Here is a 72,089-nt window from a genome sequence, read left to right as displayed (position 1 = left end):
TCAAAACTCACACACCCACTCACAGATCCAGCTAGGCACTCACACACCCACTCATATATTCACGCACCCCCTCACACACCCACACAACCACTTACACACCCATACAGCCACTCACACAACCAGAGGGCCACGGCGTTGGTTTGTTTGAATGTGGGGGGGGTTGAACACACATACCCATTCACAGACCAACAAAACCACTCACACACTCACAAAGCCACACATACACCCACTCAGACTCACAAAAACCACTACCACACCCAGTCACTACACAACCACCCACAGACCTACACAGCCATCCATACATTCACTCACACAACTCGCACACCCACAAAACCACTCACACACCCTCTCACAGACCCACACAGCCACTGACATTCACCCACTCATACACTCACACACCATTTGCACAACCACACATGCCCACTCAGACACCCATACAGCCACTCACAGGCCCACAGCATGGGGTTGGGTGCATGCAGGAGGTTGGCTGCAGGCCGGCTACCCGCTGTGCTTGGCTAAAAGCCGTGCCCAGCGTGCAGTTGGCTGGATGTGGTGTGTTTGCTGCAGGCCCTGCGGCCAACCCCCCGCAGCGCACAGGCAAAGGCTGTGTGCAATAGTGGCTGTTGCAATTCCCCCATGTAATCCTAGCGTGTCACAAAATTCTCAAACCTGACTTTGCTTGATTCATTAATCTACACTGTAGTCCACCCCAGAAGAAAAGCAGACCGGAGCCGGCTACCATAATTTATTCTAGCCCTACCCACTCAACAACTATGCTCACTCATCCAGCAAATAAAGGACCGCGTAGCAATAAAAGCGCAAGGAAAAAGTCTGTAAAAAAGGCCTTTAGGAGTGAAATTGATTTTAAAAACATTGCCACGGATCTCACGGATTGAGAAACTTGGTCAATTTGTGAGTCATTTTAAGGATTTAACTCGTTCTTCAGCTCTATCTAAGATGGCTATTCTGGAAGAAATGTTCGATACCCTCCATCTAGCCCTTGAGAAACTGATGAACCAAATGGTCCCATTGGATGGCATGAAAAACCTTTAGGTAATGCGATTGTACAATGGCCCCAAGTGCAGGACACAAATCATGTTAAGTTAACCCCCTCAGAGCAATTGAGAGAGAAACGTGTGAGCTTGTGTGAACCCCGCAGTATTACTCTTTTGCAGCCAAGCTTGCAACTTCAAAAGAAATTGGTAGCCTCTTAGTCAAGAGACAAACATAAGTGTAGCAAATATATTCACGACAAAGGCAGGAATGAGGAACAGGACGTCCCACTGCATATTCCCCTGGAGTGTATGCCATATATAATTGTTTTGAAAATGCACCCAAATTAGAGACCCCACTTATTTAATCCCATGCCTCACTACAGAATACAGTTTCATTTTGGCTGAAAAAAAGTCTGGAGGGCTGACTGAACTACCAAAAGAGATTGTCTAAGAGTTTCTTGGATTGGCCCGCATGTTAAAATATCGCAACGTGACTGTGTAAAAATAAATTTGAGGAGACCTCACATAGAGCGAGCCCTTTCACAATGCCTCTCACAATCAGTAGCTCATTTGGGGGGCATTAGAGTTCAGCCTCTAGGCTATTTCTAAGGTGTGCGAATCCCCTGCCTGCACAACACTACTAAAAGGGACCAACAGAATTGCTCCTTGAATGATAGTATTGCACGCTTCAAACAACAGAAGTGCCTTCCACTTTCGACCAGATTTGAGGCTCTCTCCTCACTAGAGCTATAGAATTGTCTACCCAAATAGGAGGTAGCATAGAGGATACTGATGAATCAAAATTAACCCCTGCATGTGAGCATTGATTAAAAAAATTATGATAAGGCAGCCCAGGAAAACACCTGGGGTGTAATTTCTTGGCATGTGGCAGACCGGCTCCCCAAGTTAGGAGATCCAGACTGGGTAAGTACAGTGGAACAGTACCCAGTCATTTGTTGTCAAGAGATTTGGCTATTGGGCCTACCTGACATAGATAGGTATATCACCTATCATGTTCAAGCTATTTTCTCAAAGTCAGGCCAGGCCAAAGGGGGTTGGTTATCTTTATTTCCGCAATCTCACCGGCATTACTGTCCTGGAAGTTGGTATTTCGCCATATTATCACATGCTCTCAGTTGACTTGCAGAAACCGTTTGATTTGTTATTGATTATTATTATTATAACATTTTTGACACAGTTGTAACCTATGTGGTAGATAATGTGGAGGAATTCTTGCATAAGGTTCATAATGATCATAAGAAGGAGCTTTTATTTATCTGGGTGGGAGCCTTTACTATACAATTATCCAATCTCAAAATTGTGGAATCTTGTGGCATCAACAGTGAGTCAGAACAACCTCTTAAACATTTTAGACATACCTCATATGGGGATACATTAAATAGAGTTGTAGTTGCTAATTCTCTGCTATTTGTTCAAGATCTCATTAGTATAGATTCCGGGCAAAAGCCAACATATGTAGGGGCTGATTCAAACTCTGTGTTTGATTATATGCTAATCTCGTAGGATCTCCAATTATTGTTACCAGCCTATAAATTATTGACAAGTTATATAAGTGACCACAATCCCTTAACACTAGATCTTCAACTGAACCTGGGTAAGAACACTAATGATGATGCCTTGCGGTATAGGGTAGGTCGGATTGATTAAAACCAAGGGCCTGAATATCAAGTGGGGAAAGATTGATAATTTCCTTAAAGAACTTGTAACAGGTAGTCAAACCCAAATAGATATGGTTCTGTAGGATTAAGCAAAACCCACAAATAATATACAGGCCTATTCCTCTCTAACTGGTTATATGGCAGAAAAATTAACCAAAGGTAAACCTAATAAGCCCTCGGTGGTTCAATAGGGCATGAGCACAGGCCCATAGATCCCTTAAACAGGTCTTTAAGACCCATCACTGAGATCAGGCAGGGGTAAGGTGGTCAGATACGCTTATTAATAAGCAATGGCTTCCAGAAAGGGCAAAATAAGAGAAAACCCTGGGAAGATCTTAAACACCAAGTGCCTTGAAAGACTTGCAAGCTTCCTGGCAGGTGGTTAATTCTCCTCAGAACTTGATAGGAGAGGAAATACCAAAAGTAGAGACTGACATATTAACCAAAGATTGGGTAGATTATTTTTCCTACATTTTTGGATCTGGTGACCAGACTATCAGTGAGGCGGGGAGATGAAGCCCTTTCTGATCTGGACTTGAATGCTGTCATATACTATATTAGGTCAATCAAGGTCTCGGCATCATCATAGCTATAGAAAGTAGCCCCTCAGATAAAGCTCCAGGTCCAGATAGAATTCCATCTGACTTAAACAAATTCCTCCCGTAATTTGGGGTCCATTATTTACTAATGTCATCAGAACTGCAATAGTTCAACCTTTAGTTAAGACTTGGCAGGAGGAGATTATTTTCCCTATTTTTTAAAATAGATATAAGCGTCAGCCCCACTGTTGTCACCCATCCCTGTTGGATAGTTCAGTGAAGATCTTAGGTGGAGTCATTTTAGAAAAATTGGAAAGCTGGCCAGTGGAAACACGGGGACTCTCCGATGTCTAATTTGGGTTTCGGTATGGCCTATTAACAACAGAGCAGACTCTAAATTTATCTCTCATTGTTCAAAAATATACGACAGCCAAAATAATATGTGTCCATCTTGCCTTCATGGACTTAACATGTGCTTTCGATACAGTGAATCGATCTAAACTGTGATCTATTATGGCAAAATTAGGGGGCGATAAGGCAATTATAAAACTGGTTCGTAAACTTCATGCACACACTGTGGCTAAAGAGTTTTTGTCTGTAATAGAGGGTAAGGCAAGTCTGTGTTTTAACCCCTTTTCTTTTTCTTTTATATATTAATGGTCTTGAGGACTATCTCAGTAGGACAGGGAAAGACATACCAAAAATTAGTTTGCGCCAAGTCCCTGTACTACTGTACAAAGATGATAAGGTCCTCATAGGAAGAACAGCCAATGGCCTTCAAACTTTGTTGAATGCTTTTAATAGTTGTATGACCAATTTGGGCCATATGACAAATAGAACAAAACCCATCATAATGAAATGTGGCCAAAATTAGCTAAAACTAGGACATTTATGCTTAGTGGCTCAGAGATTATTAAAGTCTCTCATTTTACTTATTTAGGTGTGCCTATTGATGTTGATTTTAATTGAAATTTTTTAGTGAGTATTAGAGTTTTACAATTCCAAAGGTCCATTAATACTGTTTTTAGATTTTCTAAAGGGCTTGGACATAAACCAGTGAATTACTCTGTGTTTTTAGGTGCAAGTGCTTATCTATTGCTTCTTTTGGTGTTGGTGTGAGGGGCAATACCAACAGTAATTGTCTGTAAATAGCTGCTGGCAGTATCACAGTCGACCTCTACATCTTTCTGTCATGTAGAAGTTGGGCTCATAGAAGATCACATCAAATTACAGCCTCTGTTTCTCTGGCTTGGAGTTTGGAAGAACCCAGAGACCTCTTTTTGTAGCCTAGTTTTGGCTGACTGCTTAGCCCTGGATAAGGCTTTAGATACACTGTGGCTCAAGTGCTTTAAATACACTTTGACAAACTTGTCATCTCAGAATTTATTCTCTAATCTGTATCAGTGAGAGCCACTGCCAGAGCAGCAGCATGCAGAGTAAAAGAGCTTTTCTGTAACCACATTCATGCTGTCCGTATAGCAAATAGGGGTGTTGGGGTGGTAGAGGATCCACAAGAATCCCCACATGCCAAATTATATCCTGCACTGTGTATGAAGATAGTTTCACATGAGCAGCATAAATTCTTGTTGACCAGATTCTGCCTTAAATCCTTACACTTTCTGGTGGCCTTTCCTATGCAGGGCACGTGGTTTTCATCATTGCATTTTTGCCCCTGAAATGGTCTTTCACCTTAAAGCACAAAGCACTTTATTTTATTTTGCACACTATATACAACACAGAGCGTACAGTTTCCCCATGCAGTACTAATATCGTCAGAGAATGAGCTGGCCCTTGCTTAATTGCATAGTCTGGGAAGTAAAAAGGTTATCCAAGCAGTTCTGGATTTTATTTTAAGTTTACTATGAATTCGTAGTAAATACTGAGAACAGTGGTTATCAACTGTATTTTTTATGATTTTAATGAAGTTTGTGTAATCATTCACTGTATTTTATCTGATAACTTTAATGACCCGTACGAGCCCAGTGAAGTGTTCATGAGTGACTGGCTCATTCTGAAAATGTTGCCTTTTGGGTGCTCTCCTTTTCTGTGCACTGCAAGTAGCACCTCACGCCTTATGTTTCCAAAATAATTTTCTTAGTGGATTTTTTGGTTTTAAACAAAGATATTTTCCTTAAAAAATACCTGGGTGCAGCACTTTTTTTTTATATTGAAAAGTCTTGTAAAACTAGGTGGTGACTCAAAAAGTTGAAAAGAAAAGGTGTAGCCTTCTAAGATGCACATAATGAGTCCGGATCTCTGCAGCCATGGGGTGCCCATGTAAATCATACGCTGACATAATTACACATCGCTACAACCAAAGTTACAGATCGAATTTATAGACATGGCTTTCGTACAGTTCAATTTGCCTTGGTAAGTTCTCAGAGTAGTAAAAAAGTAAATTATCCAGAGTGTTTCAGAAGTTGTATATGGTCCACGTTTTTTTGCATTTACCTCCTCGTTTATTGTGAAATCTTGCAACATTTCATCACCCCTATTATGAAATAAAAAAAAAAAATATTGCAAAATCATAGAAAACTTTACAGATCAATGTTTATTGTGCATGTGTGCGTTTTATAATAGTTTTTTGTAGACACACAACACCCATATCTTGACATAACATTATGACCTATCCAGGCCTGAAACAATGCCGAGGGTCCATTCTTTAGTTGTTGCATGCATTTGGTCAGTGGACAAAAACCGAAAGGTAGCAGTAGATTTCTGAATGATAAAACAGCATAACGGCTGGGAACAGGCAACTTGCCCACCTCCTGAAAATGGCTAAAAGGGGCGCCTTGGTTGGGTGGAAGGATAATAGTTACTCCACGTTATGAAATAGGTGTACTTTTAAAATCATATGGAAATGTGCTAGAGTAGATCATAAGTATATTTTCTCTCATCCTTCCCCATAAGAAAACCAACATGCTTGTAGATTAATATAGAACATAAGGTAGAACATCAAATACGTCGACTTCTCTGACAATTTTCATGAAACAAACCCAACACATTTGCAGTTTTGCTCCTTTGGCATTTAAAAGGGAAAATAGCAACAGGATGCATTTCTGAAATGTAGCCGATTCCGAAAAGTCCTGAGAGGATGCCTGTATAAGGGTTGCCACATTTCTTCATCTATGTCATAGGAGCAGATTCGTCATATTGGCATAAGAAATTTGACTGGAGAGTACAGCTAACTGTGAAGGTGTGCATTCCTATCATACGCACACTGAAAAACTGCACAATACATATGTTCATTTGAAGAGGAAGCGGAAATGCCAGGAATCCACTACAATCAACAACAGAGATTTAGGCGATAAATTATGAATACTTAATTTGCTTACACTTTTTTGCCTGCACATCTCTACATCAAGGGAAACCCAGCCACATCATAAATGTATCAAAAAGTAGATATTCTAGGAAATCCGATTTGAGGTCACTGTGATGATCCCACAAAGTTCCAATATTCAAAACACCCTGTTCGAACTAAATGCCAGTAAGTAATGACATGGATATGTTTGTGCCTTGCTTGTTCTATTGGGAAGGGGAGTTCGTTGGGCCTCTTCCATGTTTGCATGCACGTCAGCCCATAAACTGTGTAGGTGTTTTCTCAATTTTTTTGCATATTCTAATAATGGAGTCCCCCCTTCCTCCGCCTCAGCCTCCCAGGCTTCTACCGCCATGTCTAGTAGGGAGCGAGGTTGGCGTCCAAACACCAACTCAAATGGGCTATGCCCCGTGGATGCTTGTTCGTGGGTTCGTAGGGCGTAGAGAACCAGTGGGAGCTTTTGATCCCAATCCTTCCCTGTCTCATTGATAATTTTTCTAAGTAACGTTTTAATGGTTCGGTTATATCGTTCTACCAGTCCATCTGTTTGAGGATGGTAAACGGATGTTCTGATCTGAGCTATCCCCAACGTTTTGCACACTTGTTTCATTAGGGTGGACATAAAAGGGGTACCCTGGTCTGTAAGAATTTCATGGGGAAAACCAAGTCGAGCAAATATATTAATCATGGCTTGGGCAACTGTTTTGGTCGTCATACTCGTCAGGGGAATAGCCTCTGGGTATCGGGTGGCGTAGTCTACAATGACCAGGATGTAGGTGTGTCCTTTTGATGAAGGAATTAAGGGCCCGACCAAGTCCATCCCTACTCTTTTAAAGGGAATATCTATAATGGGAAGGGGTAACAGAGGTGCCTTCCTGGGCCTACCAGGTTCGGTTAACTGACATCGGGGACATTGGGCGCAATACCTTCGTATATGAGCGTATACCCCAGGCCAGTAAAATTTTCTGAGTAAATACTCTTCGGTTTTCTCTCTTCCCAAGTGTCCTCCCCCTGGATGACTATGTGCTAGTGCAAGAACATGATCGCGATAATCGGTAGGTACTAGAAGTTGGTGTTTACGTATACCCAACCGTGTGGTAGTTACTCGATACAATAAGTTTTTTTGTACTACAAAGTAGGGACCCACCTCCTCAGTCTCTTCTGATACGGCTGACCTCCAAGCGTGGGTAAGGGAGGGGTCCTCTCTCTGCTGTTGGCTAAAACTACTAGCAGCTTCTTGAAGTTCTGCCACTATTTCTCCACACAATTTTTCCCCTGCAGTCTTCCGATATTCCTCCCTCTCATGTCGTTTTTCCTTTCGTGATAATCTTCTACTATCAGCTGGACACTCAATACAACTCTCTGCGAAAGGAGCCTCTCTCCACCAATCTTTGACCACCTTGTTATCTCTAACGTGATCCAACAACTCTTGGAAGTGGATATAATCTGTCCCAATGATACACTCCTCGATTAATTGGGGCATTATTCCTACGGGTAGGAAATCCTGATAGGGTCCCCACACGATTGGGAGCACCTTTATAGGATACTGGACCTTGTCTCCGTGTATACAACATATGGTTACCCATTCTTTCTCTTCTGTGTCGTCCTGTGTCAAGTCTTTTCTAATCACCGATTGGCTACAACCAGAATCAACCAGGGCATACACCCTTTTCCCGTTAACGGTTATCATTAGTTTAAATTTGAGAGCACCCTTTCCTGTACATAGTACCCTCCTCCTTGTCATTCCTATCTCCATTGGTTCCCCGGTATCCTGTTTTTGCGGACACATACGTGCGATGTGTCCCCATTAGCCACAATTATAACATTGGGGTCCCATTGTAGGTGGGCCTTCCGGAAATCTTCGTGGTACTAGGTGGTCGGGTGGGCTTTTTACCAAGGTCTTTGGGTTCGGAAGGATCGGTTTAAGGATGTTTCGTGTCGGAGGGTTCCTAACATCAGTAGACCGGTGAAAAGCACAGGCGAGATCAATGGCCGTCTCAGTGTCCACTTTTGGGTGTTGCCTGATCCAGTGTTTTGTAGACGGTGGCAGACCGTCTAGGTATTGTTCTAGTATGATGGTCTTGAGAACCTCCTCCCGACTATTTCCTACATGGCCTAACCACTTCAATGCCAAATCTTTCACTCGAAAATAAAAGGTTCTAGGATCTTCATTGACTCCCCATTTGATTTTACGAAATTTAACTCGGTAATATTCTGCATCATGGCCCACCCTTTCCAGTATACTAGTTTTTATGTCTTGATAAGGGGTGTCACCACCCGGGTTGGCGGCTTGATATGCTGATTGTAGGATACCTGTGAGCAAGGGAGCAACGTACTGTCCCCACTTATCTTCCGGCCACAGGGCGGAGGAAGCCACTCTTTCAAAATTGGTAAAAAAGGACTCTGGATCCTCTCCCTCCTGATATTTCTGTAGTACCGAACTAGGTACGTTCGGATGTACCTTGCTAGCGGCAATAGTCTCAGTTAGTTTTTTCATCGCGCTTTCATGGACTAGCTGATTATTAGCCAATATGGTCGCCTGACTCTTCAGAGCAGATTGTAGGGCCTCCCGATCCTCTTTAGCTTCCCGCTGTTGGGCTTCCCAGACCAGCTGCAAATGTCGTTGCCCCTCCGCTAGCTGCTTGACCATGGTCTCTAGGGATGGACTTTCGCTCATTGTGTGTACTGTTTGGACTGCCAGGAAGAGGGCTTTATCCCACTTCTGACACCACTGTAGCAGTCCCAAACAGTACAGACACTCAGTAGAGGCAGCTGGGGTTATTCAGGTAAGTATTTATTTGTTATTTCGAATAAGTGATGTATATGGTTCGGTACAGTGATTTAAAGATTATTTCTTCATTGGGTGAAGTTCGTTTTCCTAACGTGTTTCTCTCCCTCTTCTCCTTTTAGGTGGCGTTTGACATCTTCCTCATGGGCTCCTGGGTTGCATACAGGGGAAAGAAAAGGATAAATATCGATGGTGAGTGGAATGAAGGCCGTTACATACGTCCTTTACTTAGCTGCAATACTGGGGAATGGGTTCGGGAAGGGGGTGTGCCAGTGAGGACGGTGGGCTGTGTCTTTGTTTCCTTATTTCCTAAATGTGCTTACTTTTGGTCGTGCTTGTTACGTGCCCCTTTTGGTGCCCTCTGACTCCCTCCCTGTCCTCCCCTCACCCTGCCTCCCTCCCTTCCCCAGCTCGTTCCCCTTTAAGGTGCCCCTCTGCTTGTCCACAAGGACCGTACCTTCCAGAGCCACGACCCTCCGGGGCCGTGGCTGGCTCAATGGTGGTCCCCTCGTTGCTCTCTGGTCCCCTCGGGCTCCGGCACCACTCCGCTTCCCCTGGCGTCGTCGTCACAAGTTCCTGGACAGCGGGGCCGCCCTCCGTCCTCGGGGTTGTCTTCCGGATTGTGTGGCTCTCCTCTCCGACCGTTGCCACCGCCTTTCTCCTCGCTCGTCGCTCCTCCGTTCTCGATCGCCGCTCCTTCCTCCTCGTTCGCCGCCTCTCCCTCCTCGTTCGCCGCCTCCTCGTTCGCCGCCTCCTCGTTCGCCGCCTCCTCGTTCGCCCCCTCCTCCTGGGGAATCCCTGGTCTTTGACCTCCCGCCGGCCAATCCGCTTTGTCCTCGTCATCGGAGGTTGTCGAGGCAACCTCCGAATGCCGGCCTTGTGGTGAAAGCGTTCCCATGGCAACATGGGAACGCAACAACTCTTGTCCTGCTGGTGCCGTGCCTATGATCGGGCTGACCCGGTCACAGAGTGTTAAGCAATTCTACATTGCGTTGAGCAATGAACACCATCTGCTAATTTAGTCCGCTGTGAATATCCTGCTGGAGAAGTCGTCCAGGAGCCAGTCCACGCCTATCAGCATGTTCTCGCCTATGACTGCACAGCAGCCCTGAATACACCAGTGATGGCTTTTGATATTGTCCAGCTCCAGGGCCTAAAAAGGAAACAGTACACTTGTATAACTTCTTCAGTAGTTTAACATATGGGCAAGTTTATCATCAGTGAACGGATAATGCCTACTATCTGCAACGATGGTTGGCACCATTCTATAATGCAAGTGAAAACTGTTGTCACCACACTTCAGAAAATCATATTACTGAGTACTGATCAAACACAATGTTTGTCACTTGCATTACCTTGTGGTACTCTCAGCTGTACCATTAAGCAACATGTCATCTGCTAGCTGTGATGTCCCCACATTTGGTTATTGGAGGTGGGTGGCAGAAGGCGTGGGCTCTTGTGATCTATGTGTACCTAAGGTGGACGATATCAGAGTTTGGATCTTAACTGTGTTAGGAAGATGTCAACACTTCGGTGAGGCAATGTTGTGCACGAGTGTAGCTGCTTTATTAATAGCAGAAACAATGGTCATGGGACACGCTTAGAGGTAAATGGTGAATGCATGGCTGGGGCAAAAGTAAGTATGACGCCTGAGGTTCTGTGGGACTAGCACTTCCCTTCTGTGTGTCTGCGGGTCCTTTGCCTGGTATCTTTCTGATGAACACAAACTTCCCTGCCCTTATTGTCTGCAACTCTCTGATCCTGTGTCTTCTGGCCTCAGTGTTCTTGCTTCAAAAGGGCCAGAGAACATCCTTTTGTTTTATGATGGTGCCTGAACCCATGCAGAGGCCTGTATTGGTCTCTGAGCAGTATTGGTACTGGTGGCAGTGTGCCAAGGTGTCAGTGCACTTGCGGGCATACGTTTTAGCGCAAGGGCATCAGTGTAGATGTCTGTATACATGCAGGTACTCATATATAATAGGACTGGGTGACATTTCCATTAGTTATGTGAAATCCCCGAAATTAAGCTATGTCATATTGCATAATTACTTGCCACTCTTAGCCAAAAATGTAGTGTGATCATTGAAGACAATTCTATACTTTCAGACTTCCAAACTGGATTCCGCCCAGGAAGAAGCACTGAATCGGCACTCATGGCCATCTGGGACGATCTTAAAAACACAGTCAACAGAAATGGAGTTGCTGCACTACTTCTCTTGGACCTCTCAGCTGCCTTTGATACGGTTGACCATGACACCCTAACTCAAAGACTCCATGAAGCCGGCATACAAGGGATTGCTCTCAACTGGATTACTTCCTATCTCCAAAAAAGAGCGAATATCATCCACTCGCCCCTCTTCTCGTCCGAACCCTACCTCACAAAAGCAGGGGTCCCCCAAGGGTCAATCATCTCACCTTTGCTTTTCAACATCTACATGATATCTTTACCAGAACTGATCAATGATTTCCATCTCACATGCTACAACTATGCAGATGACACACAAATACTACTTAAATTAGAAGACCCCAAAAACATTGAAAACTCACAAATCTTCAGTTGCCTCAGAGCCGTTGATCAGTGGATGACCTGGAGCCATCTCAAACTAAGGGCCATATTTATACTTTTCGACGCACAACTGCGCCAACGCAGTTGTGCGTCAAAAAATCTAACGCCGGCTAACGCCATTCCGAAGCACCATGCGGGCGCCGTATTTATTCAATGACGTTAGCCGGCGTTAGCCGGCGGCGCTGCCTGGTGTGCGTACAAAAAAATGACGTACACCAGGCAGCGCCGGCGTAGGGGAATATGGAGCTTGGGCGCCAAAAAATGGGGCAAGTCAGGCTGAGGCAAAAATATCGCCTCAACCCGATTTGCGCCATTTTTTTCGACTCCCAACCCCCATTGAAATGACTCCTGTCTTAGCAAAGACAGGAGTCATGCCCCCTTGTCCAATGGCCATGCCCAGGGGACTTCTGTCCCCTGGGCATGGTCATTGGGCATAGTGGCATGAAGGGGGGCACAAATCAGGCCCCCCTATGCCACAAAAAAAAATAAAAAATTACTTACCTGAACTTACCTTATGTTCCCTGGGATGGGTCCCTCCATCCTTAGGCGTCCTCCTGGGGTGGGCAAGGGTGACAGGGGGGGTCCCTGGGGGCATGGGAGGGCACCTCTGGGCTCCTTCCGAGCCCACAGGTCCCTTAACGCCTGCCCTGACCAGGCGCTAAAAAACCATGCAAAAGCGTCTGGACGTCATTTTTTTTGACCCGCCCACTCCCGGGTGTGATTTTTGCCCGGGAGTGTAAATACGGCGCACATGCCTCGGAGTCAATTTTTTAGACGGGAACGCCTACCTTGCATATCATTAATGCAAAGTAGGTGTCCACGCTAAAAAATGACGCAAACTCCATGGACTTTGGCGCTAGACGCGTCTAACGCCAAAGTATAAATATGGAGTTAGTTTTGCGTCGGAATTGCGTCAAAAAAAACGACGCAATTCCGGCGCAAACAGAGTATAAATATGCCCCTAAATACCTCCAAAACAGAAATACTCATATGTGGTGACTGGAAACATTATGATCCTCTGTGGGTCTGGCCTGACGATCTCGGACCATCCCCTCAATTATCCAAGGAAGTGAAAAACCTAGGAATCACCATGGATTCCAAGCTAACTATGAATACCCAAGTAGACAAATTAGCACGCACAAGCTTCATCACCTTAAAGACTTTACGACGCATCTTCCCCCACCTCGGATTTCCACACAAGGTGCAAGCTACTATCTTGCTTGTACTATCCAAACTGGATTATGCCAATAGCCTCTACCATGGATCATCTCTATCTGTTATGAAAAAACTACAACGTATCCAGAATTCCGCAGCCAGGCTACTACTACATATAAAGCCGCAAGCCCACATCTCCCCTGCCTTGAGAGCACTACACTGGTTACCCGTTGCCAGACGATGCACTTTCAAGCTGCTTTGTATCACCCACAAAGCTATACATGGAACAGGACCGCTTTTTATCAGAAAGAAAATTACCAAATACATCCAACAAAGAACCCTCCGCTCAAGACTGGCACCCCGCCTTAGAACACCACCATACAAGAAAAAGACTATAGGTAGTACATCCTTCTCCGCGCAAGCACCCAAACTATGGAATTCATTACCCCCAACTATAAGAGCCACAGATAACTTTCTTGTCTTCAGAAAACTACTCAAGAGTTGGCTCTTTCCTTCATAACCACCTTTTTCAAACAACTATGAACTGCATATGTCTATGTGGATAAATATTGTTTCAGATTATTTGTATATTTCTATTTATTTATAGTTTCTTTGGAAAATATGTATTGCTACTGTAATAACAATAAAATATACACACACTCTTTAAACCTGTCTGACTAAGTATTTTTTACCCATGATTCTAATTATGTATTGTATGTGCATATGTGTGTGTATTCATGTGTGTGTGTGTGTGTATATGTATATATATATAAATGTGTATGTATGTGTATATGTTGTTTCTGTGCTTGGCATGTTCGTGGATCATTGCATGGCTCCTGGTTTTTGGGTTGTTATACTAGATATCTATGAATTCCTGCTCTCATCTTATCACACTTATCTACTCATCACTCTTATATCATGTCTCTATCAAACTATCCTCCATTCTCACTCTGACTCATCCCTTCTACCACTTTCATCTCCTAAATATCTCTGCCTAAGCTCTTCCCTCCACCTCCACATCTAACTCACCAAACCTCACTCTACCTCTGTGACCTCCCACACAACCCTACTAAATTCTCCTGCATTCATCTCACCCTGCTACTATGCTCTCCCTAACCCTTCCACATACTCTTCCCCCTCCGCCCCCCTTTATTCATCCCAAGCCTTTGGGTTGAGTAAATGAAGGATATACTCCCAATTAACACTTCTGGATTTCTTTCCTCCTCCACCCCTCCATTACTCCAGTCAATCTAAGTAACAAACTCTCATATCCGTGGCTCAAAATAACTCATAATAATACTAAAACTGTACTCATTATTAAACTATACTAATCCATCACTAATTCTTGTTGGGTTCCAGAGTAGCGTGCTACTCATCGAAAAGCGCTTTGACGCCTCGTCAGGGGTAGTAAGCGCTATATAAATACGATTACAATACAATACAATACAATAAAAACCTCGCAATCAACCAGAACGTGAGAAGCTGCTATTTACAGCACTTTTGATTTTTGCAATTTTGTTTTGCATGACATGCATCTTAATGTCCAAAATGAATGGGAGGACGCATTTCGCACTAATATATAGCATATGCCAGTTTTGCTTTTTGCGTAATTAGGTGTAGTGTTTCCACAATTGTGTGATTAAGCAAAAACAAATTAAGCAGATTTTGCACACCCTAGTATATATGCCAGCGAAGCTGAGAGTAAACGTGGTCGTGCATGTGCTGCTGTGATCACCAGAGTTAGCAGAGCAAGGGCTGCCCTGCTGATAGAATGAGAGAAGGGAGCTGCTGGAGCTGCTGAGGACAAAAATGTCACTCTGAGGAATGGCTTGCCAGTTGCTATCTGGAATGTACACAGGGCAAGTAACAGAAGCGCTCAGGCTGGACGTGGCAGGCCACACCACCGAGGGTTCATTGTGCAGGTGGTTGTCAGAGGGTCAATAATCTTGTTTTATGATTCTACACCTCCTCAGCAGCTGAGTGTGAGAAGAACTGGCCTACGAACTGGTGATAGCAGACTTCAGCATACAGATGTAGGCTTGAAATGGGAAACAATAAATCACTGCAGTCATGGTGGGTGGCAGCCAACAGTCTTGTTAACGGCAGGTCTGCCACTATTTACCCATCTCCTTCAGACTAAGCCTTTATATACAAAAGTTAATATCCTCGCCCCATAGTTGAATACCAAAGATCTCTATCACAAAATGGAAACAAACCGTGCAATCTATGCCAATGTTCCTAAATCTAAACCACTATGTCTCCACACCTTTACTTAACTCATTCAGTGTTACTCAGATAATAGAGTCTAATTCACACAACCCTTTATACACCATCATCCAAACAGCCACTGTCCAATATCACTCCTTTAATTCACTTAATGAACACCTAAACAAGCCTATTTCCTCATAAATGACACAAAAACTTGAAGAGGCAGCATCTGAGAGCCTACAAATTAGCCCAGAATACCATTACATCAGCACTGGAATGTTATGAATCTTACTTTCAGGTCACAGGGTCTCAGAGTTTAGCAGGAGGGAAGTACTGCCATACACTGCCGGTACTCCCTCCCCAACAAATGTGTAGTTCGCTCCACAGCAAAAAGAACCACATAGTTTAAGCTGATAGAACCTCAGCATGCTCTACTGGTTGAAACCCAGCCTAGCCACCCATGAGCCAAACGATAACTGTAGATTTGCCATATTTAGTCAGAACTACATCAGTTCCTCTTACACTTCTGACTTTGTGGTGTTTGTGCACCCCTCTGCTCCAATGCTGCGGCTGTTCATTCCTCATCCATATGCACCACTGACAAAAAAACTCCATTGATGACTCCATCCTCTCACATGCTCCATCTACCTTTATTCATGGCCAATCTCCAAGTCCACCTACCTAACCGCCATTCACCGTTCATCGTTAATTTATAATCCATCATTCATAGGGTTGTCTTTCTCCAGTCAGCATATCTGGAAGAAATCAACAATACTTCAAGGGACCATACTGATGAGCTGTCCAGTCCTGGCGTAGGCACAGTAGTGCAGTCCCTTAGGCCCTCATTCCAACCCTGGCGCGGAAGCACCGCCAACAGGCTGGCGGTGCTTCATCTGGCATTCCGACCGCGGCTGTAAAGCCGCGGTCGCCCAGCCGGGTCCGGCGGTTTCCCGCCGGATTACCCCCGGCTGGGAGAATCCTCCATGGCGGCACTGCAAGCAGCGCCGCCATGGGGATTCCGACCCCCTTCCCGCCAGCCTGTTTCTGGCGGTTTTGACCGCCAGAAACAGGATGGCGGGAACGGGTGTCGTGGGGCCCCTGGGGGCCCCTGCACTGCCCATGCCACTGGCATGGGCAGTGCAGGGGCTCCCTAACAGGGCCCCAGCATGATTTTCACTGTCTGCATAGCAGACAGTGAAAATCGCGACGGGTGCAACTGCACCCGTCGCACCCCTGCAACACCGCCGGCTCCATTCGGAGCCGGCTTCAATGTTGCAGGGCCTTTCCCGCTGGGCCGGCGGGTGCTCCCTTGGCGGGCGCCCGCGGGTGCTCCCTTGGCGGGCGCCCGCCGGCCCAGCGGGAAAGTCTGAATGGCCTCCGCGGTCTTTTGACCGCAGAGCGGCCAATTGGCGGTTCCCGCTTGGTGGGCGGCGCCCGCCGCCCGCCAATGTCAGAATGACCCCCTTAATCTCCAGCTAATTTCAGAGAAGTAGGTCAAGGCCAGGAAGGGTCAGTTCATTTAGGCGTCATCGACCTCTCTTGTGCCTTTGACTTGGTTAACTGATCTAAATTCTGGGCTATCTTGGAAAATTAAGGGTTTGATTTAGCTAATATAGATTTGTTACGCAGGATGCATCCGGCCAATGTAACTAGAACTCGATATAAGGTTGATGGCAAACTCTCCCCCAAAAAAAGACCTACACTGGGAGTGTGACAGGGTTGTGTGCCGGCCTCGCTGTTTTTTTTTACTCTACATAATGGACAAGCATCAATGTCAAACTGGGAAAGATATGCCTCAATTGGGGAACCGTCCTGTCCCAGTCCTGGGATATGTGGGCAACACGGTTCTAAGATCAAGAACCGCAAATTGCCTTCAAATAGTTTTAGATGCTTTTATTATTTTTATGTACGAACTGGGTCACACAACTAATCTATCTAAATCTTTTATAATGAAACTGGAGCCAAAAAGTACAACAATGAGCCAATTTCAACTGGGTGGGGTTAAGGTAGCCAAGGTGCACAATTTTACATATATGTCCATGTCTTTGGACACCCATATGAATTGGGTCTTTCTACTTAAATCTAGGGCTCATCAACTTCAGAGATCAACAGAGTTTGTTTTTAACTTTAGTAGAAAATTGGGCCAAAAACCAGTGAAGGAAGTTGTCAACTTCTATTAAAGTAGGTGTGTTGCTATAGGGAGTTACGGAGCAAGGGTGTTAGAGGTATAAAGGAGCTGAGTTGCAGATTGCTGGAGGTCCCAAAACCCACTCTTTTTATGAGTCACTCTGAGATAGGGCTGAATAGGCCCCTTGTTACCGTGGACTAAGAGTTTGGAGTTCGCAAGAAGCAAGCTTTACTAAGGAGATTGTAGAAGACTGGCTCTCACTGGATAGTACCTTAGCCATCCCCTGGCGCAGATATGTAAAATCTGTTTTCAATACCCTGGGGACTCCAGATATTTTCTTTAACCCTGATAACCCTGGTTAAAACTGTATTCTTTAATTCGTGAATCCAACCAGGTCTTAGAGGGACATCAAGACTCTGCAGTCGAGTGTAATCTTTGCTCTTATAAAATTGTCAGGTCTCCAGTTGTTATTATTTATTTTTTTACACAATATTTTGAACGTGACGTTCGGATTTGACATGACTAGATTATGCTTTAACACCATCCACTTCCTAGTGTAATTCCCAAAGCAGGGATTCTGGTTTCCATTACTTCCAAATTGTCCGTATGACAGTGCCTCCAAACGAATAACGATGCACTTCATGCTCCTCTGTTCACTGTATGCATGCCCACCTGAATCGTTTCCCACACCCAATCTTATGAGAAGTCACATTAGACAATATAAGCCAGGCATTGCATTTTTGAACAACTTGGGTTTGTGTGCATATGTGATGCTGGTATTTTTTAAAGATGTTCCTTGGCCACACGGAAGAGATATAGGTCCCCAGTCGGATGGTATTAATTAGCTGTCTTGTTTTTACCGTTTTAATATTTGAAATGTATTTTCCATTTTCAACAATGTATGATTTTTTATCTTGCTGTGCTTGTATGGTTAATTATAGCTGAATAGAGAATGATGATTATGACATTTGGCTGTAGTTGGGGTCAAAGTTATAATGCTGTTGTTATGTGGTACTGTTGCACCTAAAATTGTAGTTTAGTAGGGGTGGATCTTACTTTATAGAGAGGAGAGAGGATAATGTAGGTGGAGTATCGAGCGAAGCCACAGATCTTTGCTTTTTCTTGGCTAATGGCTTACATTACACTATATTTTCACAAGAGCTGTTCCAAAATAATGTCGGTGCTAAATCTAAACGAATAACCATTACATCACAACTGCGACCATCTGCACAATCTTCTTATACAAAGCAGCTGACTCTGATTCCACCTTACACTGAAAAGTTAGAGCTGAGGCTAATATACTAGAGTACGCCACTAATGAAAGGAGCGCCTTAAAACTCACGATGGAGAAACAGCGCCACCAAGAGGTTGTTTGAAGTTAGGCAAACACCTGCAAGTCAGACAAGCATTAGCAAAGCTAACTGGCAATACGACATAAAATGGGCAAGTCTTCTATCACTGTGTGTGTACCAGCGTGTTTCACACCACAGTGATTGTTAAAAAATATTTTTTTATATTTTTATAATTCCCTTTTTTCCTTCTCTATCTCACCCAGGGGACTAATGATTTCCATTTTCTGTATTTGGGGGAAGGGGTGATGAATACTTATTACTCCCGGCACCACTTTAGGATTGTTCCTGATCTAGGAGCAACCACTTTTAATCCTACCCTGTGGATTCCCAAAATAAAGGAGATATCCAGGTCACGCACATTGGCAGTTTTATGGTTTTACGATCTGGGCCCCTACATACACCATAACATTCTTCATTCTAAGCTCCCAGATCTTTTTTTAGGTTAAGGTTCTGACCACCACGTTAGTATCATCTTAACCCGACATGCCAGACTGGCCAAGGATAAACCATGCCATGATCACGTGGGAGAGGCCTTTCCGGCCATAAGTACTGGATGTTGACAGTTGAGTATAGGGATATGAAAGGTCACAACTCCTCGATTTGAGCATATGGCTCACAGACTTGCCCTACTCTGTGGTATTGGTAACGGCTTTAGAGATTGTGGGGCAAGGTTGAGCTCTCCTACCTCTCTTTGTGTCTTTATAAAGCTAATTGGCCTCTCACATACTGGTTAGAATAGATACTGACATTCAGAAAATGACTGACACATTATAGCCAGTTAAAGTGTGCAGTGGCACATTAAAAATGGGATGTGAAGTGAACTAAGTTAAATAAAACTTACAGCTTTCTATGTTGAAATAAGTAAATATTTGTCTTTCATCACTCTGTCTGATTTATATGTGACATTTTTTGTCCTCCTAATTTAATATTGTAAAGATTCTAACAAAAGAAAGTGGCGCACGCGCTTCACCTGTCTACTTTTTGTAAATAATGGCTATTAAGTCATATATTCTTACTCAACTCTTGTGACTATCTTCAAGAGCAAACGTCGTAGCAAATGATGCAGTCATATCAACAAATGGTGGTTTCATTTGTTAAAGGAATAGCAACGTTAAGTGCACATGTCCTTAATTCAGGAAAGGCTATCCTTTGATACTACTTTGGGAATTATTATTGTTTTTCAGCTGTCACGCTGTTTGCCATTGTGATCACTGCTGTCAGAAGGGGATAGAAAGCATGACAGGTACGTGATGAGACAGAGTGGAATTGAAGTGCTTCGATGAAGAGAACGGAGAGGAAGGAGCAGTTAAAAATGAAGCACGGATTAAAACGGAGGGATTATTGGGAACGGGGCGGTTCCTCCATTAGGGCGGAGGAGCATCGCCCCCACCAGCAGCAGAAGCTGCAAACCTTTCACGAACTAGGTTTATTATCCCTTTGTGGTGAAAGGGGCGGGGCCATGGAGGTGACGGGCAGTGAAGGGAGTGCACAGAGCAATCCCCTCAGGTCGCATGTGTGTTTGGCCGGGCGTCTCGGGCTGGCCAAACACACATGAGCAGTAGGCTCTCTACAGCCCGGCACTGTGTTGCCAGGCTGGATAGAGTCTCCCCACAGGCTCCCAGTCAGCCTGGGAGAACCCAGCCAGTGCGCTACCAGCCAATCCTGACGCTGAGCGTCAGGATTTGCTGCAGGGCAGGCTGGGAGCCTATGCCTGCCTGCAGTGATGATGGGGGAGAGAGGAGCGCATGACAACAGAGGAGATAAGTTTTTATTTTATTTTTTAATGAAGTGTTACCCCACCGCCTGTGCACGCTGCACCCGCCCCTTTACAGGTCAGCGAGTCTGATGTAACATTACAAAAAATGTGCTTCCTAAACTTTTTTTGCAATATGTGTTTTTTGTCATAATCCTGCAAGAGAAAGGCATACCACAACACAATTAACCAAAAAGAAATAACAGGACAAAAAAGAAAGTGAACCCTGAGGACACAGCAATATTGCAAGGAACTGAAAATAGCAAACAAGGAAAGAGTAGAAAGTAATGCACAAATAAAAGAGGCAAGTGTAGAAAGAGCTCGGACATATCACAAAGTGCTGTGTCCAAATGGAAAAGTTGCTGTAGTTGTGCATAAATAATGTGAACCTAAAACCAAGTTCCCAGTCATTACGCCCTTTTGACGGTACCAAACCGCAAAGTAACAAGTACCATAAACTTCTTAGCGAGCACTCATGTTTTTTCTTACAGATCCGTTTGCTTAAGTTAATTTTCACAGTATTTGCAATTGGAAAATAGATGCTGAAGATGACTTTAAGCAGGATCAAGGGTCTTTTCTTAATGATACTGCTTTCAGGCGACCTCAGGCAACTTTAATCGGTCAACTTTCCAATCACCGTGTAATTTCTAAAATATTCTCAACTGCCCTCTAACCCAGAATTCAGGTTTGTTGTTTTAATTATTTAGAGCAAATGTGAACCTTTGACAATCCATCACAACATACACGACCAAAAGTTAAACCATTTTATTTTACAACCAGATAAAAAAGAGAAAGTTAAAATGTATTTAAGACTAAAGTACAGCCAATAACTGCTATTAGGTATGTGACCGCTGGGAGTGTCAACAAAATGTAAATAATTACACCATTTCACAAAAAAAAATTGGTTATGACAATCCGGCTCTACTCTAAGGGAAAAAAAAACATTTCACTTGTCCCCTTTACTATATGGCATGTGTCACCGTCAAGCCTGGAATTCAAGTTGCATTTAATGTGTACATAGTTTTCAATGCATCCGAAGTGTTTATCAGCACTCTGACATATTTATAGTTTTCATATTGTAACACATTACGGTATATTGTCTAGTAAACAGCTAAACCCCATGACCGTAATAACAGGCTCAAAAACACAATGAGCTGCACCACAGACTATATTCCTGGACATCACTACAGAACAACGCAGAAGACACACAGCAACAGCCGGTGAGAGATAATCAAGCAGGGAGACCTATGAAACATGGTCAGTTTGGGACTAAAATTAGGCCGGGGCACAAAACAAAAAACGTGGCCCACACACTCATGGATAATAACTTTCCATAAAATGTTGTTTAGTTAATAACAGGAGAGTTATTTTCCTCTCCTAATTTCCTTTTCTCTTCCCCTCTTTCTGTCATTCTTCTCCACAATGCACGCCTCACTTTTCCTATTGTCTCCACACTGAACCCCTCGCTCATTCCATTTTGTCACCCGCCATGTCTAGTCTCCCTCCCCTTTGTCATTTTGTCCCAGGATGAATGTTTTTCACAGTAATGTTGTCAAAAAACAATTGTTCTGAGTGATTAAAAATGTGTTCGTTTTGCTCAATGTGGTTGTTATGCTTTTTAAAATAATTCTCTCAATGGAAAATAAAAGCCCCTTGCAGTTTTGAAGATGACAAAATGGCAGCCGACACATGAGGCTCATCTGTCTGCTGCTTGAGACAAAAGTAGAGCCCCTTAAAAGGCCACCATTTGGAATCTGGCTTCTTGCAAGAACAACCCCCATTCACTCCACCTCCAAGCAAAATTTGTGATAGCTCTGATACTCAAAAACAGCATCACCATGCCCCGAGGCCTCATTGTCACGGTCAGTGACTCAGGATGGAGGGAGACCTAACACATGCTGTGTCTGCTCAGTTTGGCCCATTGTCCTACCGCATGTGACAATGAGTCACCCAGGGTGTGTACTTGGTCATACTAAGGTCTGACCTCTGCTCTTCGCCTGCAGCAGCCTGTCGGGTTAGGTGCCAGTGACCAAGGTGGCCCAGACAAATGTTAGGAGTTTATTTGAGCGGACAAAAAGCCCCAACAGCTGACCTTTGGCACAGGCCTCTCAGACAAAGGCCAATTACCCCCCTTGCCAATCCGACCCTGCCATGAAGCAGTGAGAGATTAAGGCAATTTGTGGCAATGGACAGCAGGCACTGGCCATGCCTGGAGCTATGCTCAACGTCATTAGGAGGAAGGAAGAAGGTAAGAACAAATATCCTAGTGGCGGGTGGAACAAATACTGGAAAGTCTATGCCAGGGGTGCAATTAGGAAGCAAGGAGAAAGTGTGGAGAAAAACAAAAGAATTATGTACAGGCCTGGCGCCAGAGCAAGCTATGAGATGACTCCTGAGCACATGGATCTCCACAGCAATGTGTGCTTGGCAGCTTGAAAAAGCATGCTGACGACTGTACACAAAAGGAGGACATCATGGAGAAAGGGGCAACCACATATTATATGATGCGTGAATAAGTACATGCAGGAAGGAGCACAAAAATATCCACTCCATGTTGTTCTGAAAGAATAAAGGTAATTATTTGAATATAAGCAGTGGAAAGATGGAAGTCATCCAGTCTCCAGCTATGCTCCAGGGAGGGGACAAACAGAAGAAGGAAAGCCATCGAATAAGAAGCAAGCAAACGAGATTGATAAGAAAGCCCACCAATGAAAAGCAATAAATAGGCTGGCCCAATGCTCAATGTAAGTACTGTATTGTCCACAATAGGTCTTCAATAACATACATCTAAAAGCTAGCTGTGAGTGAGGCCTTGAAAAATTAATGAAGTACACCATGGCAGTAGGATGATAGGGAAAGATATGAGTAACATGCCACAATGGAATTGTGAAGGACACACATGGCGGTATGCGTTTGACAAATGACAGTAACATTGTAGTGTGGTCAATTTTATGTATCCTTTGCGCGTTAGCTTCAGGCGTTAGGCCTTTGTGCACTTTTCCCTGGATGTATTTTATTCCTTTGCTCGCAGCATAGAGCCTCTGTGCACTTTGCTCTAAATGCATTTTATTCAGCTTCGTACTGTTATTTTTCAAATAGCCAGTTTTTACGGTCTTGTTTTATTTTTTATATCACACTGTTTAGCCTACTTCAGCACTGGAGTTTTCAATAATACATTCTGTGCTTCAGTCAAGGATACAGTCTGGTACATTGCCGATAGACGTGGTAGGAGTTTAGTCTTTGGATTGTAGATATACATTCTTGCGTAGGAACATTTTGTGATCACACTGACATGTTAGTTATAAAAACACTTCCTTGTCCTAATACACGGGAGTGGGAGATTCCGATCAGGGAACCACAACTAGATGCTGACTGCCTTGTTGCAGATGCTGAACCAGATCACAGGCCTTTGCTCAGGTATGAGGGTTGATGGCTTACCGGGGAATCTGAAAGGCAAGTTAGTAGCTTAACATGCTGTGCTCGAAATATAACTAACTGAGAGAGAGAATAGAATCCATGAACACCATGATAGCGTTGTTTTTATGTTTCACTCTCATCGTGACTATTTCAATCCTACTGTGTTGTATGGTTCTGGTTATTGCGGCTCATGCCGTATTATCTAAAATGCAGTCGTTTTATTAAAAACAATATATAAAACTCAAACTGCCTTTGTCATTTGTATATGAGATCATACTGTAAATGAGAGAGCTGGTTTTGATCTGAGTGACCACGACTTCCCTGAGAAGTTCCAAAGATGTCATGCGCTCGGCTGACCAATCATCTCTCCCCCTTGGGAGAGACGAGGCACTGCTAGTTAGCCGGAGCAAAACCAGATTTAAGGTGACAGAGGTCCTTCCAGGTGGATAAGACTTAGTCCCCCACACCAGGAACAACCCTGCTACCTATGAATTCAGTAGTCTCATTTAGAATAATAAGAGCCCACGCGACATGGCGCCGCCAACGATTGGTCTGGCTCTGATTTTCGGGTCCGACTGACTCTCTTGGTCTCATATATATATTGACTGCTCGGTTCCGTTAACGGAGACGTCCGTGGCGCTGAGGATTTCCGCCACCACAATATAGGTAGATCCTATTTTTTGTGGTCGGTTGTTCAAGCTTGAACTCTGAAAGGAAAACCCCGATATTGGTGTGCCTTCTCTGAACTAGCACTGTTTTCATAATGGCGAATCCCCAGGTAATGAACATTGCAGTTAATATGCGACAACCGCTCACGGTACATCTGCTAGCACATGGTCTACCTAACCAGGGGGGTCCGGTCACATTTGTGGTGGACGCCCATGCAGCCTATAGAACAGAACTTTTTTATTCCTGGGTCATATTTCCAGCAGTTGATGGGAATTCACACACGTTTCACGATTACACTCTTGCAAATGTCCCTGGACAATACAGGGCATATGCATATTTAGAAATACCTCTTTCTTATCAAGAAAATAATAATTGGCTTGATGGCGCCCTACCCCACACCATAGCATCAGTCAGGCTAGGTCCACTAAGTAACGATGGTCCTACCTGGCCTTTATTGGCTACATATACACCACATCCAGCGGTTGCTAATTTAACGGTGGGGCTGCCCCGGCCTTAGATCTGGGGATGCAGCTGATTGGCAATTTTGCCACGGTTTCTTCCATAATACTGAGTAATCTAAAAGGGGAGGCAGTGGCACTAGCGGTGCGTATGCGTCTTCGTGACGTCCCGCAACTCAATCAAGAGCAGGAGCTGCCGAGAATAATAGCGGAAACATATTCCAGTATTGGTCGTGATAGCCTAGGGGCTAGACCACAGAAACCACAGTTTCAGGGTAAGGGTAGTAAAGATGCTACTAAACAACAGCAACCTGAGGGTACGAAAAAGCGCTGGGAGAAAAAACAACAAACACCTAAAAAAGAGAGGGGAGAATCTCCGCGACCGGAGACCCCGCAGACTAGGTATAATCTCAGAAATAGGGATAATTTGAAGACGCCTGATAGATATCAATATACTGATACAAGCCAATCTCGTTCCTTTCAGGACTCATCGGAAAAAAGAAATGAGAGAGGTGGGCGGTCAGAGCGAAGAACAGAGTACGTGAAACCGAGACAGGAATCACAACGCTCATCGGAGGTTTCTGTCAAAAAAGAAGAGAAACCGACCCAACAAAAACAGCAGTTTAAAAAGAAGAAGGTGGCGGCAGTCTCAGTTAGACATGCCACACAAGAAGAGAGTTCTCTTGAAGAACAAGACATGGGCATTAGCACTGTTAGACAGCGCGGCAGAGGTCACAATAGTTCGCCGGAATCTTCTAGAGCATCTGGAGGTGAAAGCAACTGATGACTTCATACAAGTCGAAACAGCAGATATGCGTGTCTCTGATCCCGATAGAGTTTATACAGTAACTTTGCAATTAGAAGGGGACATTGAGAGCACTATAAACGCCATCTTTTGGGATCGTGTAGTCAAATTGTATGACATTCTGCTGGCCGAACAGGATTGGCCCCCAGTCTTTGTTCGCGACTGTCCAGTTGGGAGGAGGTTATTACACCTTCGTTCTCACCACTTGTTCCGGGAGAACTTGCAGAGTCCTATAGCATTCAATGGGCTCTAGCACAGGCACCCGCCTTATATAGAAATCATGTGGGGTGGGATAGGGATTCACCTTATCATGTAATTCCGATTAAGGGCGAACCTCAGCCACAACCGCAATATCCTATAAAATATGAAGCAAGGGCATCGGTAAGGAAAATACTTACACAATTGGAGTACTAGGGAGTAATTGAACCCTGTGTCTCGCCGATGAATAATCCCTTATTTCCTGTAGCTAAACCGGACCATTCTTATAGGATAGTGGTGGATTACAGACATTTAAATGGACATACACGCACATATGCAATACAAAATTCACACAGCGCAGCGCTTATGAATAATATTGTGCGTAAAAAATACAAAACAACTTTAGATATCTCGAATGGTTTCTTCTGCCAGAATATAGCGCCCGAAAGTAGGGATTTTACTAGCTTTAGTGCATTTGGCTCTCAGAAATTTTTTTGTCGTTTGCCTCAGGGGTATAAGAATAGCCCAGGACTGTTTTCGGCTCGTGTGACTGAAATTTTGCACGAGTTGGACCCTGAAGCTTTGTCATATGTCGATGATATATATCTGACAGATGACGAGTTGCTACAACATTTAAGGCGGGTAAACCCGCATTGTTGTGGGATTTGCAGAAATTGGCTACAAATTTAACTTCAAAAAGTCGAAAATTGCCTTCCTCAGCATCATTTTCCTGGGATATGAGCTGTCGAATGAGGGCAAGAGCTTAGCGCCACACTTTTTGGAAAAATGTGCACAGTTGCAACCTCCTAATACGATTAGAAAACTCCAGTCATTATTGGGATTTCTAAATTTTGGCAGAACTTACATTCCTGATTATGCTACACGTATAAAGCCATTATACGAGTTGATTCGCCCAAATTTTTCGAGTAGATTTTGGACATTGAGCATACACATATTCTTTGAGATTTGCAAACTGATCTCTTAGCTGTAAAGCATTTACACACACGGGACAATAAGACACATCTGGTCATCAGGGTTATAGCTGGGGCCGTTGGGTTTACGTATGTCACCTTTAATGAGGGTGAGACAGTCCCGATAGGTTACAAGTCCCACTTGTATCCTGCAGCAGAACAATGTTTTGCACAAACTGAGAAAATTCTCACTGCTGTACAGATGGCTGTGATTAAAGAACGACCTCTTGCCCAGGGCCAACCCATCATTGTCGTTTTCCCGATTCCAGCCTTAGCGGCTGTTACAAAAGCGAGTGTTCCTAATTCGAAGGCATTACACCCGCGATGGATACAATGGGCAACGTCTTTGACAGCCACTGATGTAGATTACATATTTGACCCAAAACTGCAGACTCAGGAATTTCTTCAATATGAAATGGAGTACCCAGTTCCCGCTGGCACATTGCCTATTGATCAATATCAAGTGGTCATGTACACTGATGGCTCTGCGCAACCAGCGGTTGGGACTAAACAACAGTATTCTGCTGCATGTGCGGTGGTGAGCGGCTATATGGAGGGGTCAAAGTTCTGCCCCCAACATACTTATACACACACCTTGGGAGACTGTACGGCACCGTTGCCTGAGCTGAAAGCTCTGTTGTTAGCCTTGGAACATGCGGATCAGGCACAATTCACACTGCTGGTTTGTGATTCCCATTACTGTGTTCAGTCTTTCAATTAATATTTGCATTACTGGAGGTTAAATGGCTTCAGAGATTCCAAGGGTAACACCATAAAACACAGATTGCTGTGGGGGAAGGTTGCGGATCTGAAGGAGACGCTTCCTAAAGTCCATGTTGTGCATACACTTGGACACCAGCGCGTTGGAATACACGTTGCTGGAAACACTTTGGCTGATGAAGCCGCAAAATCGGCAGTGACAGTTGCCACTGTGGCCGCAGTAACTCGTTCAAGTTCCAAACCAGACACGGAGATTTTGGCTGCCATAAAGGCTACAGCTGATGGCACGCCTTATCCTAAAGGATTCCCTTCTAAATATCAGTACTCCATGGGTGGTATGCTGAACGCTGAAGTTAAAATTCCTGGCGTTGGTGTACGCGAAGTGCCCAATAAAATAGTGCGACCTCAATTGATTACTGCAGCACATGAGGGGGCGGCATCTGCACATGCTGGCGTGGCGGCCACAATTTCACTCTTACAGGCCCGTTAATGGTGGCCTGGTCTCTATAAAGAGACGAAGCAGTATGTCCTTTGTTGTGACATCTGTCAACAAATTAAAGTTTCCACGGCTAGACGCCCGCAGCAGACGCCCCTTCTGATATCGAATAAACCTTTACAGTGTGTGTACTTGGATCATTGTGGTCCGCTGACACCAGATAGTGCATACAAATATATATTGGTAGCTGTAGATTCGTGCTCCAGATTTGTGTGGGTCTGGCCACAGCGCTCGGCTGACGCTCGAACTGTTATTAAAGATTTGCGCATCTTTGTCGATACATATGCAGTTGCGGCTTTTCATTCGGACCAGGGCCCTGCTTTTGCCTCTAAGGCATTCAGGGACACCATGGCTTTGTTGGGGGTCCAGCTCCAGATCTCGTCTCCATTTCATCCCGAGGGAAATTCTGTCGTGGAGCATTTAAATCGCGATTTAAAGCAATCCTTAACGGCCAGAGTTATAGGTACGGGTCGTAGTTGGCTAGCCCACCTGTATGGAGTACAGAGAGCACTGAATAACTTGCCTAGAAGGTCCCTGGGGGGTCGTACTTCATATGAGTGCCTGTTTGGAACACAAATGTATGTTCCTGATCTAGATGGTCCTGGTGTGGAGGCGGCAGATACGCCCTTTGACATAAATGATCGTGTCACTGTTTTGCAGGATTTACAACAATTCCGTGAAGATAACTCTTCTGCCAGTGCTGCCTCCACAGGAATTAAGGATGAACCAGTAACGCCTACTGGTTGGATTCCCAGAATTGGGGATCTTGTGCGTGAAAAGGTCGCAGTGAAAAAATAATTTGGCCCTTCATATCAAGTGCCAGTCCCTGTACTAGGGATCCATGGCACGAGAACTGTGATTTTGCCACCGCTGCAAGGGGCCAAAGGAAATCGCTTTGTATCAATCAACAATGTCAAGTTACAACATGTGGCCGATTCTGCACAGCAGACCAAGAGGAACGCCCAGTAGTTCCCGAATCCCTCTCACTACTGGGGACGATGTTCCGCTGCAGGTGATTTGCACCGACGCTGTTTCCTCTCCGAGCTTGGGGAGGGTGGAAGCTGATCTTGCGATTGTTCCACTAACGGCGAATAATTTGGAATCTTTTGATCAAGTTGCTGTGACTACTGATGTTGCTGAAGGTGTTATCTACAGCGTACCACGGCGAGAGACACAATCTGCTCCTTTGTTTACGGTTGCACCTTTTGCGAGAACTGCCTCCGGCTGCTTTAATAACAATGATGATACCGTGTCGGACTCTTCGTCCTCTTCAACACCAGCCCTGGGTCCACGTAAGCTGCTGTGTTGGCTCAAACACACATATTTTGTTGTTCCTTGGAACTATCTGTGGCTTTTTATGACTGTGATGACTTTTTTCCTATGGCTGGGGTTTGTTGTTACCTTTTTTCTGGTGATACATGGTCATTTTCTTCCTGAACGATCTGAGGTTGAGCAGGTGGAGAAGGTGTTGAAACCGCATTTTTCATCACATATGGTTCGAAGAGACTTGTCCTTTGTGAACATTTCTGCTGTACCAATTCCGGATGGGATTGTGTGGGATAGAGTAATGTTTGATATATATGGTCCCACTGAAACAATTCAAATACCGTATGTTCTCAAATTATCAATGAATGATATCGTTATACCAGGCATTGTATCTGATGATTGGGATGTGAAGACAGTTGATTCTGTGTTGACAGAATTGCAATATTATACTGTCTATGAAAATGAAGATGCTTACCAGTTTAGAGATAATTATGGTGACATGTTTTGTTACAATTATTATGGACACCACTTTATTCATAAAGCTAGTAGCCCTAAATCAATATTTGAGTATATGCAATGGGAACATTGCCCGACTCCTCCACAGGGGAGTTCTAAAACGTATTCTGATAAATTTGCATATTTTTCTGGGCATCATCAACAGAGTGCTAAGTCTTACTATTTTAAGGTTACTCCGCATGCTAATAAGCAAATGTTGTTGACTGATACTAAATTGCTGTATTCAAATTTGTTTGTATCCAAACTATTGGTTGAGGGGTATGAATACTGGTCCAAAACTGTTGATGTGAAAAGTGTTTGGGGAATGAAAAATTGGCAAATGCGGGGTAGGGACACATTGTTTAGGGCATGTATTATTCCTGTCCAAATGATTTTCTTAAATGACACTGTACAACAGACTAGCTGTTTGGGCTTAGCAACAATTAGAGACTTGAATTTGCCTAGCATACCTGTCCCTTCCAAAATGAAAAATTGGCAGCAATATACTAATGCCACGTTTAGTGAGCTTACAGACTGGGTCCAGAATGGTACGCTTAACACTTCATTGACACGTCCAGGCGGGTGGTTATTGTGGCCCATAGACACTAATGGGTGTCATCAATGTTTTGTCACCTCTTCGGGGGGTTTCAGGACTAGTAGGGCAGACCCTTGCTACATATCACCAGAACATGCTGATATCATTACTACATATAGTGTGGGGAAACTTTGTCAACAATGGTTAAAGTCATCCACGCTAGATGCAGTTAAGACACATCTCACGTTACTGTCTAATTATACTGACTTGCAAGATTTTTTGTCAGGTCCAAGAGTGCCCCGGAAGAAACGTTTTTTGTATGAAGTGTACAATGAGATATGAAAACTTTCACAACAGGAGGCGGCGGCCCGGTTGAGGCAGATAGATCAGGAGAATTTGAAACAAGCATTGTCTGTTGTGGATAATGGAATGCATACCCTGTCCGACCGTGTATATACGATTGATAACATTGTTTCCTCCACTATAGACATTATTAGATCAGATATGTCTTCTTTATATCATGGGCAGAGTCAAACGCGGTCCATTATGCAGTTGGGTTGGACTCTACAGACATTAAAGGCAGGTCGCGTTCCGTGGCAGCACATCCGAGCCAGGGAGATATTTTTTTCCTTTAATTTGACACGTCAACAACAGCTGATGGCTAAAAAGGAAGCAACATATGTTATGTTAAATATTGAAAAGTTGGAGAAGTTGCCTTTTACTGTGGCTGAGATTCCGTCAGCTGAGTGGTTGATACACGGGGTTATAAATTTGCCTATTTCCACTCTGCAATTCACTTCTTGTTTGAAACATATTCCGGTGGGAAGATATGAGAAATTGGGAGACAGTTACATACATGAGGTGTGGGAGCTTCCCTTTTTATACAGATGTCTTAATGGTATGAGGGAGGTTTTTCTTAGCAGCAGTGAATGCAAAACTTCTGTCAGCCATTCAATGGTTTGTAAGCAGCTGTCCTTGCATGGGGCGTGTAATGCCTCGGTTGCAAACTTGGCTTGCTATCTAAAGGGAGTTCCAGTCCCCATGATTAAAAACACATTCCAGGTGCTTTCAAACGGCAGCTACGTCCTTCTTAACAGTGAAGCCTGCTGTGGCATGCGTGCCGGGATAGTTTACGTGGTCGTTGTCACCAAGGCCGTTACGTGCTGCGGGAATGTGTTGTTTCCCCCCACTCAATTTAGGGAGGTAGCGGACATCTGGCCTCACATTGCTACTTCCAAGGTGAATTTTGACAAGTTGAGTCGACTAAAGGCTCTATTGTTTCAAAAGCATGTGGCCCTTACATCTGCACGTGAGACCTACGCACTTCAGGTGGCGAGGTCATCAGCAGAAATACAGTCCCTGTTAAATACTAACTTTCCGAGCCACTTTGGTGAACTCGGGGGACGTATATTTAATGCGTCCAGCACAGCTGGAATTGCACATTTTTTCAAAGCTGTTGGTGTTGGTTTTGCTCATACCTTCTCTTCCATATTCGGTTTGATACCTTCGGCTATTCATTCTATTTTTGGAAGCATTTTTGGGGATTTCCGATTACTTTGGCTTTATTGGCTGGTGTTTTGCTGTTGTTCTTCCGCAATGGCTGTCCCACCGCAACGAGATCCAATGTTGGCGCTCCCGTCAGCGCAGCTGTGTCGTGAACGCATGATGCAGCATTTTGGAGCAACACTCCTGGGACATTTGGAGTGTGACTGGTCTCTGTCATTCCGACCAGTTTTGGATTGTGTGCAACCCGTGTTTCGGTGCCTTTGGTGCTCGTTTGAACATGCACTGGCTCTCTGTCTCTCACTGCAGCGCCCCCAGTGGTTGATGCTAATCTGTTGATGTTCCCGATTAGGGCTCATTCTCAGACATGTGCACTGCGGTTGCGTTTGCTTCGTGAGGCAGTTTACGAGATTCCCTTCCTGGAGGAAGATGGTATTGTCTCGTTCATAGGCCCTGCACGGGGTGCCGCCTTGGATGGTCCTGGGGCTTTGGAACACACATGCTCCATGATAGTATTTGGCGTGGATTTTCCAGTATTGACATCTGCCGAAGTGGAGAATCTCCTGCTTTCCGTGGCTTCCATTTGAAATTGGGTTTCTTCTAAATTGACATTGTAACGATTTGGCTTTTCCATCACATGCTTACAAATTTTATTCTAGTTTTGTGCTTTGGTGTCCTCTGGACTTGTCGAAATGTATTTTTTGTATCTAGGGCATATTTTTATTATCGTTTTGGTTAGAACCACTTGCTACCGACAAGGGGAGGGTGTAGTGTGGTCAATTTTATGTATCCTTTGCGCTTTAGCTTCAGGCGTTAGGCCTTTGTGCTCTTTGCCCTGGATGTATTTTATTCCTTTGCTCGCAGCATAGAGCCTATGTGCACTTTGCTCTAAATGCATTTTATTCAGCTTCGTACTGTTATTTTTCAAATAGCCAGTTCTACGGTCTTGTTTTATTTTTTATATCACACTGTTTAGCCTACTTCAGCACTAGAGTTTTCAATAATACATTCTGTGCTTCAGTCAAGGATACAGTCTGGTACATTGCCGATAGACGTGGTAGGAGTTTAGTCTTTGGATTGCAGATATACATTCTTGCGTAGGAACATTTTGTGATCACACTGACATGTTAGTTATAAAAACACTTCCTTGTCTTAATACACGGGAGAGGGAGATTCCGATCAGGGAACCACAACTAGACGCTGACTGCCTTTTTGCAGATGCTGAACCAGATCACAGGCTTTTGCTCAGGTATGAGGGTTGATGGCTTCCCGGGGAATCTGAAAGGCAAGTTAGTAGCTTAACATGCTGTGCTCGAAATATAACTAACTGAGAGAGAGAATAGAATCCATTAACACCATGATAGCGTTGTTTTTATGTTTCACTCTCATCGTGACTATTTCAATCCTACTGTGTTGTATGGTTCTGGTTATTGCGGCTCATGCCTTATTATCTAAAATGCAGTTGTTTTATTAAAAACAATATATAAAACTCAAACTGCCTTTGTCATTTGTATATGAGATCATCCTGTAAATGAGAGAGCTGGTTTGGATCTGAGTGACCACGACTTCCCTGAGAAGTTCCAAAGATGTCATACGCTCGGCTGCCCAATCATCTCTCCACCTTGGGAGAGATGAGGCACTGCTAGTTAGCCGGAGCAAAACCGGATTTAAGGTGACAGAGGTCCTTCCAAGTGGGTAAGACTTAGTCCCCCACACCAGGAACAACCCTGCTACCTATGAAACCAGTAGTCTCATTTTGAATAATGAGAGCCCACGCGACAACATAATAGGATATTTGTAGACATCATGTTCACCTGAGGTGTCTGTTGGCACTATTGGCAGATAACAGATGTTTAATGTTGCTGAAATCAATGGTATTCAATTTACTGACCTCAGAAGGATGACAGTCCACATGAATTAGAAGGTGTTTGACCTTGGAGGGGATGTACTGAGTCGTTGAGTCACCACACCCCGCAATAGTGTCTTAAGGTGTGCTCAGCTGTTAAGGGCAGTATAATGAGGTATAAGAAACACATTACTCTAAAATAATTTTAGCACTTTTATTAATAACTAAAATGTCTGAGCTGAGCACTAAGGTCATCCCCTGTATGATCATTTCTTTTAAAGGGCAGTTGGATAACTCACACTTGGATCACCATTTCTAATAAGCAGGTTCAGGTAGAATCCAAGAAAGGCAGAGTCAGCTTTTTAAATCCATTGAGAGTAACTGTAGAGGGCGTGGGATATCAAGCCAGGTTGGAGACGTTAATAATTTTAGCGGAGCCACTGTATAGTCCAGAATTGGCTTTTTATTAATACTTTGAGCTATTTCTGCCTTTATTGTTCACAGAAGCTATTACTTTTTCTAATGGAGTTTCTCCCCTCCTGCTTCTCTTGGTGTCTCTATGTCTCTCTCTTCTCTTGTCTTCTCTTTTGTTCTTCCTCCTCTTGTCTTTTCCTTTATTCTTTCTTCTCTTATCTAACACACCTCTTTTCTCTCTTAGGGTTGTCTCTCCAGAGGATAAGTCCCCGTCGTTGAAGCAAGACGGAAGGATGGGACCAGTCAACCCAAAGAAAGTAAAGAAATCAAAGGAAACGGTAAGCAATCTTATTCTTCTTTTCTTATAATAGGGTTAGGGAGTGTGTGTGCTCCCAGTCTTTTAACCTCTGTGACGTTGTGCTCTTTTTATATACAACAAAAGCATTGGCTCTCTATATTTTAAGACCCTGTTGTCTTCACAGGACCCGTCTCAACCAGTGAAAATTCAGTGTAGGTTAGTAGATCCTGACCGATGGGATGTCTGGACAGATAGTCCGCAGTGCATAACTGGCTGCCTGGTAGATGTTGTAACTGAAAAGTAAACGGTTGAATTTCCATAAACCATCGTAATATTCTTGGATTAGTATCCTTGTTTCGTGATAACCAGGTGAGAGGTGCATGGTCGGTATCCAACACAAAGGGTTGCCCCAAGAGATAATATTGTAGGTTTCTATGGCCTATTTAATTGCCAGGCTTTCTCTTTCAATTACTGGATATCGTTGTTCCCTGGGCAAGAGCTTCCTGCTTATGAATACGATGGGATGGTTATTCTCGTACCCATCTTTCAGAAATAATACGGCACCTATCCCCACATCGGAGGCGTCTGTCTGTAAATAAAATTCGTTGTGAAGTCGGGATAACGTAACACCGGCTTGTGGTTAGACTTCTTTGAAGGATTTCATAGCTACGTTGTTGGGAGGGGGTCAAGGTCTTTATCTTCGAGTGTTGTCCCTTTCTTAAGAGGTCAGTTAAGGGGGCGGCCAAGGTGGAATAGTTTGGAATGAACCGTCTGTAGTAACCTACCAAGCCCAGGAAAGAACATAGTTCTTTCTTTGTGGACGGGACTGGCACCTTGAGAATGGCTTCTACCTTATTTAATTGAGGTCTGATCTGGCCTTTACCTATGTGATAGCCGAGGTAAGCAATATCATTACAAGCCAACTTACATTTGTCTGGATTAACGGTGAGGTCTGCATTCTGTAACATTTGGATTATTTCATCTAAATGGATCATATGTTTATTCCATGACTCACTATAAATCACTATATCATCAAGATATGCAGCAGCGTATGTGGAGTGATGGCGTAATAAACTATCCATCAGTCTTTGAAAGGTTGCCGTGGCCCTGTGTAGTCCAAAAGGAAGGACTGTAAAGTGGTACAGTCCAGATGGAGTAGAAAAAGCTGTTTTTTCCTTATCCAAGGAACATAGGGGAATCTGCCAGTAACCCTTTGTGAGATCTAACGTAGACATGTACTGGGATTTGACTAATCTTTCAAGTAATTCATCAACTTGTGGAATAGGGTAAGTATCAAACTGTGATATGTTATTTAGTTGTCTAAAGTCGATACAAAACCGAATGGATCTATCTGGTTTGGGTACCAGGACGATCGGGGAATCCCATGGACTTACTGATGGTTCTATAATGCCCATCTGTAAAAAAATGTCAACCTCTTCTTCCACCGATATTTTCCGTGCTTCTGGTATTCTATATGGTCAGAGACGAACGACTTTCCCTGGTTGTGTCTTAATGTGGTGTTGAATCAAAGGCGTTTTCCCCGGGATTGTAGAAAACAAGAGTCTATGTTTCCCTATTACTTCACCTAACTGTTTCTTTTGTTCAGGTGAAAGGGAGGTGTTGATGGAGGGAATATTTGTTACGGTGTTGGTGACTGTTGGGTACAGGCCGATTTCTAGTTCTTTTACAGTATTGATAAGAAACCCTGTTCTTAGAGGGTTCGGGGCTTCCTCGGGTTCCTCCCATTTCTTTAGGAGATTTACATGATAAATCTGTGTTTTCTTTGGGTTTTCAGATAACTCAATTGTATAGGTTCTTGGAGTTATGCCGTTCAGAACTTTCATAAGGACCCTGCCATTTTGCCAATAGTTTATTGTCGGGCCGTGCATTAGACTGAGGACTTTGTCTCCGGGTTCGAACTGTCTAAGATTACTATTTTTGTCATAATAACGCTTTTGTTTTTCTTGTGCCCTCTTGAGATGAATTTGGACGACCTCCCATACAGTCTGGACTTGGTCTTTTAATTGTTGCATGTATTCAAGGAGGTCTCTGTCATCATTATCTTCCTCTTCCCACATTTCTGCAACCATGTCTAAGAGGGTTCTGTGCTGGCGCCCAAACACCAGTTCAAAGTGACTACGACCTGTAGAGGACTGTACATGCATTCTTATGGCATAGAGGACTAAGGGCAACTTCTTGTCCCAGTCTCTCCCAGAATCAGAGATGGTTTTCTTCAACAGGGTCTTTAACGTTTGATTATACCTTTCTACGAGGCCATCCTTCTGGGGGTGATAGACGGAGGTGTGTATTTGAGTCACTCCTAGAATCTGACATATTTGTGTCATCAGTTGAGACATAAACGGGGTACACTGGTCTGTTAGGATCTCCTTGGGAAATCCCAACCTGGAGAAGAACCCTATTATAGAATGAGCCACACTTTTTGTGGTTATGCTAGTTAGTGGGATAGCTTCTGGGTGCCTCGTTGCATAATCGACTAAAACGAGGATATACGTATAACCTCTTGAGGATGGAATGAGAGGACCTACCAAATCCATTCCTACTCTAGAAAATGGGATATCAATAATGGGTAATGGAAACAATGGGGCTTTCTTTTGGGGGCCTGGATTTACCAATTGACACTTTGGGCAGTGTAGACAGAACTGACGTATCTGAGAAAAGACCCCAGGCCAATAAAAGCGACGTAAAAGATATTCCTTCGTCCTCTCTCTCCCAAAATGTCCACCCCCCATGTGACTATGGGCTAAATGTAAGGTTTGGGTGCGGTAGGGTTGGGGAACTACCAACTGCCTTCTTTCGAAGTTATTATGTTTTGTTATTCTATATAGTAGTCCTTTCTGAACAAGGAAATAAGGACCCACCTGTCCTGTTATCTGTTGCAGCAGACTTCCATGCATGCTGTAGGGTAGCATCTTCTCTTTGACTGCTGCGAAAAGGAGGGAGGGAAGTCAATGCTACCTCTCTAGGTCCTTCTCTCATGGTGTTTTCTTCCTTTGTCTGGTATAGTCTTTTCCCTTCTGGTTTCTCCTTTTTACTAGGCTTATACCATTTTTCTTCGCCTAGACTGATATGTATTTGAGAAAAAGGAGCGTCCTCCCACCATAAATCTGTCTGATCTTTTGTTTGTATACTGTCCAGTAGGTCAGAAAAATGGACATAATCGGTACCTACAATTACTTCCTCAACCAAATGTTCAATAACCCCCATCTTCATCATGTCTGTTCATCCCTTCCACTAAACGGAGACAGAGACTAAAGAATATCGCTTCATGTCTCCGTGGATACAATAAATAGATACTGTATCACTGGATGTTTGGTTTATGGGTTCCACCAAACTTGCTCTGATTACGGATTGACTACACCCAGAGTCAATTAAGATGTTAGTGGTTTGGTCATTAACTCTCATCTCTTTCGTATATCTGGGGTTATCTTTCCTGGTGTACAATACCCTTCCAACGGTGACGCCTATCTCCATCGGTTCTGGCTTCTTTTCTTTGTGGGGACAATTGCGGGCAATATGGCCCCACTCACCGCAATTATAGCACTGCGGTTGCTGGTTAGGATTTTTCTCAATAACCCTAGGGATGAATATGTTTTCAGGTCCTTTAAGAGATTTGGGACGGTGGTAGGTCCCAGAGGGTTGGCTTCCCCTAGCTGGTCCCTTTGACGTGCCTACTTTAAAATCAGGGGACTGGTGGTATGCACACGCCAAGTCTATTGTAGTTGTGGTATCCACGTTGGGATGTTGTTTTATCCAATTTCGTGTTTTTGCGGTTAAGGCCTCTAGGAATTGTTCAAGTAGGATGACCCGAATAACTTCCTCCCTGTCTGTGCCGATGGGTCCTAGATCTTTTATTCTGAAATAAAGGGCTCAGGCGTTTTCCATCGGACACCACCTGTTTTTTCGGAATTTGAGTCTATAATACTCTGTGTCAAACCCAACCCGCTCTAGTATACTTTTGTCTGGATAAGGAGTGGTACCTCCGGGGTTTACCGCCTGGTAGGAAGTTTACAAGGTTCCTGTCAAGAGGGGGGTCACATATTGTCCCCACCTGTCTTCGGGCCACGTGGCGGAAGCGGCTACCCTCTCAAAGTTGGTGAAGAACACGTCTGGGTCCTCTCCTTCTTGGTATTTCTGCAGGATGGAACTAGGCACGTTAGGGTGGACCCGGGTTGCAGCGATCGTATCCGTTAGTTTCTGAAGGGCAGTCTTGTGCACTAGCTGGTTGGTGGCTATTATTGTTGCCTGACTTTTCAAAGTGTTTTGAAGGGTCTCTATATCCGTGCATGCTTCTCTTTATTGTTCTTCCCATACGACCTGCAGGTGTTGCTGTCCTTCGTCCAATCTTTGGATCATGTCTTCAATTGTGGGATTAGCTTTCATTCTTCCCTAGTATATATTGACCTTCTCAATAGATGACGTCTCCCAAAATCCCACTTCTGACACCAATATAGAGGACGTGAGATATCAAGCCAGGTTGGAGACGTTAATAATTTTAGCGGAGCCACTGTATAGTTCAGAATTGGCTTTTTATTAATAGTTTGAGCTATTCCTGTCTTTATTGTTCACAGAAGTTATTGCCGTTTTCTAATGGAGTTTCTCCCCTCCTGCTTTTCTTGGTTTCTCTATGTCTTTCTCTTCTCTTTTGTTCTTCTTCCTCTTGTCTTTTCCTTTATTCTTTCTTCTCTTATCTAATACACTTCTTTTCTCTTTTCTCTCTTAGGATTGTCTCTCCAGAGGAAAAGTCCCCGTCTTTGAAGAAAGACGGAAGGATGGGACCAGTCAACCAAAAGAAAATAAAGAAATCAAAGGAAACAGTAAGCAATCTTATTCTTCTTTTCTTTTAATAGGGTTAGGGAGTGCGTGTGCGGGCGTGGTGGGGAAACAAAAAAAAAACTCAGCGAGTGCTCCCAGTCTTTGAACCTCTCTGACGTTGTGCTCTTTTTATATACAACAAAAGTATTGGCTCTCTATATTTTAAGACCCTGTTTTCTTCACAGGACCCGTCTCAACCAGTGAAAATTCAGTGTAGGTTAGTAACAGGCAAAGAAACATATTTAGAAACTAAAAACAAAAATAAAGGAGATGCCGATAAGGACTGTCTCCTTGTCGTGTCTCCCGCTGTTTGTCCACCACCACCCACGCTCCCTCCCTTCTACCAATAATACCCTGCAGGGTTTGACAGGCAGGCATGTGCCTGCAAAAGCCACGTCCCTCTGGGGACGTGGCGGGAGTTGTAGCCCAAAGTCGTATCTGTCGGCAGAGCGTTCTCCCTTCGAGGTGTCTCTGGCTCACAGTCTTTTCCGGTGCTCGTCTCTGTCATCCTGGTCGGCAGCCTGTCCTGTGTCTCTTCTTTCGCGCCTCCTTCTGTGGTCTGCTCTCCTTCCTCTCGTCACCGGTCCTGCTCTTCTTGGATCCGCAGCGTTCTTCTTTGTCCCTCTTTCATTTCCAATTTGACCCTGTTACAGTAACATAATAAATATCACCAGGTTTAATTTCTATTACACTGATTATTTAAAGTTCCACAAGATCGTTTGGGTTGTGTTATGCACTACATATGTGGTGAATATTATACACACTGCCTCACCAGACACTGTGTGATACTTGCCTGCTTAGAGTGATCAAGGATAACTGCCTACCTCTCGGATAGCATCCTTTTACAAGGCTCCTGGCAGGTCCTGCTTGTTTGCGAAAACCAATAATGTTGCCCCAGACAAACGTTGTGGAAAAAGAAGACATTTTCAAAGCTGAGGTTCTAGATGCAGCGCTAGCAGAGAGCCTAGGGCTCAGGCTATTCACAAAGATAAAACAGTCTTCCCTTCAAGAAGGACTGATTGAGAATTCCCAATGGACAACGGCCAAGGAATGAATAGAGCACATGGAACTCCAAAGTAATGACAAAGCACAGACGGAGACTGTCAAGTGGCTGACATGAAAAAGCATGCAGGGGGAGCGTGCTGTTACACTAACAACAAACAAGGATCAACCGAAAGAAAACTATAGAGAGATGAGCTGAAGGAACAGGGTTGGAAATGATACAAAGGGAGACAAGACTAAACAAGCTGCAGGGACAAGCAGAGGGCTGAAAGCAATGCTAGGAAAGCAATCAGTGAGTGGAGAGAAGAGTACAGAAACAAGGATTAAATGCTGGACAATGGGTTACACAGACAGGATATCATCACCAAAGGGCCTGGGTGGGTGGGTCCTTGGGGGGGAGGCAGTGTGCTTGGCAGCTTGAAAAAGCATGCTGATTACTGAACACAAAAGGAGCACGTCATAGAGAAAGGGACAACCACATAAGACATGATGCGTGAAAAAGTACATGCAGGAGGGAGCACACAAACATCCACTCCATGTTGTTCTGAAAGAAAAAAGGTAATTCTTTGAATATAAGCAGTGGAAAGATGCAAGTCATCTGGTCTCCAGCTATGCTCCAGGGAGGGGACAGACAGAAGAAGGAAAGCCATTGAATAAGAAGGAAGCAAACAAGATTGATAAGAAAGCCCACCAATGGTAAGCAATGAATCAGCTGGCTCAAAGCTCAATGTAAGTACTGGTATTGTCCACAATAGGACTTCATTAACATACATCTAAAAGCTAACTGCAAGTGAGACCTTGAAAAATAATGGAGTACACAATGGTAATTGGATGATAGGGCAAGATATGGGTAAACATGCCACAATGGAATTGTGAAGGACACACATGGCCGTGTACGTCTGACAAATGGCAGTAACAGAATAGGCTTATTTGTAGACATCATGTTCACCCGAGGTGTCTGTTGGCACTATTGACAGATAACAGATGTTTAATGCTGCTAAAATCAGTTGTACTCACCTCACTTTATTGACCTCAGAAGTATGACAGTCCAAATGAATTAAAAGGAATTTAAAAGGAAGAAAGGAGCAGAAAGTTTAGCACTACGTGCCGCTCACAAACACCATGTATTTCTGACACTGAATTGCAGAGAACAATCCCCTGCTCACAGCATGAGATAATGGGAAATCAGTGTTAAGAACACAGCAAAGTGGAACAAAGTCCAAGTCACTGGATCCCTGGCACCTCATAGAAAGCCAGCCCTACAATCAAGGAGTCATTTGTGGTGTTGCTAAAGAAATCCTTAGCTGTGTATTGTTGACAGCATTGTATTCAATACTTTAACATAGACTTAGCATGGGCTTAGGGGATGACCTTTGCTCAGTTTCTTTCCTGTCTATCTCTGCTTCCTGCTTCACACTGGATAGCTCTCCTCCATATTTTGCATTTCTTCTGCCATAGGAGCACTTTTGCTTTTGCTGAGTTTTGGTTGCCCGAGTTGTATCCTCCTACTGGTGAACTTGGGGGATTCATTTTGTTCAAATGTGTCACTATGGCATTTCACTTACATTCCATGGTAGTGCATGGCCCGACCATTTTTCTCCTTTTTTCACTGCCCATCGCCTTTACTATTTTTTTGCTTGGTTCTGCTCTTCCAGCTCTCTGCACCCAAGCTTCACGCTCTTTCAGCCCCTGCTGTTAGTGTGGCCGCTGGTCCCCTTCTGCCCCTTCGTCTTTACTTATGGACACAACAAACATGGCGGGCAGATGAATACTAGTGTGTTATTGGCTTTTCCAGTGCTTATGCAATATTGGTGCAAGCATTAGCAAAGTCAAAACCGTCAGTGGCCATCTTGGAATTTTATTTTTTCCTATTGCTTATTATAACTACACTGTTCCAAGAGCTCAAAATATTGTGCCAAGATGCAACATGAAGTAATACGGACACATTCTTGGAGCAGTACAAATACAATTAACAAAAGAAAAAACAGATCTCCAACAAAGCTGTCTGACAGCATTGACTGTGCCAAAGCTTGCACCACAAAAGCATTGACAAAGCCAATGCTGGCATTAGCAAAGGAAGACTGACTCACTTTGTCAATGGTTGTTGTTTTTCTTGTATTAGATATAAGCATCCATTATGTTTCGGGGGCAAGACTTTAAAAAAAACTGCAGGCAATGACTTGCAAAGAGACACTATTCCAGCAATGTCTTTAAAATGTTTAAACTATTGACTTAAAAAATAAAAATATTCAGTTTGCCAGTATCTCTTAAAAACAAACATGGACTTAATCATGTGCAAAGCTTCATACATAGCTCAATTTTCAGATTTTTAGTCTGTAATATAAAGCATGTTACCATTTTGTCAAAAGATGTGCTAATCATTTTCCACACTTCGAGAATGTGTCCTCTTACTAAGATCATTCTACCTACATCTTTTGGCGAGACAGGAGCTCTTTACATAGTTTAATGTTTCAAAAGACATACCTCCATCAAGCAAGGCTCCAATCATCATCACTCACTGAAACATTTACTCCTAGAAACATACAACTATAAAGTGTGAAGATGAAGCTTACACGTGCAACTAAACTAAAACTGCAAAAACAACTCAGATATCATAATCACAAATTCTGAAATCAGTCCTTTGTCAAGTATATTTTGAAATAATATCCCTCTAACTTAACCTAGACAAATGCCCTCTACTTCTCTAATGTCTTATGCAATCTTCAAAATTATCTTTCTGTTTAACTATACATTATCTTTAACCATTTTTAGGTTGAGCATTAGCGTTCAACCTAGTGTACACTTATACTGTGGGTTAAAGCAATTTAGTTTGTCGGTTGCTGTGTCCCTTAAAAGTTCTTGCTTGCTAGTGGTCAGTTCTGCTTTTTTCTCCCTCCTTTTTCTGTTTCAGAGCAGTGACTTGGTACTGTATTGTTCCACTTTGGTTTCTTTATCTGTTGCTGTTACGTACTATTTTATTTTTACATTTCTTTGGTTGTTCTCTTTCACTGTGCGTGTGTGTATGTTTTAGGCTGGCAGCTGTCTGTTCCCCTAAAATAAGCCCTCCCTGTGCCCAAGAGGCATGTATGCCAAAAGTGGGGAACTCTGATATAAATAAGTATGAAAGTATATTTAAGAAAGGAAAACTCGTGTTAATCCTGGAATTATACCACTAGTTCTAGACGTCTTGCACAGTGCCTGCAGACGGTTGTGGCAAAGATGTCCGTTACAGGGGTGCTAGTACGTTGTCACCAGTCAAAGAAAGCGCAGTAGAAAAGGAGTATCGGCATTTAAGTCTGAGTGCTGGTAAAGTGTGGAATCTCTTTGGGTGCCCCCAGTACAATCTGTATAAATAGGGCGGCTGCCCAGTCACAGTCCATCAGGAAGGCTTGGAGTATCACTATAAATTCTGAAGAACCTCGCAGGAAGATGCAAAGAAAGTAGTTATTTGCGAGAAACTGAAAATGAATCCTATTTGCACTTCTGCCAGGAGCCTTTATTGCTGTTAAAGTCTAAAACTCTTGAAATCTGTGCGCGTTATAGTGTTCGAACTCTCAACGTCTATTCTGGGAGCAATGAAAGACAAAATTAATCGTTATGCCTTTAGATGCAAAAGTAATAAATGCTTCTGTAAGAAAGATATGTAAAATTCCATTCCATGCTGTCTATATCTAAACGGCTGAACCTTAAACCTAACAATTTACCCTCAACTTGAGGATTGTCTTGAATTGAGTGGGCTGCCCTAAAGAACATGTCACAGCATCCCCAGGTTGCAAATGGTGCCCAGTACGTGCTTGTAAGTGCCACGGGGGTGTAGTTATTGTTGTTTTTGTCAACATGGAATTCTCTGCATGTTTATGTAAAACATGTAGACTAAACGTTCAACAAGCGGCTATTTTCGTGAAAATTGTTGTCTGAAGCTGTCCACTTTTCTTTTGGACAAACAGTAATTTATTTATCAGGTTGCTTCTCGTTTTTATAGACATTTGGAACAAAAGGGAGCTGTCAAACTGATCGGATGGTTGCCTGATTGTAGAGTTGTGATGATAACTTCCGAATGCGGTGGCCTTTTCTTATAGAGTGTTGTTGGGGCACATCTTCTGTGTACTCTTGGTGGAGACTTTGCGTAAGTATATTTATTTAAGTTACAATTGTACTTTAAAACAAGACTCCTTTCTTACTGTTTTCATGCAATTAATTGTTTTCCATCAATATTGAGATTGTTCTGTGGAACAATTACATTCTGATGGATACAAACTACCTGTGGATTCCTCACCTTATGAATTCAGCCTTGCGCCAGCATCCGACCTTCAACCTCGGCGTCGACATGGAATTTGCCGATGTCGAAGACACCGGCTTCAACACATGACGTGGAACAGGAGAGGAAGGTTGACTCCGAATCCATCACTCGGATCCGGTGCCAGCACGGTTCCTTATGGCGCCGAAGACGCTTGTGGCTCTACCATAGGTGCCGGCTGACGGGGTGATGATATCGGCACCATATATCTAGAAGGCGACGTCATGGGATTGACAGGACCTCGAGGCGATGTCATCGGCGCCGGTCCGGTACCCTCAGCCGGATAGAATGGCATAAACGGTGCTGCCTTGTACGGAGCAGGGGAGCCCAACGAAAATGCCAATGGACCCGTGGGACCAGCTGGTGCACCAGCAGGGGCCATGGCATTGAACATAGAAAACATGGCTTTCAAAAATGCTGCCGGATCCGCTCCCGGAGCCGGGAAGGCCGCTGGTCTCCCTGTTGCACCTCTGCTTGCTGAACATTGGACTCCTGAGCAGCAGGTGAAAATAGAGGACTGTCCTGAGGTGCCACAACCTCAAAGACGGATGGCGCCGGAGAAGCCTTAGGACTCTGGGGTTGAGGAGTCACCGTCGGACTCACCTCCCATGTCGCACAGCGTCGACGAGATGGAGACCTCGATGTTGATCGGCTCTGAGCCGAACCGCGGCGAAAGTCATGACGGCGCCGTTTCTTATGCTTCTTCGAAGAAGCATGGGAAGAGGATCTACGATGGCTCCTATGACTCTTCTTCACCTTGGCCAAAAAGAGTTTGGCCTCCCTTTCCCTTAAAGCCTTAGGATTCATGCTCTGGCAAGACGCACACTCCTCGACATCATGCTCAGAGCTAAGGCACCAAAGACAATTGTCATGAGGGTCAATGACCGACATGCGGCCCCACACTCTCTGCATGGCTTGAAACCGGACTTCCTAGGAGGAGACACTGTAACTACAAAGAGCAACAAGATGAAACCTTCAACAGAAGTGAGAGCTAGGAGAAAACCGTTAGCGTCGAAGGCACGGAAAAAAGGGAACGGACGTCAGCACGCCGACGAGGACCTCTTATTGGCACGGTGAAGTCAGACGGAGTCGCGTGGAGCCATGCGATTGTGACATCTTTGTCGACGTGGAGAGCTGGGAAGAAGATTTTCTGTAGGATGCTGGCACAAGGGTGAATTCATAAGGGGAGGAATCCACAGGTAGCTATTGTATCCACCAGAAAAAGCGTTACCGAAGATAAGTGACATGTTATTCTTGCCCCTTGTAAATTCTGTCTGGGATACAAAACCCTTAACTGCAAATTAATTCAAATCTTAGGATCCTAGGTGCTGAGTGAATTTACTACAGTGTTCTATGCTGTGATATATATTATTGATTTTTAGGTTTTGTTGGGGGGGTGCTGTATGAGGCAAAAGAAATACAGATTCAGGTTTTTACAAGTAGAGCAGCTAGTATTATCTAAGCTATTACCATCTGCAGGTAGAACTGGTGGATTTTCAGTGCTATTCTGAATTACAGATGGTCACTTTTCGTGTGGTGTTAGAGTGTGAAGCCTTTACTGTGCAGAGACCTATCCTATTGACACATGTACCTTTGTGTGCAGAGGGGACAGCAAGCTTATAGCAACTGGCTTTTCAAATGTGGTCGTCCACAGGAAGGTGTGGCAAACGTCACTTGATGCAAAACTGGATATTGCTTTTTGGATAACTCTAAGTGCTTTGAAGTCTGAGTGCTCGTAATTGGTGGTCAGTACAGAGGTTGCCTTGGTACAGAGATGTGGTTTATATATTGTAGAACAAAGATTAGGCAGACAGCAATGTTTTCCACCCTATCAAGTTTTGGTAACATATTTCCTGTAAGGCCCTCTTTTATGAATGCTAGGTGCCCCATTTAAACATTGTGCAGTAGTCAGGTGGACCAATGCATTAAATCAATGCATATTTTACAGCATGAATATTTTCTGAATTCACATGCTGTGCATCATTCAGTCATCTAGTGGATGGGTCCAGAATTATGGGTTTCTTCTCTTTTTAAGTTGAGCGTGCAAGCACTTTTGGTCTGTTGTAATCTATCTGTGGGCTTTAAACCACACCCACTGCACGCCCATCACTATCACTCATTTGTGGGCTTGCCTTCCAAAAATCCATTGGTAAATGCTTTACGTTTGTCCCTCCTTGGGGCAGTTTTGTTACTGCCTTGGCCATCGACGCTGTTACATGGATAATCACACGTTTTCCAAAACGTTTGACTGCAAGTGAACTTTTTTCCGTTTGTGTCTCTCCTTCGGCTCACATGGCGGCCATGGCGTTTTGAATTGGCTTGCTTATGTCAACTGTTTTAGGTGGCAAGAAAAGCCCAGTTAGGAATATACAACGCGAATAGCTTCAACTCGAGCAAACGCGAGACATATTGCATTGGAAATGCTCGTATCTCTTGTGATAGTCAAACAAACATGATTTTCGAGGAGCTGGGAAAAAGTTACTATAAAGACCCTTGTTTAAGATTGATGTATCAGGAATACCACCTACAACCATTATGATAACTTTCTAAAAGATGCAGCTTCTAAATTTTTATTACAGAGCTTATACCTGATCTTCAATAATTAAAAATCATCCACTTATTAATTAGCCATAACTGTTTAACTTTACAATTACACCCAAACAATATTTATTCCTACTTTCCACTGCAGAACTGCACCATGACTTCTCGCTCTCGGTATCAAATAATTTGATTAAAATATGTGGGCTTTTTCAATTTCTTCTTTTTTGCATGTATGAAATTGTGGTGAAGTAGCCGGTTTGTGTGAATGTACTACACAATCTCCTATTTGTGGGTACTAATTTACTGGGGGAAACTAATGCCACTCCCCTTTGTTAAATTTGTTTCTATGCTTTTATGTCTCCATTTGTGCCCATATTTTCTTAAAAATTAACAAACAAAATCAAAGTGACTTCTCATGTGTTGTTTTTGTGTGATATGAATCGCCACAAGTCAACCACAAACAAAAAATAATCTCATCTATGTAATTCAAAGTTGGATATACCAAAAACTGCTTCTAACATTCAGTTTCGCAGAATCCCCTGTTTTTAGGGTCGAGCCTGCATCGCATGCGCTCGCGCATGCGTATCGCTAACGAGACGCTTTAGGTATTAGAAAAGAGCTCGGAGCCCTGTCGACATAACGTCCGTGTGTTTCATTTGCAAGTTGGCTTGTCTGTTAGAATCTGCTTCTTTTGATTAGTGGAAGGCACGCATAGTGAGCCTCCTCGAGTGCAGCGACCAAGTACAGAAAACATGCAAGGCTTGCTGGGTTTGTGGACTACTTTTTCTCTGTTTTTGCAGCGCGATCTCGCTGGGCAGAAGTCCAGCGCTTCGCATACTATTGACCTTGTTACTCTGTTAATTGCACTTTTGCCGACAGGTATTTTTAGTGTGAACTGTAGCAGCGCGATCGCGCAGTTTTTTTTTTTAACCAGAAAAATCCGGTTGAGAGTTTACAACTGTGAACAGATGTAACTCCGACAAATGCGAAACCCTAGTGCATTGCAAATGCTTGTTTTCCTTTGTTGCCATGAAACCCTGCCCAACTCCTTTCCTCTGTGAGTTATTGTTCAACACACTAGACACAATTCAAGGTGCAATCAGATCGTTTTGCCATTCCCTGTATCTAACTTCCTTCCTCTTAGAAGCCACTGGAACAGATATGAGGTACCTATCCTGTCAATGTTGTAACCTCTTACATCCCTGAGTGTACAAAGTTTACAGATGCACAACCCTAAGGAATTCAAGTTTGTTCTCTTCCGCACAAATATCGAGAGTACCTCATTATCAGTAGTCCTCTTAGACAATGCAGCATGAAAGTGCAATTAAGAGATTATTTTCCATACCACCCAAAAATATGGTGGTGGAGTCCATCGTCAAAATTCCTTCACTAGGCCCTAAAACTCCATTTACAAGCCTAAACTTGTATTTTGTATTTATACAACAATACACTCTACATTATTTAACAACGGCAACACTTGAGCACAGGTCTGTCGGTGGTGCACGTAGACAGAAAAGGTGTGGATTCAATAGAATTGTGGTCATGCTGCCGGTGATGCTGAATTGACAATTGCTAAACAGACGCCTTCATATTTCTCTTCCCCGAGGCATGGTGTGAGCCTTTTTTAAAACATTGAGAGAAGATAGTGGACTCAGTTCTAGATGAAGAGCATTCCAATAGGCATTGAACACACGAGGAAATGAGAAGAATACGTGATCTGGGATACTACACATAGGGACTTGGGAGACAGCGGGTGTTGCGCTGCGAATGCATTCATTCTGATTCTGCTGATGTAATTAAGGCAGAATGTATCAGGTCCTGGGTGACTTTGACAACCAACAGGAGAAACGTAGGCAGTGTCTTGTTTTGCACCAATGACCTGCCCATTGCTGTAATGAAATGCAGAGGGGGGGAGGGGGGGGGTAAGTAGACAAGGGTGTGTAAGGCTAAACTGATGTTTTTTTCCAAAGGCTGAAGAAGGAACAATGCAGAAGCTAATAAGGAGCCTACCACAGTAGTGTGTTTCTACGGAGGTGGTAGAAACGGACAGCTGTCACTCCGGAGGTGCTGAAGAAGGTGGCCGAATGTCGAGACGTAACTGTGCCCTGTTCCAATCCTATACTGAGGGGCACTCACTGAGACAGAATGTATAGTAAGAGCACTTGTAAATTTAAAAAATATGACATTTCTTGTTTTATTACCCATGTATCAGAATTTGACCCTGATAATATCAACTATGTTTGATGGTTAATTACGTTAAGGATATGAGATGTTGACCGGAGGAAGCAATTGTATATTGTGAATCACGAGCTGGCAAATTTATTATGAATGAAATTGGGCATATGAAGACAGCTATGAGAAGTGAAGACAGGTGTGATTTCTAAGAAAAATAAAATTACTGGACCACGTTATTCAAAATAATCAAGAATGTGACTATTATTATCCACAAAGTATTTTGGCCAAGTTTGTTTTTTATAAGATTACAACGGCTGTGCAGCTAAATACAGTTGCCAAGTGTTTGTAACCAACAAGTGAAACTTAAGAAGGTCCTTATTTCACACCAGCCTCCCTAATGTTTTACTGAAAAATCGATCTAGGCATGTGGACAAGGAATGCTAAAGTTAATTGTAATTTTTTTAAAGGGTTGACGAAGGAGTAATGTAGAGGTTACTAAGGAGCCTTTTACAGTATTGTCACATATATTAAGACGGTGGAAACTGGTATCTATTACTGTAAAGAGAATAAAGGAGGGCAGTTTAATATGTGTGATGAAGTGGGCTAAGAGGCATGTGCCTCCGTATAAGAGCATTAAGATGTCAGGAGACCTTGAGCTGCAGGATAGTCAGATATTGAGGTGCAATGGATGCATTATATCTCCATTTTCCAGAGGTTAGCATTAGTGGGGGTGTGGATGACCAGTCATCAGGCTCTCAGGCACACAACAAGAGTCTGCTTGAAGGTGGGGAGGAGAAGCAATGGAAGGAAAAGATCTGGATTTTACCTGTAAAGAAATGGTAAGACAACTCAAAGAAGGAAATATGGTCTTCAAGCATTATAAGGGGGGGGCAAAGACTAGGCCTTGGAGACACTCAATGGAAAAGGGTGGAGGGGAGTAGTAGGAGCACTAGATAAAAGGATCAATCACAATCATAAAGGTCAGACCAGGAGAAGGCAATGCCGGTTAGGTAGATAGTAAAACTAGGCAGCTGGCTGTGCCAGAACCTGGTCGAGAGGAAGAGGATTAAGGACTTGGTATTTGTGACATGTGGGGATGATAAAGTTAGAGACCTGGGTGACAGCGGCACAACTTGTGAAAAGAAAACAACTTGGTTAGAACAGTGTTCCTGCTATTGCAGAGTTTGGCATGTGCAACTGTCTAGTTGAGAAATGAATGGGTGAATATAAAGTGAGGATAAGAGGCAAAAGATAATCATACAACTGTGTTGAAATAGTCAAAGTATGAAAAGAGGGGACAATGTGGAATTATACTTCTACTAGGTTGGGATGAAGTGAGAAGTCTAATTTGTTGAGCTGGGTGGTCTTCGAAAAGGCCCAGAGGGCATGTCTCTCCTTTTCTGAATTTATTAAATCAGTTGCTTGATCAGTTACAGATATCATTTAAAACAATCCTACACATTAAGATACAAGACTACAATGTTGGAATCCTAGGCTTTGAAGGCATGAAATGTTTTTAAGTTAAAACATATTTATTATTGGGGTAGCACTTTATAGTACGCTTCAACTCGAGAAAAGATTCCAAGTAGAGAGCCTCTACATGCCAAGAAGCCACAGGAGGCCTCCAGATTTAACATGGCACAAGAAGAATGGAAGATTAATATTACACACCCAGCACTCTAATCTGGAAATCGCTTCCACCGCTCCCCTGACTGGCTGTCAAGGCAGACAATGATGTTCTTAAAAGCTATAAAACAGCCATATACCTTTAAATAAAATCAGATGGCCTACCAAACAATTCGGTAAGTTGGTGTCCAGCCCAAAAAATTCAGAATCCTTTAATTCTACCAAAACACCTCACAGCAGGCAATAAATTAGTGTGCAATAAATTAAGAAAAAAATACAGATATCTCTACATGGCTGTGGGATTTGCCATCAGCTGGTGCTGGCCATTTAATAGTGGCCCCCATTTCCAAGATAGCAGTAATCTGAGGTACCACCCTACCCACCTAGGCAATGTACCACTCCTCTGTATATTTGGCTCATGGCCACAGTCGTTCACTTGCAGGGATTTAAGTATCAGTTCCTGGTTCATAGCCTTCCACCACTCAACAGACAAACCCCCTATGAATGTGAAAAGTTACAGAATGAGCATCAGCCACCCAAAATTCACTTTAGAAGACAAACATCCTTACCCTCTGTGCTCCAGGGTCTTTATCATGAACCCACGGCGTGGGTGAGATGGTGTCAATGTTTTCTCCATTAAACTTCTTTAGTATGGTAGTCTTACCAGCATTGTTGAGACCGCTGAAATTATCTCTTTAAGGAAACATAGTAGAAGCCAAATCTCCATTTCGTCTAAAAATAAAACACAACCCCCACCTGAGAAATCCCAGAGCTCTCCTACTTAACAATCATTGGCCTGACAACATGCTTCTTAATGCCTATGCCACATATCCCAGTGCTCTTTAAACATTTCAGTCTTTGAAACACATCAAATACCTTTATCCCACAACCTCACCTAGGCCCAATCACTGGCCTCCCATTTGCATTCGCATAGAAACCCCTCTTAAATTGCTACCGTGTACCCCACTTCCAAGCAGTACCATTTCAAAGGAACACCACAAATGTCCTTCCTCAGCATCTTCTTCAATTAATTTCAGTGCCACATCTTACCCATTTCTCATTATTCACCATCTAGAACGTATCCACTCCTCAGACTTTGCCCTCCCCACTTAGAGACAAGAATATGATTCCTTTGACTCGTTCAATCAATCAAGTTTATTTTGCATAGTTAATTAAAAGAAATGCATTTTGATCCAATATAAGAAATTAGTTAAAATTAATTCTGCCTATCTATCCTTGTCTAGTGCAAACAATTGTGTAAATGATATAAATACAAACACTAAGAACTGTGAGTTAAAAAAGAAAAAAAAAAAACTTAGGCAACAGTAAAGAGACATATTCATCACAATTACCAATATTTAAGACATACCACTTTAAAACCCTTTGCCTCATTCAAACCTTACCAAGAAATAACCTGAAAGTATTAGATGTCAACATAATACCTTGCTCCAACTATGGATCATCTGGGTACTACACAACACTAAATCCTGCACACCCACAAACCTCCCCCAGTCAGTTTAAAATATTTGCCATCCAGACTGACTTAAAACTTACAATCTGCCACACTTGTTTCTTATCTTATATAACTTCCAAGTTTCAGGCACTCTTCCCCTCCATAACTATTTACAATTCTCCATTATGCTTCAAACTCACATTACATGCATGCATGCTAGCCATCCTTTCCCCAACACAACTGGTCTCTTTCTACTACTGCACAAGTGGTTCACTCCATCAATTCCACCCAGGCACACTTTGTCCTCTCCACCATCCTTTCACCCTTCTTGGCCTAATTTTCTCACGTACTTTAATCATACTATCCGTCCTCTCCATCACGGATAATCAGAATCTTCTACCCATTTACTTTCACCAACCCACCTCAACTAATCAACACATTTGTCTTCTCTGCAACATCAACTCTTGTCTGTGCTTCTTTGTCTACATTTTTTGCAGACTCTATCCACATTTTCCTATTCTTTCCTTTATTCAACGTCACTTTAGACATGCACAGCAGAATGCCTTTCTACCATAAGCTACTAGATGGCCAGTCATCTCTGAAAAGACTGAAAGTGTAGCCTCCTCTTTGGTCTTAGTTACCCTAAACTCCTTCTAAAACCAAGAGCAAATCTTTATCTCAACTGTTTGCAATCGCATTTCATCAGACATCCTCCATCAAAGCAGGGTGGCTCCCTGTGGACAACAGACTCCTATGCTGGTTCTTCGTTTACATCCAATTTCCCATCAGGTTCTGGTATCCAGCAAATGTCATCACCTTGGTTTTAATCCTGCACTGAAGCAACATCGGATTCTATGCAGCACGCTAAACAAAGAATAATGACACCCTAAGTTGCCACTTATTACAAATTTTTCATCATCACAACTTCTCTCACCCATGCTAACCCCAGTTGGCATACCGGTCTTCCTCCTGGCCCCCCTTCATTGGAACACTCTTGTCCTGCATGTGAGCAGTCCTGTGTAAAAATAATCTCTAAAACAGCACCAACTTGACCAAGAAAGACTGAGGCAATACTTACCCAATGAGACAATCTGGTGTATGCACACCGGGGTTACACCCAAAACAAAAAGAAGCTATGATTTCACTTACTGTTGTTAAGTATTCTTGAGCAGGCTGGTCACTCTCACGCCTACCAATGCTAAAATTAAAATACACGCTCAACTAAACAACTCAGCTGCAATTTTTTTAATTCTTTGCTAGTTTTATATACACGTGCATTTCTGCGTACAGCAACCCTGCTTGAGTTTCATAGCACAGGTTAAAAAATCAAATTAATTATTCAAAAATTTCTAAAAGAAAAGGTGACTTGCTGGTAAATCTCATTATCCTTAGTCCCTATTGTCCTTGTTCCAGTTATTAGGTTTGAGGCTTACTCAAGGTAGGCCAGCCTTCACAACCCACCCATCACAGCACATAGTTAACTGTACAGTTAACATGTATACCTCACTCTTAAATCAGTGCACAAAAGATAACAGATTTTTTTTTATGCAGAAAACATTGCATCCAACACATTTTCCACAAATGTTTCCCTTCATTGCACCCTCAATTTGATATGTTTAACAATCTTTCTCAGCAATTCAAAATCGGACAAGGGACCCGCCAAGGCTGCCCACTTTCTCCCCTTCTGTTTAATTTGTATTCGAGCCTGTGGCAATTAAGATTGGAAATAATTTAAATATTGCTTCCTTTCAATGTAGGGGATGGGAGAAGAAAGTAGCGCTCTATGCAGACAACCTAATGATATACACTAGGGATTTGGTTGGTTCACTCCCAAACATCCTACACTCCTTAGAGGAGTTCAGGAGGGTGTCAGGTTACTCAGTCAACCAACAGAAGATTGAGATTATGTGTTGGAATACCATCTACAACAATCCCTCTGATTAAATAGGAGATAAGATATCTGGGGGTGCAGATTACAGCTAAATTGGATAAGGTTGGCCAGGTAAATTTTAACAAGGAATGCTCAGCCACCAAGAAACCATAAAAGGTGTGGGCTAGTCCACCACTCTTCTTCATTGGAAGATCAAATATTTTGAAGATGGTTATTTTGCCAAAGTTTACTTTTTTGTTTAACAAAATTCCTCTAGAGTTTAAGCCTGTTTGGTTTAAAAAGCTACAGGGGGAGTTGACTTCTCTTGCGTGGGCATCAAGAGGGGTTTGATTTGCTTGGAAGAAGTTGTGTAGGAAGAACAAACAAGGAGGGATTGCAAGCCCAGATCTTTATAAATATTATATAGCATTTCAGCTAAATAAAAAGCATTCCAACACATTTCTTGCCCCCCTTCTGCCACATACACAGGAGCATTAACAGAGCAGGGTCTGTAAGTTGGCTGCATGCGGGAGGTTGGCCACAGGCTAGACCCTGCGGCTAACTTCCCGCCGTGCTTGGCTGAAAGCCGAGTCCAGCGTGGAGTTGGCTGCCTGTAGGGTATTGGCTGCAGGCCCTGCGGTCAACCCCCTGCAGCGCACAGCCAAAGACTGTGTGCAGTAGTGGCTAGATTAATGTATGGTAATCAAACATTACTTTACGTTAAAAAAAATAACACTCAATTTCACTGAAAAAACTAAGGGTACAGAAATGTTATAGTCAGGAAATAGAATATAAAAGACCTTTGCAATTCACTAAAAAAACAAAGGTTACAGGGATGTTATAGTTAGGTTCAGATTTCACACACACAAAACTATAGAAATTTAGCAGTTATAGCAATACTAATCTCAAGAAACTATCACTTGTGCCTTAAGGCACAATATGATTCAACTATAACTTGCCCACTCAGCATGCACTGCTAATTACCCCACATATTACACCCGTCATGCCATTTTGTATCACATCATTGATAATATCACTGCAACATTTGCAATAATGTTATTGATGAGAAAACTGCATGGCAGGGGCACAAGTTATTTCTCAAATTAGAGTTTCTTGATAGAAGTATAACTATAACTGCTGGATTTTTATGGTTTTGTGTGTGTGTGTATTTACAGAAGAAAAAGTATGGTGACCCTGTTTAGATGTGTTGATACTCTCCATGAAGAGATGTGTTGGCACTGCCCCAAAAAATACAATCTTCTGATTTCAGTTTCCAGTGTAATAAATGTGTTTTCGGTACTACATTTACTATCTTTATTTGTATCATCAATTCAGTTTGGGATTTCTTCTTTTATGTAATTATTGAGAACAAAGTGTCTTTAGGATTTTAAAAAGGAGCCAAAGTCCCACAGAATAAATGTCAGAGCTACTACCCCTGATGGTAGTGGCACTGCAGAATCATAGGCCCTCAAATTTGTAGGATCTCAGGAGACCTCAGAATAAAAATCAAAGAGCACCTCTTGCTAGGATGGTGCCTCTTTTATGCCATTCAATTTGAATGCTTTTGCTATCTGAGCAACTGCTTATGACCATCTGTTTGTAAGTGTATGTTGGTCAGAATCCCTAGTGATAATTTGAATTAAAATATATATTTTAACTAAGTTACAATTATATCTAGGCCTAATGGGCCCTTTCTGGGCAACCCATTTACCCCAATGCTCCTATACACATTTATCTTGAAGTGATCAACCCTGGTCATGAAGCAGCAGGGTTGGTGGGAAGATGTGCGTTGAAGAATGAGGATTTTCACATCAGAACGTAGACGCCGGGAACTGGTCGTTCATGACAATATGATTCAACATCTGATTGGATAAAGTTTCAGAGACGGTGGCCTGGATCGTGACTGGATATAGGTTGTAAGGTGAATAAGTGCTTGGTTATTTATGTGTGCTGATAGCGTGCACAGGAAGTGAAGACACTTGGGGCGCAGCTGTGGTTTGAGCTGAATTTAGGGGAATCATAGCAACCGACGAGACCCAAACACCAAGTCCCCCTCAGAACTATCACAACAAAGCCCCAAGAGATTTCCATTTGACTTTTGTACGCACTAAATATGTTGCCCCCTGTGAGACACTAGGGGATTGGGTCTTTCATAAGACCAAAAGGTGCCCAGTCACATGGAGCAAGGCAGTTCAACACTGCAGGATAACACGACTGTGAGATGAACTATTTATTTTCCTAGGGACCATCTGACAATCCTCTTTAAATATAGGACAAATCTTCCAGTACCTTTATTTCTATCAAGGACAAATGGTTTGGGCAGAAAGGGCACATCTAGATACTTTAAGGGTTTCAGACTTAAGTATCCCATTCTCGTATACATTTCGCCCTATTCACCGTCCAGGGAGGACACATGAAACCCTGCAGAAGGTATCAAAATTTCGACCTCACGTTGCCACTGCCTGAAGCAGTATGGAGAGAGCAGCATTTTTGTTAAAGGCATGAAGTCATGACATTACCGTAGATGAACTTGCTGGTCTGGGGCTCCCACCTAGCTTACCCTTGTTGGTCCTCATTAAGGAGTTATCTGGCATCCTAGAAGCATTGACTATGACAACAATGTTGGGAGTGTAGTGTGAGAAGCTAACTGAGGCCTCAATAGCCTGCTCCCTAACCCCGAAGTGCAATACTGCAGGAGTGGCCCAATATGAGCCACAACAAGAGTATTTACAAGATGGTACCAGATTAGTGTGTATCCCACATCACATGACTAATAACACGCATGACTGAACTGTGGATTAAAGGTATCATCTGATATTGTGCTCTGGAGAGGCTCCTGCACAAACAGGTGCAGATGATAGGCTTGGTCAGTTACCTTTATGTAGGTTTCCCTAACAGCTCTATAATAACAGCTAGAATACTCCTTTCTGCCAGTTTAATATTTGTGTCTATAAGTGAGAGCCTGAACTGTAGTACACTAGGCCACCAAGGTACAGTCCATACTGCTCATGTTCACCAGGTTGACCCGTGTTGACCATATATGAAAGCAAATCTTAAAATGCCTTAGTAAAATATGACTGTATATGCACCCATATTAATTGTAATATTTTGTATTTAATCTGAATATATATAATTGTACAGTTTCTTTTGCTTGATTTGTCTGATTGATAGTTATGGATTCCAGTGGCTTCCATTCCACCCCATTAACTTGAACACTTCTGTAGTCATGGACTGATTCTCACATTTTCTAGGGGGGCATGTCACAACACAAAGACCCACTCAATATGGCACCTGCCACGAAAGCAAAATCAAGTTACATTGTTGTAGGAAGTTGGCTCTGTATAAACTATTTCAAAGTAAGAAATAGTGTGCACAGAGTCCAAGGGTTCCCCTTAGAGGTAAGATAGTGGCAAAATTAGATAATTCTAATGCTCTATTTTGTGGTAGTGAGGTCGAGCAGTAGGCTTATCAGAGGTAGTGTTAAGCATTTGTTGTACACACACAGGCAATAAATGAGGAACACACTCAAAGACTTACTCCAGGCCAATAGGTTTTTATATTGAAAAATATATTTTCTTAGTTTATTTTAAGAACCACAGGTTCAAGATTTACAGTTAACACTTTAAATGTAAGGTACTTCACTTAAATATTTGAGGAACTTTGAATGAAAACAACATCATGTACAGTCTTTGTAAAAATGGCAATAATCTAATTTCAAAGTGGACACAGTGCAAAAATCAACCGTTCCTGGGGGAGGTAAGTAAAGGTTAGATTAGGAGGTAAGTGAAACACTTACAAGTCTCAGTCCTGGGGCAAAGGCAGCCCACCGTTGGGGGTTCAAGGCAACCCCAAAGTTACCACACCAGCAGCTCAGGGACAGTCAGGTGCAGAGGTCAAAGAGGTACCCAAAACACATAGGCGCGTATGGAGAACAGGGTGCCCCGGTTCCAGTCTGCCAGCGGGTAAGTACCTGCGTCCTCTGGGGGCAGACCAGGGGGGTGTTGTAGAGCACTGGGGGGACCCAAGTAGGCACACAGAACACACCGTCAGCGGCACAGGGGCGGCCGGGTGCAGTGTGCAAAGCAGGCGTCGGGTTTTGTATAGGTTTCAATGGAGGGACCCGGGGGTCATTCTAGCGGTGCAGGCAGGCACGGGGGGGCTTCTCGGGACAGCCACCACCTGGGCAAGGCAGAGGGTCACCTGGGGGTCACTCCTGCGTCGAAGTTCGGTCCCTTCAGGTCCTGAGGGCTGCGGGTGCAGTGTTGGTTCCAGGCGTAGGGTCTCTTGTTACAGGCAGTCGCTGTCAGGGGAAGCCTCAGGATTCTCTCTGCAGGCGTCGCTGTGGAGGTTCAGGGGGGTCGTCTCTGGTTACTCAAGGGCTCGCAGTCGCCAGGGAGTCCTCCCTGAGGTGTTGGTTTTCTGCAGGTCGAGCCGGGGGCGTTGGGTGCAGAGTGTAGAGTCTCACGCTTCCGGCAGGAAACGTGAAGTCCTTGGAAGTTGCTTCTTTGTTGCAAAGAAGTTGCAGATTTTGAACAGGGCCGCTGTTCACAGGAGTTTCCTGGTCCTGTAGTTCAGGGCAGTCCTCTGAGGCTTCAGAAGTCACTGGTCCCTGTTGGATGCGTCGCTGGAGCAGGTTTTTGAAGTTGGAGACAGGCCGGTAGGGCTGAGGCCAAATCAGTTGTCGTCTTCCTCCTTCTCTGGAGGCTTGTAGGTCAGCAGTCCTTCTTCTTTCTTCAGGTTGCAGGAATCCGATTTCCTGTGATCTGGGGAGCCCCTAAATACTGAATTTAGGGATGTGTTTAGGTGTGGGAGGGCAGTAGCCAATGGCTACTGTCCTTAAGGGTAGCTACACCCTCCTTGTGCCTCCTCCCTGAGGGGAGGGGGCACATCCCTATTCCTATTGGGGTAATCCTCTAAAATCAAGATGGAGGATTTCTGAAGGCAGGGGTCACCTCAGCTCAGGACACCTTAGGGGCTGTCCTGACTGGTGGGTGACTCCTCCTTGTTTTTCTCATTATCTCCATGGACTTGCCGCCAAAGTGGGGGCTGTGTCCAGGGGGCGGGCATCTCCACTAGCTGGAGTGCCCTGGGGCATTGTAACACGAAGTCTGAGCCTTTGAAGCTCACTGTTAGGTGTTACAGTTCCTGCACGGGAGGTGTGAAGCACCTCCACCCATAGCAGGCTTTGTTTCTGGTCTCAGAGAGCACAAAGGCTCTCACCCATGGGGTCAGAAACTCGTCTCTCAGCAGCAGGCTGGCACAGACCAGTCAGTCCTGCACTGAAGGATTGGGTAAAATACAGGGGGCATCTCTAAGATGCCCTCTGTGTGCATTTTTTAATAAATCCAACACTGGCATCAGTGTGGGTTTATTATTCTGAGAAGTTTGATACCAAACTTCCCAGTATTCAGTGTAGCCATTATGGAGCTGTGGAGTTTGTTTTTGACAAACTCCCAGACCATATACTTAATATGGCCACACTGTACTTACAATGTCTAAGAATAGACTTAGACACTGTAGTGGCATATTGCTCATGCAGCTATGCCCTCATCTGTGGTATAGTGCACCCTGCCTTAGGGCTGTAAGTCCTGCTAGAGGGGTGACTTACCTATGCCAAAGGCAATATTTTGTCTGCATGGCATCATGAGGGGGGCGCCATGTCGACTTTGCCTTTTTCTTCCCTCCAACACACACAATCTGCAATGGCAGTGTGCATGTGTTAGGTGAGGGGTCCCTAAGGGTGGCACAACACATGCTGCAGCCCATAGAGACGTTCCCTGGTCACACGGCCCTTGGTACCACTGGTACCTTTTACAAGGGACTTATCTGTGTGCCAGAGGTGCGCCAATTGTGGAAGCAATGGTACATTGCAGTTGAAAGAACACTGGTCCTGGGGCCTGGTTAGCAGGGTCTCAGCACACTTCTCAGTCAAGTCAGCATCAGTATCAGGCAAAAAGTGGGGGTAACTGCAACAGGGAGCCATTTTCTTACAATTGTCATCATGCCCCCTCCATGCATCTGGACCACATGGATATCTGAACATCATATCAGGTTTACTAACATCAGGTGCATGCAGAGGTGAGGATACCGTTCCATTTTTGCCTCCACTTCAGTTGCCCATACCTGGGGGACTATGTACTGCTGCAGACAATCACCCAACAGACCAGACAGGCAGGTTTTGGCTCAGACCAACCTCCCCATGCAGGGACACAGATGGGGCTCACCCGAGGAGATGATGGCAATCTTTTATGCTTTCCTGGGCAAATCTGGATCTTTATTTGAACACCTATATGGATTTATTATTTGTTGTTGGGGATATATCTTTTTTCATACATTTTTCCCCTCTTCCTCCTGACACCTGTTTTTAATTTTCATGCCTGTTCCTGTAAAGATGTGGGACCTAGGCCCTCATACTCTGGTAGAGAACCACAAGGACACCACTGGTATAGGTGATAACTGGCCCAGGGCACATGTGCCCGGCCCCTTAATAGCACCTGACTGGTGACACCTGTGTTGGATGGGTGAGGAGTGGGTGTTAGCACAGCCCCTGGGAAGGGGCTACATCATTACGTCTCTAGCAGGGCACTACATCCCTCCCAAAATCCAAACCAAAATCCAAATCCAAACTGAGAAAAGCAAAATAAACTGGATATCAGCAGGATATGAGTGAGTACATGGACTGATGATGCTGGCTTCCCCAAGACATCTCTCCTCGCCTTCATAATTTAACCTGACTGCTTCAGGACACAAAAGTTGGCTCGGACACGTCAGGGACATTCTGGCAGCATACCAGGTGTAACCCTATCCCTCGTCTTGAGATGGTCTACTCTGCTGATAATGATGATTTATGGTTAGTGTCAATAGTTTAAAAACAGGGTGTGTCTGCAGCGTTGTTGGAGCCCATTGCCAAGTTTAACAATGGTGTTGCTTAGGCCACTGAAGGTAGTCTTAGCATGCTGTGAGCGGTTGGAGTCTCCATTTTACCTTGCTACCTCCTGGAATCCGTTGGTAGGCCAATATCAAGTCCATCTCTCACGCTTGGGGAGATACCTTGTTGGGTTGCCACAGGACTGCCTGTGGGCTGTGCTGAGGCTGCTTGTGTGCCACGTCTGCGCTGCTGCAAGGCAACCAAGGAGCCACTGCCTAGTAGCTCATACAACCACAGGGGTAGATGGTCAAGACACACTCTCCCCACTGCGATCAGGTAGCAGGCAGGGTGAGCAGATAGTCACTGATTCTTCAGAGCATCACTGATGCTTCTTGTCTGTTGGTATAGCAACTACTGATGCTTCCTAGTCTCATTGTTTTATGCTCCATGGGTTGTAGTCATGATGCACTGGACAGGGGCTGGAATGAATGGGTTGCCAGTTGTGGGGTGAACCTGTATGACAGGTAGCAACTACTTGCCTTGAAGGTCACAGGCTTTCCTTCTTGAGTCGTCAACTACTGCAAGTGATGGTGGCTAGGTGTTACCATTCTTTTTTGGTGGAGGCATCTGAATCCTTATGTTTTGGGTTGTTGAGCCATCGGTGACTGTGTCTGGATGGATACACTGGAAGCATGGGGTAGAGACGCAGTTCACACATTCGCTCAGTTCTCCCACCGTGCTGTTGCCAGGTCATCCTCATTTCACCTTGGTGGCTTGCTGCTTGTGCGTCTAGATGCTTTCTGTCAGCAGCGTGAATCTTTTTGGGCATACCCTTCTAGCCTGGCCTCTCTTGATCTTCCCTCGTAGGCTTGGTTGGTCGTCAGGTTTCCTAGTGTGGACCAGCAGGTCATACTTCCTTGTCTTCTTCGTTCTTGATGCTTTAGTCTGCACCTTCTTTCTTCTGATTAAGTTAAGACTTCTAGTCAATTGAGTCCCTTCTTCTGGATGCAGCGGTATGCACCTTCCCTAGGGTCGGCCAACAGGGCTTCATGGTGGTCGATTGTCTACGTAGTCTGACCACCAGCCTCGGTGTTGGGTTCCAGCTTTGTGATGATCAGGACTATCGCTGATCTGCCACTCCTTTTCTTTTCCTGTGGGGTGTGGTGCATGGCCATGTGTCTCATGTTTCCACTTTTGGGATCATCTGTGAACTGTGGTTCTAATCCACTTTCACTGGGTAGCGCAAGACTTACGTCTTGCGGCATCAATACCATCAGGCAGGGCTGGTGGTGTGTGGCACGGTGTGCCTTGAGGTTGCAGGACGGTGTGGACCTAGTGCATGGAGCACAGTCATGACTTTGGCCCTCATTACAACCCTGGCGGACGGCGGTATTTTGGAGAAAGGGACTGCCAACAGGCTGGCGGTACCTTTCCCCAAAATATGACATTGGGGGTTTGGCTCAGGCCAAACCGCCAATGTACCACTCCGTCCACCAGGGTGGTAACAGCTGCCGGGCTGGAGACTTCAGTCTCCAACCAGGCAGCTGGCACTGTCCCACCCACGGGATTTTGACCCTGCCTACCGCCATGGTTTTCGTGGCTCCCTTACCGCCACGAAAACCATGGTGGTAGGCACTATCAGTGCCAGAGAACCCGACTTACCTGCTTGCAGGGGGTCCTCCAGCAGGAGACGGGACATGGCACTGCTGAAAGCAGCAGCATCCGCCAGCAGAACACCGCCAAGCCGTATCATGGATCATGATACGGTCTGTGGCGGTCTACTAGCGTGGCACTGCTGCTGGCGGCAACACCACCTAACGCCGTCCACCGCCATGACCATAGCTGAAATTCCATCAGCCTTCTGGCGGAAATCCGGCTACGGTCATATTATGCGGACGGTAGGTAGCCACGGCGACGGTGTTTTGGCGGCCGTCGCCACAGTGGTTTGCGGTCATTACCGGCATTGACATAATGAGGGCCTTTGTGTGTTTCTGTCCACCTTTGGGTCTGGTTCTGCTTTCCTTGGGCTTTCCCTTGCCTAAGGGTCATGTCTATCTGGCAAGCATGGACGGTTACAATGGTGGTTCTGGGGTATGCATACTTAGTCCCTTTCGTTTGTGGCAATGGATGGGTTTCACTTCATGATCAGGGTGTCTTCCTTTGATGCCTACCCTCCGTTGTACAGGGGCAGGGTTGGAGCCCTCTCGTCTCTTTCACTGCTCGGTACCTCCGATCCTCTCTTCACCGCTTGGGGCAGTGGGCTTTGAGCAGGTTTGTGGCATGGCCGGCTGGGACTGTCTGGTACGGTGGAACCTCAATGGCACCATATCCATGCTAGCTGCTAATCAGTGCCCCCATGCCATGCTCTGGCTGCACCACAGATAGAGTGGGCCCTGTTCAGGCTGCAGCCTAGCTGGGCTGGTCCTCTCTCTTACTCCACTGGAGGTCTCCTCAGGCCCCTTGTGATACCAGTAAAGTGGTGGCCTGGCTCCTGCGTGCTGCAGTTCCTTTGTTAGGCAGTGCTATCTTTTGTTGGTGCCCCGAATAGTCCGTACCCACAGTTTTTATTTTATTCGTTTGGATGGTACTTCTCCCAGCTGGTGCCTCAAAGTCTTTTGTTTGGACTTCTGTGGGCTGTGGGGGTGCAGAGTGGTGCTACTCTCCGGTTCTCCTGTGGCTTATCCATTTCCACCTTTTAATGACCAGCTGCGGATATAGTGACATGGATTGACATCACGCGTAATGCTATGTCACAAATCGAGCTATTGCTGTTCTTGCTGCTGTGGCTTCTGCAGTATCCCTGCTTCTGCCGCTGACCCTGCCACTACCGTAAACTGCCCTTGGCTCCCAAGACCCACGGGCTCCTATTGGGCCATGGACTCTCTCATCTGCCCCGCCACTTTCGTCCTAAGCCATTTCTGGCCGGTGGCGCAGCTTGACAGCAGGAGGCAGAGCACTGGTGGCGGCGTCAAGCAGTGCAATGCAGGGGCAACAGGTTAGCAGATCGGCCTGACCTCCCCAAAGTCCCTGAAGTATTTAAAGCACCCAAAGCATTCGTACCCACCAGCTGAGGATGGCAGTCCAGTGGCTCCAGAGCTCCAAGGACTGAAGGTGAGCGCTGAGCCTGTCCAACCGGAGTGAGGGAGGGGTTGAGGGTTGGTGGCCTTTGGCTCTCAGTGCATTCGGCTGCATACTGCTCCGTTATGTGGAAGTGGCCAGCATTAGGTTGGTGCAGCTTGCACACGGTACAGCAGTTGTCACCAACCCCCACCAAGTTCCATCTTGCATTTAGGCCCCCTGCCACCCTGTCCTCAGTGCATCTGCAACAAGCAATAAGTGTGCTAGTGCCTCTGCATAAGGCCTTAAGGGGAAAAGCCTGGATCCTCCTTCTCCTTGGCTTTCTGGTTTTCTGACCCACAATATTTCTCTGAATCCATTGTGCTTCAATCCATTGTATCTCACCGCATTGGATACTAAACAAGAAACACCAAAAAGAATCAACAAATCAGTAATTTACTATTGTAACAATTGAGAGCAACAAAATGGCAAAGGCCGCTAAAGCATAAAAATATCGGAATACTGAAGGAAGCTCATATAACACAAGCCAAGACAAGCTAAAAGACTCCTCGTGTTGATATCATCCTTTCCATCAGACTTATGTAAGGAGGGAGAAATTTAAATAGCAGTGGAAAATAATGTATGGCACAAGAGGGAAATCAAAGGTCAAAAAAGGAGGCCATGAACTGCCCAAATGTGTTCAAATAATTGCTCAGAAAGCACAGAGGTTTCGAACATGCTGGGCACATTGCCCTCTAAATTGCTCGCTAGGGACCCAGAGGGTGCATTGCATAAGGACTTGGAGTTAACATCATCACCATCATTTATATCCATCATTGCTGAAATCCATCATTGCTGATTCAAAAATAGAGAACCTAAAGTTGGTTCAGCTCACCAACGGGGTATGGTAAGATCTTTGAGTACTGAGGATAGCGAAATATGCTTGAGGATTGTACGACTGGAAAAATCCTGTGTCGAACAACATCACTGGATCTAGCCCATGCTAAGAAACAAGGGGATAAAAGCTCTCATTGACCATTACTAAAATCAATACCAACAATCCAAAAATCCCTTACCAGCAAGAACTCTGGTCAAGCAAATACTATAACAAAATATTATTACTCCAGCAATAGCAATGTTACCCCTTCCCACACCTGGCATAAAGTTCCTGTTCCTGACCCGCAATTGGGGGAACTTACTGCTGTGAAAGTCCAACATACCGAGGCGGCTGAGGACGCCTGTGATGAACAAAAGCCTATAATATTTCTGTTGTCATCAAATTCAAACGAACCTAATAAGGAGCTCATTATTATTATCAAAGCAACAGGAAAAACAATACTAGACCGAGCACCCCAAGGTATCCTAAAGCATACGTCCAGGAACCTTATCTTACCCTAAAACTAATCATAATCCCGGTACAGAAAGGAGAAGACTTGTGTTGCAGTAATCGTCAACTTCCACTACAGGCACCAGCGCAGAAGTTACAGATGTGAGAAAGTCTCCTGACCCATTAATGCCAGAAGTAGCTAAATCAGCCTCCCCAGCTGTAGCTTTATGCACCATTGTTCTGCTTTCCTTCTTATCTCGTATCAGAGCTTACAGAACATATCAAGAATGCACTTCTGAGTTCAAAGAAGACCTTTATTGTTGTTAATTCCTCCCCACCCACAAGTTTTTGAGGGACGAATTATTAGATTTCAAGCACAAAAGTAGTCACAGCATTAAAACAAAATATATCACAGTACTTCTCAGTTGCAATGTACACAGCAGGTTATATTTATAAGATATTGAATGCAAAGCAAAACAAATACTTCACCGTGTGAGAAACTATTTACAGCTTCATCTTTCTGGGGTCTGCAAGTTGATGACTCCGGTCAACTGCGAGAAAGAGATTATCTACCCACACGGGAGACTGGCAACTGGCACCAAGTTCCAGTCGGAAGTCAGGCAGAAAAGAATCTAATCCTCTGAAGCCCGAGTCATCCGTTACAAAAGCGTGCCCCCTCCTCTCAGACCTGGGAAAACTACGCAAGCCTTTGGAGACTGGCCAGATCTCCTAGACTCCTCCTCTTCCCAAGCCTGAGTAGAAAGGAAAACACCAAATGTACTCTCTCTTATCATGTCTAGTCTGCTGTGCGAAGAAAACAGCTTGGTTCATCTTGTGGAAAAACACAGCTTGGAAAAATACAGCTTGGATTCTCAACTCCAATGTCTAACTCCACGTTAAAGGCAATAGGCAGCTAACCTAAATATCAAATGCAATGTCTAATGTCATGTCAAAGCCAATAGGCAGCTAAGCTGAATACAAAATGCAATGTCTAATATCATGTCAAAGCCAATAGGCAGCTAAGCTGAATACAAAATGCAATGTCTAATATCATGTCAAAGCCAATAGGCAGCTGAGCTGAATACAAAATGCAAAATGCAATGTCTAATATCATGTCAAAGCCAATAGGCAGCTAAGCTGAATATAAAATGTAATATATAATATCATGTCAAAGCCAATAGGCAGCTAAGCTGAACAAAACATACAGGCCCTCATTCCAACCCTGGCGGTCTATGACCGCCAGGGTGGAGGGCAACGGAAGCACCGCCAACAGGCTGGCGGTGCTTCCAGGGCCATTCTGACCGCGGCGGTAAAGCCGCGGTCAGAAAAGGGGAACCGGCGGTTTCCCGCCGGTTTTCCCCTGGCCCAGGGAATCCTCCATGGCGGCGCTGCTTGCAGCGCCGCCATGGGGATTCCGACCCCCTTCCCGCCAGCCTGTTTCTGGCGGTTTACACCGCCAGAACCAGGATGGCGGGAACGGGTGTCGTGGGGCCCCTGGGGGCCCCTGCACTGCCCATGCCACTGGCATGGGCAGTGCAGGGGCCCCCTAACAGGGCCCCATGAAGATTTTCACTGTCTGCTTTGCAGACAGTGAAAATCGCGACGGGTGCTACTGCACCCGTCGCACCCCTGCAACACCGCCGGCTCCATTCGGAGCCGGCTTCTATGTTGCAGGGGCTTTCCCGCTGGGCCGGCGGGCGGCCTTTTGGCGGTTGCCCGCCGGCCCAGCGGGAAAGCCAGAATGGCATCCGCGGTCTCCTGACCGCAGTGCGGCCATTTGGCGGTGACCGCATGGCGGCCGGCGACAGCCGCCCGCCGCGGTCAGAATGACCGCCACAATGTGCTACTGGTGAACATTGAGCAACTAATATGCGCAGTGGTGAAACACAAAGTCATTGCTCAAACACGATTAATATCATCACATTCCACCCTATGACCAATGAATTTTTGTTTCACATATCTCTTGTTTCAAACAAAAAAACAAAAAAAACATCAGCACAAAAAAAAAAACATTATCAGCAAGTCAGATTTGAATGATCAAAGCAATCACTGTAAAGCAATGGAAGTGGATTAACAAATTGATCTCATAACCTTTCACATCAGATACATCTACACAGAAAAGACTGAAACTTTTATACTCTGAATGAAATTATAGTGTCTCTAAAATAGCAATTTGATGTAGCATGAGAACTACTCATGTAAAGGTGCACGGTCCACCTGAAAGGTTTGCTGGAAGGTAAGTGAAAGTCAGAGTTCCACATGAAAAAACACAGACAGTTAACTGTTAAGGTTGCTTAGTTCCAGTGGAAGAATGCAATCAAACAAGTTGAACTTGAACTGAAGGCGCCATTTGCGCAAAATGGATCCATGGTGCTTGTACTGTACTCAGTCAGGTTCAGGTTGGGGGTTCGGTCCCTTCCCCGACCCCACACGCACACACCCGAAGGGGGACCACACAGCACACTCAGGGACAGTGGCGAAACGTGGTAGGATCTGCAAAAGAAACAAGTATGACTTTTCTTGCAAATAACATTTGTCATTTAAAATGTACACTTCCTCTTTTCCCTGTTTTATAATCAGCAGGACGTTTTTGGGGCCCTTTGGTATAATTTCTGCAGGTTCTGGAGGGTCACTTGGGGCTTCAACCCACACCTCAGCATAGAGGTTTTTATCTGCTGCACCACAGCTTCCCTTTTCTTGCACTGTCAGAAGGGCTGGAGCAGACTCCTTCTTTACCAAACCTCCATTCACTGCACTTTTGACAATTTGGGCCATTCTGTCTCCAATTTGTATGAATGAATCAGATTATTTTCTAAGTATCAGCATAATTTTGATTTCTTCTTGGTAATCTGCAGCAATCATTCCCCTTAAAACCTGATCAATTTGCCATTTCTGTTCTGGTAACTTTCCTCTCTCTGTGACTGCTTGTGGGACAGATTGCTCTTGTGCGTGCTGCACGGTTTTTTATCAAATCTAGGGGAATGTGCATCTCTCTCATCTCTGCCCACCTGTAAGTGTCTTTTTCTCTCAGCTGTTCACATTTCTGGTGCACCCACTTAGCCATCCCCACTAAGTCAGAATTCTGGGTGTACACTTCTCTCTCTGAATTATTCTCTTTAACATCTGCAAGGAAATTGAACCAGTTATGCACAAGCCATGTGGAAAACCAAACGGCTAAACCATTGGCAATGAACCAAGAATCAGTGTAAAAATGACACATCTCACGCAGCTCTTGCTTTAAAATCTGACACACATTGTACAACGCTGTTCCTTCTCCTGTGCCAGAGAACAACATTTCAGTCAATAAATCATTAGTCAAACAAACATGTTTTTTATCCTCAGTGGACACGAATTCAAAGGGTGCACTCAATTTCACTAGTGACTCTTTTACCTGTGGTACTCTAGCCCTGTCTTGCAAGTACCAGTTCCAGTGTATGATCCTAGCTAGGGGCACTATTTTCTTCTTCTGTTCCTGATTTACATGTACATCAGTGTTTCCCTCTTGCACTGCGCAGAAACCTAAAGTCTGCATTATTTCATTTGCCAAATCACAAGCGCGCAGCTGCATATAATTTTTCCTTGTGACCCTATACCAAAGTGTTAGGATTTCACTCAGATGAGGGCTATTCTGTTTCCAAAAATCAAACAAGCTAATGAAACTCAGTGTCTCTTGCTTAGTGCAAACAGTAAGAAACTCTAAAATCTTTCGTTTTACTTGTGCATTTTGCGATGGTACCTTGTAAATCACATTCTGAGCTCCGTCCCTGTTATCAGTTAAGGAATGCACTTTGACTGCCAAAAAACCTGGCTCACACGGAGGCTCAGAGTAGCTCAAAGCTGTCTTAACCCCCTCATTACTGGAATGGGAAAAGACGGATTCTCCTAAAACAGCATTTTTATAACTTTCAGCATTATCTTGCATTAATGTATTCTGGCTAATTTGCTCACGTAAATTCTTATTTTCATGTTCCAACTGCCTACATTTCTCCTGCATTTCTCTGTAAGCAGATAAAAGTATCCAAACCCTTCTGTCAAAAACAAAAGGAACATCACTGCTCTCAAAAGGCACATTTTCTAAATATGCTTCATCACAGAAAGAAAACATATTTCTCACAGCACCATCAAACATGGTCTGCCGTGCTTCTGTAATTCTCCAAACAACAAAAAACAATTACACTTTTAAATTGTGCACGTAGAAATCTATAATTCGACCCTACCCCACTTCTGGTACCAAAATGTTCTGCTTTCCTTCTTATCTCGTATCAGAGCTTACAGAACATATCAAGAATGCACTTCTGAGTTCAAAGAAGACCTTTATTGTTGTTAATTCCTCCCCACCCACAAGTTCTTGAGGGACGAATTATTAGATTTCAAGCACAAAAGTAGTCACAGCATTAAAACAAAATATATCACAGTACTTCTCAGTTGCAATGTACACAGCAGGTTATATTTATAAGATATTGAATGCAAAGCAAAACAAATACTTCACCGTGTGAGAAACTATTTACAGCTTCATCTTTCTGGGGTCTGCAAGTTGATGACTCCGGTCAACTGCGAGAAAGAGATTATCTACCCACACGGGAGACTGGCAACTGGCACTAAGTTCCAGTCCGAAGTCAGGCAGAAAAGAATCTAATCCTCTGAAGCCCGAGTCATCCGTTACAAAAGCGTGCCCCCTCCTCTCAGACCTGGGAAAACTACGCAAGCCTTTGGAGACTGGCCAGATCTCCTATACTCCTCCTCTTCCCAAGCCTGAGCAGAAAGGAAAACACCAAATGTACTCTCTCTTATCATGTCTAGTCTGCTGTGCGAAGAAAACAGCTTGGTTCATCTTGTGGAAAAACACAGCTTGGAAAAATACAGCTTGGATTCTCAACTGCAATGTCTAACTCCACGTTAAAGGCAATAGGCAGCTAACCTAAATATCAAATGCAATGTCTAATGACATGTCAAAGCCAATAGGCAGCTAAGCTGAATACAAAATGCAATGTCTAATATCATGTCAAAGCCAATAGGCAGCTAAGCTGAATACAAAATGCAATGTCTAATATCATGTCAAAGCCAATAGGCAGCTGAGCTGAATACAAAATGCAATGTCTAATATCATGTCAAAGCCAATAGGCAGCTAAGCTGAATATAAAATGTAATATATAATATCATGTCAAAGCCAATAGGCAGCTAAGCTGAACAAAACATACAATGTGCTACTGGTGAACATTGAGCAACTAATATGCGCAGTGGTGAAACACAAAGTCATTGGTCAAACACGATTAATATCATCACAACCATGGAGAACAAATTAGAGTCACCAGCAAAAGCACAACAGTTACAGACGCTATAGTCTCCAAGTTTCCTAGTTATAAATGACTGTTATATTCCAGTCACATAGGGTTTAGATTCACTTAACATGGAGCTTTCCTTAATAGATAACCTTGATAGTAACAGGATTGATTCCCAAATGGATAGTATAGCATTGGAAGATCTAAATCTGCTTGACAAAAACCAACAATTGTACACAAAAGATGAACCGACACACGGATCAATACACGGATCAAGCCCTGAATGAGCACAAGTATTCATTGGACCAATCTATATTGAGTATCATGAAGGTTATGTGCAGAACGTTAGATTAAATTGCAAATTTGAACGCAAGGCAATCTCTGAAACTTGAGGCCTAGCTGGAGCTTACCAGACAATTCACATCTGCTATAGTGACAACTGACCATAGGTTGGCCCTGTTGGAAGATGCTGTTAAGGAATACCTAAGGCTGCTCAAGGGCCCCAACAAAATCAGAGCCGTGCCCACTTGCTGGAGAAACTGCTGGAAGTTCCAATGGCATAAATGACATCATCGAGAACTGTAGACATAACCTTACAAATCTGACAAGCACTCAACTTCCCAGTAAAGGGCCAGTTGACAAAAACACATCAACTACCCTAGAGCCAGCATCCATTATTCAAAAATCCGAGACCCAGTCAAAACACCACGTCTGCACTGGAGAGTCAATAGAGGAATTAATTATGTAATATGTGTCCATTGCAGAAACATCATCACTCCCAAAAAAAAGGCACAAAAGAGAAGGAATAAACCTAAAATAAAAGTTAAAGCCCTCAGAAATAAAATCTAATGTAAAAGGGATACCGCAAAAATACATATATATATTTTCCAATTCAGGCAGATATATCCCAATTACCTCAAACTAATATACAAATTCCGGTAGATTTAGATACCCAAGAGCAAGCAGGAGGTACAAATGACTCTGATAATAAAGTAGCAAACCACAATTGAACTGATGACGATTTCTTAAATCAAAATCCAGGTTTGTTGGGTAGCACTCTCTTTACTGTCATATAAAGTGAATAACAACTGGATACAGGTCAATTTCTATACTAAAACTGGAAACCGGCAATAGAGGAAAACTACCAACAACAGAGGCTAAAACAGAGCTTACTCGTACTGGGGTGCG

The 72,089-nt window shown here is 44.0% G+C and overlaps 1 long non-coding RNA gene across 1 annotated transcript; it reads left to right on the top strand.

Annotated features, from left to right (window-relative positions):
* The first annotated feature begins 34,518 nt into the window (after positions 1 to 34,518).
* LOC138259385 (uncharacterized) lies at positions 34,519 to 49,644 on the top strand. The gene is made up of 4 exons (XR_011198715.1): positions 34,519 to 34,613; positions 39,315 to 39,408; positions 44,391 to 44,534; positions 49,217 to 49,644. It is a non-coding gene; the product is annotated as an uncharacterized lncRNA (long non-coding RNA).
* The last annotated feature ends 22,445 nt before the right edge of the window (positions 49,645 to 72,089 follow it).

This window comes from Pleurodeles waltl, chromosome 9 (assembly GCF_031143425.1).
Source record: "Pleurodeles waltl isolate 20211129_DDA chromosome 9, aPleWal1.hap1.20221129, whole genome shotgun sequence".
Taxonomy (NCBI): Eukaryota; Metazoa; Chordata; class Amphibia; order Caudata; family Salamandridae; genus Pleurodeles; species Pleurodeles waltl.
The sequence above is the reverse complement of the archived record's forward strand: the minus strand, read 5'-3'. Positions and strand labels throughout refer to the sequence as shown.